General features: G+C 37.6%; 1 protein-coding gene across 1 annotated transcript; it reads right to left on the bottom strand.

Annotated features, from left to right (window-relative positions):
* Positions 1 to 17,789: 17,789 nt before the first annotated feature.
* LOC143305610 (uncharacterized) lies at positions 17,790 to 19,130 on the bottom strand. The gene is made up of 2 exons (XM_076689795.1): positions 18,947 to 19,130; positions 17,790 to 18,622 (listed from the first exon to the last, which is right to left on the bottom strand). The coding sequence occupies exons 1-2, from the start codon at positions 19,128 to 19,130 to the stop codon at positions 17,790 to 17,792; spliced, it is 1,017 nt and encodes a 338-aa protein (XP_076545910.1).
* Positions 19,131 to 71,090: the final 51,960 nt, after the last annotated feature.

Raw genomic sequence — 71,090 nt, 5'->3', positions numbered from 1 at the left:
ATATTTCCGGTATCGAAAGAGGTCTTCATTTTATTAAAAATATTTGGTTTACTAGTTTGAATGACCATTAGTTGAATGTCGTTAGTTATTATTCATACGTTAATTGTACTGTTAAGTTTGTTGTTTAGCGGTTTACGCGAGATGCAGCCGGTGTTTTATAATCGTCGACAATTGTGGATACATGCGTGTCGCATTTAGTTAATATTCATTTCGCTCTTATTAGTTATTAACATTCTTATTCGTATCTCGACGATTTACGTATAATCGAACGTTCTACGTTTAACGTTTAACGACGATGTTTATAGACTCGGTCGACCTTTGTCTCGAACATTCGTGAACGATTTCGAACTACAGCGGTTGTCACGCAAACCCTCACATTCTAATATCATTCAAACAGTTTCATTCCGTTAGATTCCAATTGTTCTGTTCTAAATCACATGCACTCCTCGTGGAAGGACCGGCTGACGCATGCTTTGGAGGTAGGATAGGTACTTCGTTGCAAGTAAAACAAAAATCGTATTTCCCTTATTCCGCGCGGTTAAGCTGGGAAACTTCCAAGTGCGTCGCACTGCTTAACCGCGTGGCGAAAGATGTTGATAGTACCTCTCCTTAACCTTAGCGATTTCGAATTTCTATGTGTTTATTGCTACACGGTTTCGACAAGGCAAACGTCCCAAGGAAGGTTAACTTCTTATTGTTTGAAAAGGACTAATTATAGCCTCCTTTGTGTGCCTCGCCTGAGATTATCTCCAAGTGCTGCGCACCGACGAGGTACACAAATTCAGTATATTATACGATTAAACTATTCAACACTGTCAAAAAGAAAATGAAAATAAATGTTAACCACGGTCGGATTATTGAAAATAATCCGGACGTAACACAGCTCTAATGATATTTTCAAATTCCTTAAAATCAATTACTTTTGTTAAGTATCCCATAATTAACATATAAAATGTTTTTACTCGTGGATGTAAATTTTTAAATTCGTTCCACCGGGAAATTAAATGTATATAATGCGAGATATCTAAACGAATGAGGCATGACGGTAAACTATGAGGTAATTCAGTAAGATAACAAAAACATGGTTGCAGATAATCTTTTAAACTCTTACATCTTCCAAACGATTTTGCTACAGCACCCATTAGTGCTTTGTCAAAGTCGCAAACTATCTGATTTGGATACGGAAAATTTTGTTTATGAGTACAACCTATTCTAATGACTTCGTTAAACCAATACATGATTGCATTCGTATTTTGGATTGTACTTAACATTTGAAATACGGGCATTTTTGCTGTTGTTGTTTCTACCATTATTTGATATAAATATATGTGCAAAGATAAATCATTTGTTGGTAACTTTAATTTTTTGACTAACGATCCCGTCGCATCAACACAAATAAAATTTGAATGTTGAAGATATATTGCCATTTGTTCTTGTGTCCAGTAGTGAACAAAGAATGGATCTAATCCAATTGAATGAATATGTCCTGCATGAATACCATACTTCATTTGCTTTATATTTTTTATTGGATCGGTAACAGATATTCCTAAATCTATATTGCGCCTTTGTTCTTTAGCTTTACGTAAAACGTTAAGATTTGGTAGATGAGCTGGCTCGTCGTCACCAAAACTCATAAGTTTGTCGGCTTCCTTTCTACGCCACATACATGACAAAATATTTGTGTCGACCATTTCTTTGGAAACTTTAATTCTCCTTTCACCTTTCAATTGTCGTTTTTTCTTATGTGTAATTGAATCATCGAAATTTTCAATTACACATTCCATTGTTATATCAGTTTGCGTTAAAGGTTTGTTAATAACACAACCTTTGAAAATGCAATCACATTCTGGACATTGACCTGATATAGTTAAAAAAATACCAGTTCCAGATATTTTGCAACGTTTAAAAGTTAAACGACATGGCAGTTTCGTTAAGGCATATATTTCTGCATATAACTCGTCAGTCCATACCTTACGTAATAAAACATTATATCTTCTTTCTTTTAAAACATTATCCGCATAGAATACTTCTTCGGGAGCTATTTTTAACCAAAGTTTGTAAGATAAATTTAAGTTGAAAGTGATAAGATCATTATTAGTTTTATTTAAACTAATATCTTGATCAGATTCGATAATTGTTGAATTAATCTCAAAATTAAAAAACTTTAAAATTTTATCCCAAATGCCAAATCTATTTTTCTGTAATATTACGTAAATATACTTTGGCTTTAAATGCTTATTACTAGTGCTCTCAGGATTTTGCTTAATGATATTGCTAATTTTTGTATAAAGGGTATAGCAGGATAAGATGGTCAAAAGTGCCCTTGAGCCGAATTTGCTTCGCAATGCACCATTCAATAGCATATCCCAAAAAACCATGGTACACCAAGTTTTAACCCTGTACCTCAACCGGGAGGGTAGTTACAGGGTAAGAAAGAAAAAGTAGTTTTTGCCATATTTTCCCTATTTAATGGCATTCAAAAAATCTGAAAAAATTCTAGAATATTCTAGCCATGTTTCTTTATGATTGTGAATTTTCTCAGATTTTTCGGTTGCAAATCCTAGGCGTGAAAAATCAAAAATGCAAAAAAAAGTCGAAAAATAGAGATTTCGGGTAGAAGCTTTCGAGACACTAGATTTTTACTTTTACAGTAGTTAGATATTAGCATGACTGGTGTCCTCAATTTTTTTCAGATTTTTCATTCTGGTGCGTCAAACCGAAAAAAATCAAAAACCGATATTTTCGACATATTTCGTGCGATAACATGAGAAATACTTTCAATTTCTACATTTCCTTCACACTTAGTGCATTATGTGATTTCGAACATTTTTGCACTGGATGCAGTAAAATCTGAATGGAGAGAGTGAAGTTATTATAAATAATTGAAAATTACGCACCTTATTCTCTAAAATATTAGAAAGTTTTTCAACGTCGCTGATGGGTAAGTTGGTAAGGTGCCCCATGAATGTACAATTCTATTTTTTGTCATAAAACAATTTTTTTTTAAATTATTAATTACATAAGAATACACAATAATCATTTAATAACGTATGAAAATAATTTTGAAATATTTTATTATTAAGTATACATAAAAATCAGTGGTACACAACCGACTCTTTGGCTATATGTACAATTAAGGTAAAATATACATATCTGTATTGCTTTCAATATCCATCATAAACCAACAACCACACAGCTTTTCAATTAACAAAATATAGGGGGCTATCCGTAATTAGAACAGTACGAAATCAGAAAATCGGTAGTGCACCACTTATTTTTATGTATACTTAATAATAAAATATTTCAAAATTATTTTCATACGTTATTAAATGATTATTGTGTATTCTTATGTGATTAATAATTTAAAAAAAAATTGTTTTATGACAAAAAATAGAATTGTACATTCATGGGGCGCGAACTCGTGACAAAAAAGTTTCCAGCGGTTCCATAGTCGGAAACCTTACCGACTTATCCATCGGCGACATTGAAAAACTTTCTAATATTTTAGAGGAAAGGTGCGTAATTTTCAATTATTTATAATAACTTCACTCTCTCCATTCAGATTTTACTGCATCCAGTGCAAAAATGTTCGAAATCACATAATGCACTAAGTGTGTAAAGGAAATGTAGAAATTGAAAGTATTTCTCATGTTATCGCACGAAATATGTCGAAAATATCGGTTTTTGATTTTTTTCGGTTTGACGCACCAGAATGAAAAATCTGAAAAAAATTGAGGACACCAGTCATGCTAATATCTAACTACTGTAAAAGTAAAAATCTAGTGTCTCGAAAGCTTCTACCCGAAATCTCTATTTTTCGACTTTTTTTTGCGTTTTTGATTTTTCACGCCTAGGATTTGCAACCGAAAAATCTGAGAAAATTCACAATCATAAAGAAACATGGCTAGAATATTCTAGAATTTTTTCAGATTTTTTGAATGCCATTAAATAGGGAAAATATGGCAAAAACTACTTTTTCTTTCTTACCCTGTAACTACCCTCCCGGTTGAGGTACAGGGTTGAAACTTGGTGTACCATGGTTTTTTGGGGTATGCTATCGAATGGTGCATTGCGAAGCAAATTTGGCTTAAGGGCACTTTTGACCATCTTATCCTGCTATACTCTTTCAGAACTGGGACCAACAGGTTTGCCGTAAGGACATATTATATCTTGGGATGAAAAATCTTGGGATGAAATAATGTTAAAAATATTTTCTACGTGCGCAGCCATATCACAAAATTTTGTGAGATACAAAACAAAGGCAATATCGCATACAAAATGCTGAAAAATCAAATAGGTTATGATATTAAATGCTGATCAAATTCGCTCATGAACGCATAAATAAAACAAGTGCGTAACGCTCACCGCTACAGTGAACAATCTGGCTTCTAGGACGCTGGCGTTCTGATTGTATGGAGAAAGAATAGCCGAGGTCCGTACCGCACATGGAATAGTGAGACGTCGCTATACCGCGCATAAACGCAAGCGTAATTAGTGTAGGGTATTTAACTGGGGAGAGTATAGAAAACGTAATTCACAGTTATAGACTTAATTAATATAGACGTTTATATATTCAATCGGTAGCGCGATCCGTCATCGACTAAGCTGAACTACGGACTGATCTCGAGTCGTCGTCGAGCTTGATATTTATGCGTTCGCTTATTGCGAATCAAAAAGATCCGTCACTTGCCGTCAATAGTCGGTCGAGAGCTTTTGAAAATCGCCGAAAGATCGGTTGCCCGTTTGTAGCGCTCCGCCAAAGATAAGCCGAGGCGAAGGTTTCCGTCGCACGCGCATCTAAAGGAAAACCGCGGCGCCTTCTGATTGCCGAAACGACTCGCGGCTTTGCTTGATTTAATTTATTCTTGCCGCGCACATAGCTTCGCAATTCCGCTACATTACAGTAAAACCTGGATAAATGCAACCAAGATTGGGACCCAGTGGTTGCATTTATCCAAGCGAGGTGTCGAATCTCGGGTTACACGCGACGACCAGCCAAGCGTGAACGTAGAAAGGGACAGACAGTGGCAGAAAGAGAGAGGTCCGATGATGAAAGGAAAGAGCCGAAACGTATCAGTGTGACTAATACTAATTCAACTATAAAACTTTTTTATTTTTGACTTGTTTTTAATGAAACTTTTACCAGCGGATTGGTGACATTTTTCTTATTAAAATGATACCAAACACGATATAGTTTGAATTATAATTACTTGCTAAAATTGATGTTAAAGGTTGGCGAAAAGCAACAGAGATCGAAATCAAAACCAATCGCGGTGTCGGCTCTGGTTTCAAAGGTTTCATTTATCCAGGCAAGGTGGCAATTCTGGGCATTTAATGTTGCATTTATCGAAGCGAGGTGTCGATTCTGGGCATTTAATGTTGCATTTATCCAAGCGAGGTGTCGATTCTGGGCATTTAATGTTGCATTTATCCAAGTGTGGTGCCGATTCTGCGTTCGTACACATGTTTTGTATTCAGCCGACATGCCGATTCTGTGTCCGTACACATGTTTTGTATTCAGCTGTCATGCCGATTCTGTGTCCGTACACATCTTTTGTATTCAGCCGACATCATTTATATTCAGTCGTGGTGTCAATTCTATGTTGTTTATTCTATTACTATTGTTTATAAATATAATTCAAACTATATCATGTTTGGTGTCATTTTAATCAGAAAAATCTCACAAATGCGTTAGTAAAAGTTTCATTAAGAAAAAGTTAAAAATAAAAAAGTTTTATCGTTCAATTAGTATTAGTCACACCGATATTACGGTCGGATCATATTACATGGTTTTCTCGTCGAGCGGCTCGGTTCGTCTAGGGGGATCCCCCCAAGTGGAGGGGATAGCGATGTTGCACTTATCCAAGCATTCTTTCGTTGCATTTATCCAGGTTTTACTGTAGTAAGAGTGAATCTGTTTTCATTAACCTTTTTAGCATTTATCACGTGTGATCAGATCTTAGAATCATTTGGAAAATTATACCTATTTGAGAAAAATAACATTTTTCAGCATTTTGTATGCGATATTGCCTTTGTTATCTAACTGAATTTAGTTTACCGTCGTGCCTCATTCGTTTTAGACATCTCGCACTTAATTTCCTAGTGAAATAAAGTTAAAAACGTACATCCACGACTAAAAACATTTTATATGTTAATCATGGAATACTCTCTCTTAACGAAAGTAACTGATTTTCAGGAATTCGAAAATACCATTAGATCCGCAATAAAAACATGAAATATATCTCTACCTACATGTCTGTGAAGTTGGCATATCATTTTCCAGCAGATCAAAAATTAAAGGGAGTTCTTTTCGCATGCAGTCGAGTTCTATAGTTCCTGATAGTTTTTAGTGATAGTTCTGCTGATTTTATCCAAAAAAACATCGATCGAAAAAATGATCTGCTAACTTCCCGTAGCAGATCATTTTCCGACAGATCACAAATTAAAGGGAGTTCTTTTCGCATGCAGTCGAGTTCTATAGTTCCTGATAGTTTTTAATGATAGTTCTGCTGATTTTATCCAAAAAAACATCGATCGAAAAAACGATCTGCTAACTGCCCGTAGCAGATCATTTTCCGGCAGATCACAAATTAAAGGGAGTTCTTTTTGCATGCAATCGAGTTCTGTAATTCCTGATAGAATTACTGCGTATAGATATTGCTAGCTATACGAATTGGCGAGAAATATATAAAAATTGAACTTTGAACAAAATTAAGTATAGTAAAATAAAATAAACTAAACTAATATACATCATCTCTTTATTATCCTAAGCAGATGGAATAAAATAACATAAAATAAACTTGGGTAGGTTTACTTGTAACAAGCGGTACAGTTAAATAGAGAGATAGAAATGAAAAGAAATATAGTAATGACTGAATACAAAGATACAAAATATATTTTCTCTAATATGAGTTGAAACGAATACATATTGAACTAAAAAGACTTTTTCTTATACATACTTATCCTAGATAGAATAAAACTAAACAATAAAAAATGAAAAGCTTTCTCTTATATATATTAAATCATAAACTAAAACCCAAAGGCCAGAAACTAAAAACTAAAACTCTAAACTAGGTATTTTCTCTTCCCTGCGCTAGACTAATATAAAAGAAAACTTTTTAAGAAGGTTTGTTCGGCACCAACGTTAATAGAAAACAAACATAAAAAATATAAAAACAAATATAAATGGAAAAAGAAACGAATATAAAAAATATATGAAAAGAAGCATTATAATAGAAATGATTACTAATATTAAAGTTAAAGTTATATCATAAACTCGTTATTGTTGAATATCGCATATTGCATATGTGATTACATGTGGATGTATAATCGTATTGATATTAATTGTTCCCCTTTTTTTAATTAAGTCGTCATATTTGTACCAATATTCACCTGCTAATGTATACGCAACATAGTGCTTTTTCTCCTTACTATAATCGACTATACCGATTAGTATATACATTTTCTCACCGATCGTCACGATTTTTTTAAGTGAATTCAGTTTGTGAGTAATGAATTTATCTTTGTTCGGATAATTACTGTCACTCACAACAGAAGTGTCGATTATCAGGTGCGGCCCATATTCTGTCAAAATCGCTGTTTTCTTTTTACAGTTAAAACAAGTCTTTTCAATTATTATACAATCATCGATTGCTTCTTGTATTAGATGTAGACCACCGCAAAGAATCATATCAATGTTCACGTCTAATAATTGAAATTTTTTGTCATTAACATATCCGCAGGAACATTGAATCTTATAAGAATGACTTGGTTCTTTTTCAAAAAGAAACTGAGCTAAATGAGCAGCATTGCATTCAGCAACAAGGCGTTTTATATTTCTCGTGTAGGTCGTGAGAGTGTTTTGAAAAATTGGAGTCATTGATAATATCTTAGCTCTTTGAACATAATTGTCTTTTGTTATTTTTTTTGTATTGCCGACATTCTGAGCAAGATTTATAATTGGACAATCGGATGACTCTATATTTCCGCGATAGGTCTTATTTGCTAAAAGCCCACTGACAACGACCTGAAAAATCGAATCAAAAGCACACGTTTGCATTACATTTAAACTGTAGTCATTTACACGCACCGGTCCCGAAATGTTTCCGTTTAAAAGAACTGGGATTTGACCTATTTTGGAATCTTTAATATAGTCCCACTCGGGGCAATCATCTAAACACGTCGGTTTGGCACGTTTTCGTTTCGGTAGATCATCGCTTTGATTCTTAGGTTTTTTGTTTTTATTTAAACCTCTCCATTCTTCTTGAACATTCCATTCATTGTCAGCTGGAATATTTTCGTCTGTTGTAAATAGCTTTTCTTTATAAGGTATATCATTTATTACTTTCGATGAATCGAAAATATAATTATTATCGTTTATAGTAGAGTTTTGAGCATCGTCGAAACAGCTCTGTAAGGTGTACCATTGGAATCCTTTGACTTTCTCTTCTGTTATTGGCGATACGAATTTTGCTGAAGTCTCCTCTGATATTAAATTACTTGACTTATCTTTCGTATTATTATTTGGAGTACTACATACATTTTTTGGAGATACACCAAACGAGATCTCAACATTTTTAGTAGCGTGCTGAAAGTCGTTTACCTCTTGCAACTTTGTAGCTTCAGAATCACGTTCTGCTTTTGGGAATTTATAAACATCGGTGTTATTTTGCTCTTCCGATTTTTCATTTGGCAGAGCGTCCGATTCTTTGCAGCGTTCCTTTAATTTATCATCAATACGCTGTAGATGTTGAAGCACGAATCTATCTATCCGCATCGGAATTTCACCTCTAAAATCACGATTTTTTAAATCAGAAAATTCTGACTCAACTGCAGCTGAGGTAGGGGTTGCCGAGCCTCTCCGGAAGATGGGCACCATAATGTTAGTCCATAGTGGTACATATGGAAGCAAGTATCTTTTTAGCTTTTTCGCGAAGTCTACATTATAGCATGCGTTTATCACATCACCGTTCGTCGACTGATCAGCAATATCTACTGCTGAGTTATATAAATGCTCACTCCACAATTTCCAGCCTATTTTCCCAACTTTATTTTCTTCAGGGTTCTCTTCTGCATCAAATTGTTTTTCTTCATCAGTTTCGGCATTAATCTCATCATCATCATCATCATCATTTTTCAATTGTACGCCTTTTATTTTATCGTTTAAAAATCTTAGTCGTTCAACAGATGGCAGAGGCTCGTTATTTACATTTGATCCTATACATTTGCTGAGGGAAACAACGATAATCGATTCTATAAAGTACGACAAATCTTCTAAATTTGAAATTTGAGTAGCTTTTCCAATGCATTTTTTATAAAATCGCCGTACTAAACACTTATCTTTTCCTTTTAGACTTGACCATTGCGTAATCATTGCCGAGAGGTGACATATGTCTAATCTCATAAAAGTAGATGGCAACGAAGTCGATTTGTTTACAATAGCATTATAACACTTTTGTAAGTAATCATTAAAGCTTGAGCATCTGCCAAATATTTCTGCAACTGCAATCAATAATGACCAACCAAAATCAGTAACGACGATAGGTGGGATTGGTGCGTTTGTAGCAAGAATTAAGCGCAAAAAATTAGCTACAATGAGAGATCGTTGATCAGCGGAAACCATCTGGAACGTGGGCATGCTACCTTCTTTTGTCACGAGTACACACTGATAAAGAAAAATGTGTGGCTCGTGTGATTTATCACGCTTCGCAATACCGCCTGTAGCATCAATAGCTAATATTGCGTTTGGATCTTTACGACACCGGGATATATATATCTGCAATTGTTCGGGTCGCCAATAAACGCAGTTAAATTTTAGCAATGCGACGTGATGTATGCATCCAACAAACATACCATATTCAGCACTTTTTAATAAATTTAATGCAGGATTTGCAAATTTTAAACCGTATTTGTCCAAAAGTCGCTGTTCTTTAGCTTTTCGGACAACTTCATTACTTGGCAAGACCGGTGGGTTTTTATCTCCAAATTTCTTTATACGTCCAGCTTCTTTTCGACGCCAAGTCACAGCATCTGCGCATCTATTAATAAGGAAGTCAGCAACTTGGAGACGACGTACGCCTCTCAACTGCCTTCGTTTTTTTCCAGAATGAGCTTTAGGTCTAATGCCATTAATGTGACATTTGAGAATAACATCGACGTTTTTTGCCGGTTCTTTTATCAAACTTCCGCAAATTTTCGCGCTACATTCGCAGCAAAATCCCTCAAATGTCAAAAAATATTTTGCAGTTGCACTTCGGTAGACGTTATTATTTTTAAAAACAAACACACAATCGAGATGGTGCTGTATCCAAATTGCTTCAGCAACTATGTCCGCCCACCCTTCTCGCAATTTCCAATACGTACGCTTACCATATATTTTCTTTTGGGGTCGGATGACGAGCCATTTTTCTTGTGATATTACAAGATTAATATTAATCGAGATAAGACTAGTTTGAGTATCTGTACTTTGATCTACATATTCTGTTGTATTAAAATCATTATTGCTTATAAAGTTAGTCGATTCTTGCATTCGAATATTAAATGTTTTTAAAATAAAATCTTTAAAACCCTGACGATTATTATTAACGATCGTATGAATATGTTTTGGCGTGATCCTCGATCCTTTATCTGCCATAAGTTCTGAAATTCTCTGATAAACTTCATCGGAAGGTGGAAGAACGTGCCCTTTTTTATCAATAGTACAATACTTAACATCCGACAAAAGTTGTTGTAAAATAATTTTATCATATGATAATTTCCTCATTTTTAAGAGGAATTTTTCTTTCTAAGAACAGTCTCATACGCTACGTGTATGTGCATAATCCCAGCGAGAAACAATCGCCGCGCGGTCTCCTGTCGCCAGCTAATGGTGGGGGATGCGCAGATCGGTCGAAAATTGGTAGAAATGAAGAGTAATTTGTTTAACAACTTTTCTAATTATTTTCATAATCAGAATTTTTGGAAAGGCATTATACACACCAAAAACTATACGCAAACTATTTCATAATAAACAGAACTATCGAAATACGACCAGCATATTATATCTATATTCAAAAATACGAGATTTCCGAGTAAAATAATTGTTTAAAAAATTTTCTAATTGTTCTTATCATCAGAACTCTTTGGAAATGTAATGTACGTCACCAGAACTACACGAGAACTCGATTACAATTAACAGAACTATCGAGAATCGACTAGCATATCACCTGTATATACGAAAATCTAAGTTTTTTGGGCAAAATAACTATCACCTCTGGTCTGCTGCTAATTTTTGGATAAAATCAGTAGAACTATCACTAAAAACTATCAGGAATTATAGAACTCGACTGCATGCAAAAAGAATTCCCTTTAATTTGTGATCTGCCGGAAAACGATCTGCTACGGGAAGTTAGTAAATCGATGTTTTTTTGGATAAAATGAACAGAACTATCATTAAAAACTATCAGGAATTACAGAACTCGACTGCATGCAAAAAGAACTCCCTTTAATTTGTGATCTGCCGGAAAATGATCTGCTACGGGCAGTTAGCAGATCATTTTTTCGATCGATGTTTTTTTGGATAAAATCAGCAGAACTATCACTAAAAACTATCAGGAACTATAGAACTCGACTGCATGCGAAAAGAACTCCCTTTAATTTGTGATCTGTCGGAAAATGATCTGCTACAGGAAGTTAGCATATCATTTTTTCGATCGATGTTTTTTTGGATAAAATCAGCAGAACTATCACTAAAAACTATTAGGAACTATAGAACTCGACTGCATGCGAAAAGAACTCTCTTTAATTTTTGATCTGCTGAAAAATGATATGCCAACTTCACAGACATTCTACCTACAAGAGTAAAGAGCTTTTTATATGTTTGTTCTGGCAAACCTGAGAGTTGTTCCAAGTTGTTCTTGTCATTTGTAGCTCAAATATGTAATTTAATGGTCAGATAACAATAAATGATAGCTACAAAGATAAAAAAATGATTTTAGCACTTTTTGATATTTTTTACTGTATCTTTGTAAAAACATATTTTAGGGAATTGATATTTTGGAACAATGTTTAGAACAATTAGAACAATCTAGAACAACAACAGAAATTGGATTTTTCAAAAAATGGGGAGCCGCTAAAAAAACTGTTTTTTGCGTTTTTTGTCTTGTGTTTTGGTTTTTGGTCTCATAACTCTGGAACAATATAGAACAAACATAGAACAACCTGGAACAATTAAAAAAACATTTAAAATTAAAAAATGGGGGGCTAACTTTGTAATGACCTTTTTGCTATTTTTTGACTGTATCTTTGTAAAAACATATTTTGGGGAATTGATATTTTGGAACAATGTTTCGAACAGTTAGAACAATCCAGAACAACAACAAAAATTGGATTTTTCAAAAAATGGGGGGACGCTAAAAAAACTGTTTTTTTGCGTTTCTTGTCTTGTTTTTGGGTTTTTGGTCTTATAACTCTGGAACAATATAGAACAAACATAGAACAACCTGGAACAACTAAAAAAACATTTAAAATTAAAAAATGGGGGGCTAACTTTATACACATTCAAAACTAATATCTTTATTTTTAAAGTAACTAATTTCATCCAGAGCAATATGTTCTTCCAAATTTTTGGATAAAACAGAAGGAATTTTTGTTGACCTTAACCACAAACTGTTTGCATTTTTTTCCATTTATATATTCAGGATATGCTGGACCAGTTTCTTCCAAAAGCTGCATTATTTGAATGCTAGTGTTGTAGTATTACTAAAATATTGGGACAGTAATAAAATAAAGCCATGTATTGACGAGGCTGGTATGTAGTGCGATGGCAAGGAATATCTTTTGGAAATAATTTAGGGTGAAGTTGAAGAAAACACTCTACCCCTTCAGCTTTGATAATTTTTGAAGATGTTATATAATTCGACATTTTAAGCAACTTCTTTCTTTTAAGCTATGAGTCGGACTTAATTAGTTTGCGAGATATTCGAGAAAAGCTATAAGTATCACCACATTTAATTTTACCTGTAATTCAAAATTTTTGTTCAAGTCGTAATACCGCGGAAAAGTTGCGAATTAGGGAGACAAAAAAAAGTAAAATAAAATCATTTAAATCGATTGATATCTTCCGGTCACGCCTTAAGGGGGTAGACACGGGTAATAGTAGCGCGTTGACATTACCGGCAAAAATGGGCATAAAGATGGGTTTACGCGCTTCCGTTATTCGTCCTTGTATGAGAACATTTAGGGCTGGGTGAGGGCTTATTCGAAAGAGGAAAGTCCAATGCACACCGCTCAACTCATGTTTCAGTGGGATTATGTTGATGTTTAGTAATATAAGCGTCCAAAGTAGAGGTAAAAAATCGACAAAATGCATTCGCGGAATCGAAGCATTTTTAGGCCACTAAAAGAGTGCTGTGATTGAAATCATGAGTTGAGCGGTCTAGCCACAACCCTTACCTGTAAATTAAGATGTATTTTGTCTTCATTTGTTGCGAAATAAGGACGAATAACGGATGCCCGTAAAAGCATTCTCACAGACCAGTTCCGCCATTTTGTGGATAATACAGAGCAATTTATGTGACAAATTCAGTTCAGCTAGTAGTTATAAGGTGGCGTCTAATTAAGAAGGCTGCCGATTTGGAATCGTAGCCAAAATCAGGCGTTAGCTTGGTTACGTCACTCGACTGAAGGCAAGCGAAAGCAAGCGAAAAAGGCAACGCCGAGTGAGACGCACTACAGTCATGTTGTCCTTCTCTCATTCTGAATGTTGAGATTGTCCCTTTTCGCTAGATTTTGACTGACGCCCGCCTGGATTTTTCACAGCACCTCATAACAAACCTCGCTCAAAGAGGAGGTATAACAAGAGAAGAATATACCTCCTCTTTGCAATAATTCTGCAAACGTTTATATAAGTTGTATACGGGATATTTATTTATTTAAATTATTTGCATTCACTCAGAATATTGACTTCTTTGTATTTTTTATAAGTTTCGTAAAAACAAAGTTATTATAGGTTTCTCAAAATACAAGCGTCACGCAATTGGGACGAGTTATATCTTAAATTTGGTAAGAGATAGGAAAAAGCTATTGATGTAAAAGTTGAATGATAAGACATATGAAAAGTATGAGACATCTCATGAAATATTAGTTTTTTAAACATTGTACTATTAGATATAGGCGCGTCAGCAAAATAGTGAGAGGGCATAGTAGCGAGGGAAGAGGAGAGAAGGAGCCGAGGCCTCTCCATTTATTAGTTCTAATAGTACTTTTTTATGCAGAATGTTTCAAGGAGTTGATAGGAGTATAGAAAAGAATGCAATTCTATTTAAATAAAAATTGCATCTGCATTTTTTTAGTGCATCGTTGCATTCGCGAAGAAAATGAAGTCATAGGAAAATAAACATTATCATACCATTGAACTTTTACATGAACAGCTTTTTCCTATCTCTTACCAAATTCAAGATATAACCCGTCCCAATTGCGTGACGCACGCTGTATGCTTTTATGAATTAAAAAACATTTATTTAAAGAAGTTAATAACTTTTTCTAAAAAAATTCTCAGATTGCACGTTCCTTCGGTTCTTCAGAGTAGGCATAAGGTGAATGTCCCTATTTCTAACCTTGTAAGAGTTCTGCTGTCACGAAAATAGATTCTTTATTATTTGTTTACTCAATAATTAACAAAAAACTTATTAGATATTAAGTTGATATCTCCCTTTAACATTAAATTTAAAGAAAAGTATTTTTAATATTATTTTAACTTAATAATAGTTAATTTAATATGCAATACAAAATGTCCCTATTTCTGCTCAGTGAAAATGGAAATGCGAGCATTTCTGCTCACAAGAGTGTCCCAGTTTGTGCTCAAATATCCAGTCCCAGTTTCTGGTCAAATATGCGATTTATATTGCAATTGAAATGTTTATAATTTGAGCGATCAAAGGAGCCCGCCGAAGGCGGGCGACGTTCGATTGAAATTATGCGACACGTCTCGTTCTCGATGCTAATCTGTAGACTTTTAGCGTATTCGAAAACTCATTTGTTGTTTAGGGTTGTACATTTTTATTCATGTATTGTTTTAGGTTACATGACTGTTTGCCTTACAAGGGAAATAATTATACTGTCTTAGATGTATTTAATACAGATCTTGCGAATATAGCGTCCTTTTCTTGAATCGGACGGTTATAGAATTTTGCGAAGGTCTGCGACCCTTGAGACCAGCCTGCCGTACGCCTGATTGTGATAGTAAGGATTTTATCCAGTGTCCAATTGTCTGAGAAGTTACGTTTTTGTATGGTTTGACATTTGATATGAGTAATTTGTTGTTCTGATCATTTCTTAGATTTTTTGTTATTCTTACATAATCTATTACAGCGGTAGCTACACATAGTCCAGGTTTTTCTTTGTAAAAGGGTAGTATAAGCTCTGGTTGAGTTTTTCCCGGCTTGGATGTTTTTATCCGGTCTGGGATTTTTATCGTTATTTTTAGTTTATCAACAGAAATATTTCTTATATCGATTAATGAGATAGTCTGGAGCCTGTGTGCTGTAGATAAAATAAGTAGAGTTGATACTTTTTCTGCTGCTTCCTTTAGCTTTAGTGAATCTAATGGGTGAAGTCGTTCTATATGCTGTAACACTGGTGTTGTGTCCCATGTACTAGCATATTTGGGTTTTGGGGGTCGCTCCTTATATATCCCTTTAAAAAATCGTGCCAGCAGTTTATCTTTGCCGATATCTTGTGTGGAGATGAGTGATTTAACCTTTCTGTTAAAAATCGCAGGACCTCTATTGCGCTCGCATCAAAGATTGATATATTATTTGATGTAGAAAACTCCCACCATAGCTTTAGGGGGCTCTGATATTGCTTAATTGTTGATGGTGTTATAGACTTGACCATGATGTCGACTGATGCTTCATTGATTCCTTTATTCAGAAACGCTTTGCGGATAAGTTCCCGGCCACCATTGAAAGTTTGTGTGCCAGTAGATGTATTTCCTGTCTGGAAGGGGACAATAATAGATCTTTATGAGGTTTAAATATTATAGGTGATTCTATGAGCAGTGATGTGAAGAGCGGGTACCAGGGCTGTGTTGGCCACAATGGTACCACGACTGTTCCCCCCGCTTCATCAATTATTATTTTTCGCAAGGTTCTGAGAATAAGTACGAAAGGAGGAAAGGCATATATTTTTTCTTTCGACCATCGAATGGTGAAAGCGTCAACTGTCGTTGTATCGGGTTCTGGAAGACGGGAACAAAATCTAGGACATTTTCGATTTAATCTTGATGCAAAAAGGTCAATTGTAAAGGCTCCAAACTTCCTGTTGATTTTTTCAAATGCCTTACTACATAGTTCCCATTCTATATCTATGTTAGACATTCTTGATGCTCGATCAGCTTCTGTGTTCTGAACTGAAGGGATATAAGACGCGAAGATCCAAATTTTTCTCCTTTCGCACCATTGCCAGACCTTTCGGGCTAAATCGTTTAAATGGGGATATTGAATGCTACCTGTTCTGTTGATATAGGATATTGCAGCCGTGTTATCAATTCTTAGGAGAATTTCGCAATTTGATAGTTTGTCTGCGAAACATTTCAGGCCATAGTGTGCTGCTAGCAATTCTAGATAGTTTATGCTAAACTTTCTTTCCTCGATCGTCCAGAAGCCATGACTATTTACACCGTTACAGTGTGCACCCCACCCAGTCAAAGATGCGTCTGAAGTTATCTCAAGTTTGAACTGTTGGGTTCTAATTGGGTTTGAGCCTGTTGGTATATTTCTTTTCCACCAGTATAGTTCGTTCATTATTAACTTGTTAACGTAGATTCGACCGTCGTAGTCGTTATCATTTAAAATTAATGATAAATATTTTTGTCTTTCTAGTCTTTTACAGTAGATAGACCCATATGCAATTGCTGGGCAGGCTGCAGACAACTTTCCCAGCAGTTTTGCAAAGTCTCTAATTTTATAGTATTTGTTTTCCTCAAAGGTATTAATTAGTGATTTTATCTGTTCCTTCTTACTGTCTGTTAACTCTAATCTGAGGTCTAATGAATTGATAATAAAACCCAAATATTTACATTTTTGACTGGGAGTCTGTGAGCTTTTTTGATAGTTTATGATGAAGCCTAATCGTTCCAGCAGCTTTTTTATCAGAGTAGAATTTTCTTCACAGGATTTATCTGAGTTTCCAACTATTAAGATATCATCTATGTATATAACTGACAAAATTTCTAGTTCCCTAATTTTATGCATGACTGGTTTCATGATTTTTTGTATAAGTAAAGGGACTTGTGCATAAGCCAAAAGGTAAACATGTAAACTGAAACATCTGTCCTTGAAATCTAAATCTTAAGAATTTCCGGAAGGATTTATGAGTATTAATAAGGTAATATGCGTCTTTTAAATCTATTGAACACATATATGCACCTCTAGATATTAAGTGTTTAGCGGATTTAATATCCTCCATTTTAAAATGGGTAGTATCAATAAATTTGTTTAAATTTTTTAGGTTAATAATAAATCTGCTGGAACCATCCGGTTTGTCAACTAGAAAGAAAGAGATAAATTGATTATCTTCGTCTTCACAGGGTTCTACTACTTTTTTAGCTAGTAGTTTGTTAATTTCTTGTTTTATTTTAATAAGATTGTGTCTAGCCCACTTTGGCTCTGCTGGCGGTCTTAATTGGTATGGAGTTGTTTTAAAAGGTATTTTATAACCCTTTAGACATTCTAGAACAAATGTATCATCGGTGAGTTGTTCCCAGTTTTTTATAAAGTGTTTCAGGCGGCCTGCCGGTATGCTTGCCTCAGTTACTTCCTTGGGGGCAGACGATGACTCGCCGTCCGGCTCGATGCTTTTGTCGTGCTGTAATTTGTTCGCTGAGGCCTGGACTTGAATCTTATTACAGATTTTTTCTGTTGGTTCCCCACCTGCTTGTATTTTGCAGGTGGGTACTTCGAGTTTCCCTGGTCCCTGGATTTGGGGTTTATTGTTTTAGCCTCCTTTACTTGTTCGGCAAATTTTTTGCCATACAACCATTCATCTGCTTTGGTAGCATCAACTGTTGGCTTAACCGATTTGTTCATTAGTGGGGTAATGAAGGCTCTTCGTGCCTTAGACTGTTGATGAAATACGTCCGTTAATAGTTTTCCCGTATCGCATAAGTATTTCATGAGCGCCTCCTGGTCGATACCGTCTTCCGGTTCTTCCAGAATCATGGACACTGCTGCACCTAGTGCCGAAATCGCCGAGCCAATACAGTTTTGTGTCTCCGCAAAGTGTTCATCTCGTTTTAAGGCTATTTCTGTCATGACTGGACCAATTTCTATGTTTACTTTTGGTGCCTCCGTGTAGAAATCGTCCTTTCTAGGATAGGTTTCGAGGATATTTTTCTTTTTATCCTCCGGGTAACCCTCCTGCATCCATCTTTGCCAGCGAATCTTTAGTTCTTCATTTATTTTTATTGGTATTTCTTTTTTGGTGTCAGGATGCTCTCCTAGCATTTCTAACATAACCTCATTGATGGGAGTTTTATTTGCGGGTATTTCCCTATCTTCCGTACTAGCGATATCGAGTGGTTCCTCAGCCTCTTGTGGTTGGGTGAGGTTGCTTGTATCAACGTTCTCCTTATCCAGGTTTTTGTCTGGAAGAGAACATTTTTAACGCATGATTACACTTATTGTGTACATTGTTATTTATTCCTAAATATTTATTTCTTTGTCATACGGACTTGTTAGTCGTATGGACTTTATTGTAGGCGTTTTTTGTCTTATAGACCTTGGTCGTATGGACAGCTTTGTCGTATGGACGGTTTTGTCGTATGGACAGTTTTGTGTGTATGTATTGTTTACATATACGTAGATATATTATAAGTAAATGTCTCGTATGGAGACTAAATACTTTATGTAGCATGATAACGGTTTCGTATGGAGACTCGTGTATCTTAGTGTTCCTAATTAATATTTACCTGCGCTTTGATTCAAGTTTTTTCCATCAGCGGCTTTATTTAACTCTGCCAGCTGAGAGATAACCTTTGTGAGGTTATTAATCTGATTTTCTATTTTTTCGAATCTTTCATCCGTTTTTTGCTTCTTCCTATTTCTTTCCCTTGATCGTGAACGGGATCCTTTCTTCTTTTTATCCCCTGACATAATAAATTCTTTACTATTAAGTAGTTTTTTGGTAATTTTTTATTGCACTTATTACTCGGCACGTGTGAAACTTTATACACAACGAAACAATATGATTATAGGTGGCGCCACGGCCGGATATCACAGGCTAGGCGCCAAAAAATTTTCAAGACTTATACTCTAAAATGTGTGAAAATTTAGCAATGACGAGCATTACTACAGATTATCATCGAGAACGAGACGTATAGCATAATTATAACATCTTGAATAACACAAATAAATGAAATCAGTTAATATATAAATATGCCTTTTATTTATAATACAAAGTACAAACTATATTATAATACAAAATATTTATAGTAATGTATCTTTTTTATTATTTTTTCTTGCTCCTTTTTAGAGCAACTTCTTTCTGTTCTTTTAGTTTAGCTTTCTCTTCTTCTTTCTCTTTCTTCATTCTAGCTTTTTCTTCTTCTTTCTCTTTCTTTCTTCTAGCTTTTTCTTCATTGTTAAGCTTTTTTAATTTAGCTCTCTTTTCATCCTGTTCTTTTTTTACTTTTATGTTCTCTAATTTTAATCGCTTTCTTTCTTCTTTTTGTTGCTCTTTTTCTTTTTTTATTTCAATCTTTCGTTTTTGATATTCCCTCTATTTATCGGAGGTTGCAACCGCTGGAATCTTTTCTTTGTTTCTTTTCGTTTTATGAGACAAATTTTCTTCTGGCCAGAGCAGCACTTCTTGAAAAAGTGTATGAATAGATGTATTATTATTATCTGTAATTAGTTAACGATTTATTTATAAGTAATTGTTTTACTTATTTTTTCTTCAAAAATATTTATTTTAAATACTTACCATGTTTATTTGGACATGCATTTTCATCGGTTACTTGACTATTATAATCAATTATCACGCCGTGTGATAAAATGTCTGGCTGCTCTGCTATATCTGAATTATTGTTAGATTTTATTTGGTTTCATTGTGTTATTTGTGCGGATGTGTAAATGTAGTTTTTTTATTTGTTCGGGGCATATTTATCAACTAAGAAACGATAAAATAAATAAATTTAACCTTAAATATAATAATTAAATTCGTCCAAAGAAAATATTAATTTCTTAATGACAGTTACATATTTATATTCGAGGGTCATCTCATTGAAATTATCCGATTAGAAATAGGAACTTATTGGTTATGTGAGTGACTGTATTACTACTCACCTATTTTTTCTGCAAATAGAAAGTAAAACTGAAAAAAAATAACACTCTGCACTTCAAGTTTTATACTGCACGTTTCTGCCAAATTTTGGCAAAAAATATGACCAATTAAACAAGTTTTTTTTAACAAAAATCGGATGTCCACGTGTTACTCGCGATCGTAACCAAATCGTTCAAGACAGGTTTCGTTATGGCGGAGGCACTTATTAAATTTATTTCTATTAAAATGCTGCCATCCATTGAACAGCGGATTGTAGCATTTTGTACGGGAATACTGAACTAATTTGTAATGATTTTTGTAAAATTAATTTCTTATTTAACTCTTTATATTAAATAAAGATATGCGCACTGAGCAGAAATCGGCACGTGATTCGGAATAGGGACATTCACCTTATATTTTTCAGCAGCGAGGCGTGCTACGGTGCGCCATATAAAATCCACGCGTTCAGTCAGTTAGAATTTACCGGAGCGGGTTAATTCTATCATTTAGGTTCAAAGAAGGATAGCATGATCACCGTACATCTCACTCTAAACACGCGTCAATGTTTCGATTTTGTTCTTCAGCCGTATTGTCGCGATGCCTCTGACGAGATGAGCGTTTGAATGTGTTTGTAAAAATACTTAAGGCGCTGTTGCCTTCCTAGATCGTGTTGCGCGCACGCTAGCTGAGAATTAAACCTTTCAAATTCGTAACAGACCACGCAAGTGGCTCCACCAGGCCCAACGAAAAAACTGCTGTAATACTGACGTCCCGAATCGGAGAGGTCACGTGCCGTGTCTGCCCCCTTAAGGGCACAGACTCCTTGTGCCATGACCTGTATTCGTGCACTCACACAATCAACGGAAAGCATGCACGTATACGCCATGTGTGAGAGAGACACTCGATTTCGTAGATTCCATTTTTCGTCTCGATAATTGCATAAATGAAATTTTCGCGGGTACAGCACACACGGGTAGACTTCGCTACAGGTCGGTCTGGTCCGCTTGAACGATAATAAACATCATACGTTGAGAAAAATGGAATTTTGGAAACTGTACGGTTGAGACAGACGCTGTTGTAAGCAAACAACATGGCTGCCGAATGCTGCGTTCGGCTACATTTTAGCGAATATTGGACGATTTAATCGTTTTTTCACTGATAACAGAGCAGACCAACTTCCCTTGAACTAGCACAATATCACTGAAATTCGATTTTTCACAATTTATCACTTATGGAAGACGTAAAATGGAATCTACGATTTGCACGCATCAGACGTCAAATAGACATAAGAATAGTTCAGTGATTCTCCGTCAGAGGCATTGATTTGACCACGTTATCATCAGGGTCGATAAAAACACAGATCAGTCGATAAATGTAAATTCTAATTTGACACCACAAATGGCTACGCGAATATAGCCACAAGTATGGCATAGTTGCCGCAACGTATTAAGGGGGGAAATACCTTTAGAACGTTGAAAAATCGCAATATTTTTTTTTTCTATAGGATGTTAGTAGAACATCTTAAGAGTATGGTGCCAACGTTTTAAAGCGAAATTCGGAGCCCTTCTGATGCTATACCCCATAAACGGGACTCATAGGCGGTAGCCCACCGCGGGTATATATTCACGCGCTCTAAACGGAGGAGCCGCCGTTCATAATTCCCTCCTTTCAGTCATTGTAAACATGGTACTTTACATTGTTTGAGTTATATAGGAAAAATTATCATGCAGCGCGATTTCCTATAGCTCGAATTTATACAACTCGTGAAATATTAATTCAAAATATATATTTTATATATATATATATTTTTTCGTGAAATATCAGTTTTAAGAACTATGAGTGCTTTGAATATTGTGATTGGAAAACAAGCAAAAACATACGCCGACAAAATCGACGAACAAAGAATAATTCGACAGGAGCGACGCACCTCATTAACTACAAAAGAGGTTCGAAAAGCAAGAAGAGAGCAACGTATGGAGAAAAATCAGCTCTATGAGGAAACAGAAGGTATAGTGTACGGCGCAGGAATCGCAGACTAGCTGGTAAGTCATTGAAATTATTGAGTTATCACTTATGGAAACTTTGAACGTGTTTATCTCAAAACTACATTTTCGAAATCGGTGGAATCAATAACTCAAAAACTACTCACTCGATCTTGCTGAAATTTTGTACACATATCTATAACAATATTGTCTTATATATGAACCTAGAGATATGAAATAAATTGCAAATAAAAGTACCTTTTTATTGCAAGATCTAGCGAAAATTTCATGTAAAATTCAAAGTTTCTGTTTAAAAGCGTGTCATTTTTCCAATTTTCAATATTTTTCACTTTCTGTAGGTTCATCTACAACCTGTAAATGTTAATTATCGAAATATGTCTTGCTGGTTTGTTTCAGATCAATGTAGTCAAAGCTAGAGCTTACACCATTCGATAAGACCCACCACAACCTTCTCGAAAAACAGGGACATAACTCCGCCATTTTTAAATATTTTGAAAAACAAAAAATACGATATAATAAAGAAAGAATATAATAAATGATAACCAAAGTTTCAAAAATGTAAAACAATCCTTTCCTTTTCAAAAAAACGCATAAAGATAAGCTCGTTTTCATCCGTCTAAAGGTATTTCCCCCCTTAAGACTTCTGTCACGCTGTTGCCACATCTGTTACAATTGCAACAGGCTCGCGCCGATTTTGATTCCTGCCAGACATAGAAAAGAATAGGGCGCTCGAGAGAGAAAGAGGTTCGAGAATGAAACAATACATGTACTAATGTGTGCAACCATCAAACTTTTTTATTCATATTTATAATCATGTTTTTTTCATCAATTAAATTACAGATAGAATACTTGAAATGGTATGCCAGAAAAATGAATTATAAAACTTGCACCATATACACTGAAAACTCGGTAAATGTACATAATTATTGCGGGTCCACTCCGCAACTGTTATGGAATAGGAGAATCATTTTTCAAATTTGATTGCCTAGTCAGTAAACACTGATTAGAAAGAGTCAGTAGCTAAAGACGAAAGAGGGACTAAAACCGGGATTTATTGCCTTCATTTAAATGCCCCGTGTCAATGTGACCATACTAATGCACAGAATAAAGTTTTTTATTTTGTACTTTTTGTTAATAAAAATTTCACTATCATGTGGAGAAGATTTTTCTGATTAAAATGAAGCTAAACACAATATAAATCGGTCAACATTTAATAGCATAATATTGGGTTAAATGTTGTGCTTGTGAGTCTTTCTCTCTTTGTTTATCCGTCTTGCGCTATCCTTTTCTATGTTCGGAAACATCAAAGAACGGCGGATTCGTGGTGCTGGTAGGGGTAGAATGAATGAAATAATACACATAACGTAAGTACGCGGCCATAAGACTTATAGGAATGAAAACTACCTGACATAATAATTTCAAGAAGGGAATAAGAAATAAAGAAATTAATAATGAATTTTAATATAATTCTGTCACACTTAGACTGGGACACCCTGTATATGCAGGTACAATTATATTAAAATTCATTATTATATTTCAAATGAAAAAGATTTCAATAACACGTGGCTAGAGTGGCTGTCATGGGAATCGACGATGTAGACGGCGCGGAGAAAGAAGAGGCATTGTTTATATTTATTGATTATATTTCAATCGATAAATATTGTATATTATAGATCAATTTACATGTCTTTATTTTTCATTCCTTTCCTGAAATTATTAATACCATATAGTTTTTATTCCTATAAGCCTTATAGTCGCGTACGTTATGTGTATTACAGAGTCTAATCGGATCTGTCGTAGCGTGTGACTATATTTACGCCGATCGGCCCTACGTTGTTTCATTCATGATACTCCTTCTCTTTCTCTCGCGCTGTCCTTTTCTATGTCCGCCAGGAATCAAAATCTCGCTCGGCTCGAGCAAATTCATTTTGCTAGATGGTCACAGATGCGGCAACACCGCGATAGAACTCTCAAATGATGTGATTTGGCAACTATGCCACCTCACTTTCGTTTCTGATTCTGCATAATGACGTTAGATGTCACACCGTCAAATGTCGAATTTCTCAATTATGTGTTTTCACGATTGCCCGATTCTTTCCAATGGCGCTTACATCGATTCGGAGGAGGCCTCGAAGGAGTCTGTGCCCTTAAGGTGATGCGAGCGTCGAGGCCGAACTCCAAATTCCGCGTTGGTAAAACAGTCAACGTTTCATCGAAAATTAGGCCGAACAGAAACTGATTTCAAGTTCCCACCTCAGTTATCACATCCAACTAACGGCATGCTATGCTACGTCACACCTAAATGACACACGGATGCTACGATAGCTATATTATGTATGTCACCGCCAAAGTATATAAAATAATTTTTAACAAAAAACAAATCCGACTTCGAAATGCACTAAAAAGTGTCAAATAATTTCTATTTCATTTATACCAATATTCCATAGCTATTAATAATATCTACTTAATCGTTAAATAGGATACCAAATACATTTCAAAGTTTTCAGAGGCGGCGCAAAATTAAAAACTTTTCCTCTACTAAGAAGATCCTAACTCGGACGTCAGCAACCTATGATAAATCACCCATTTGATAATTTCAAGTAAATAATATTCAACGGGAATCAACAAACCCATTGCGAATTAACTATACTGCAGTTCACGAGTGACCGCACTTAACTCGCGCAGCTAGTGACCTACTGTGGTCTAGGGAGATTTTTAATAGTGCGTGTGATTCCCCTTTACAGCTTGCTTCTTACTTTGCGTTCACATAATTTTTTTCTTGCGACAAATAATAGGAATTTCATTGTATCGTGAAACTTTACAATATCATCACCGGTTATCAATTATCGTATGTCATATATTTCTGCCCGCCATTTATATGGTCGCAAAGCATAATAAGAAGCAAGCTGTAGAGGGGAATAACACACGTTATTAAAAATCTCTCTAGACCTAGTGAGCGGCGCGAGTTAAGTATGGTCTCTTGTGAACTGCAGTATAGTGCATGTACATCAGGAGGGCTGCTAATTTCTCATACAATCGTTACAATTACAAATGTTTTCAGCCGGACCTATAATTTTTCTCTTACGACTTATTAATTACCAAGTTTGCCATACCGCAATCAAATCGTTATGGCAGCATCGTTTGTTCGGGTATTTTTAATTTTGCGCCGCCTCCGAAAACTTTGAAATGTATTTGGTATCCTATTTAACGATTAAGTAGATATTATTAATAGCTATGGAATATTGGTATAAATGAAATAGAAATTATTTGACACTTTTTAGTGCATTTCGAAATCGGATTTGTTTTTTGTTAAAAATTATTTTATTTCACACTTTTTAGTGGAACCTGTAGTATTTTTAGGATAGTGTAAGGTGATTTTGGGTTTCTGTTACTTAGCTAATAACCATAAACCTGAAAAATATTGACCAAATTTAAATGGTTAATAAACAACAAATTCCATAAATTTTTGCAAGTGGGGTCATCGCGGATATACAGAGTGTCACGCGACTACCTCTACAGCCGAAGAGGGATGATTGCTAAGGTGATTCTAAACAACTTTTTCCTTTTCCAAAATGTTGGTTAAGGCTTGTTTTTCTAGTTATTAACAAAAAACACCGACCAATCCGGGCCTGACGTAGGTTGCAAACGAACGGCTCGGCACCCCGTTAGCATAGCACAATAAAAAAATTGGACGGGTAGAACATTTTTAGTCGTTGTTTAAAATGAATACGGAACCTAATCTCTTGTCGCCTATCATAATGTAAAAAATGAAATTCTAAGCATTCTAAACAACAAATGAAAATGATTGAAATGGAATAATTAATAAACGTTTGAATTGGAAGCCACGTTAATGATGAAAAATTTGAAAACAATATAAATGAAACTTTCGCATTCGTTCGTAAATTAACCTACTACGCTGAAAGCAGATAATTGTCACTGGGAATCGAGGAAACACGTTCGGTAGAACAGCAATTTTCATGATCGGGCCAGTGAACTCCCCTCATTTATTGCACTTAGGTGTGAATAATAGGCGAGGTGTTTGCTCATCGAATGTCCAGAATCGACACAGTGATCTAGTGGGAATTATTTGCTTTCAGCGTAGCAAGTTAATTTAGAAACGAATGGGTAAGTTTCATTTAAATTGTTTTCAATTTTGCACCATTAGTGTAGCCTTCAATTCAAACGTTTATTAATTATACCACTTCAAACATTTTTATTTGTTGTTTAAAATCCTTAGAATTTCCTTTTTTCCATTATGACAGGCAATAAGAGATTAGGTTCCATATTCATTCCAAATAGCGACTAAAAATGTTCTACCAGTTCAGCTTTTTTTATTGTGCTATGCCAACGGGGTGCCAAGGCGTTCATTCGCGACCAACGTCCGGCCCGGTCTTCGTACCCGAAACTGCAGTCCCTGGGACTGCGCTCTATCCGCGCTCGGATTGGTCGGTGTTTTTTGTTATTAACTCGTAAACCAAGCCTTAACCAACAATTTGGCAAAGGAAAAAGTTGTTTAGAATCCCCTTAGCAATCATCCCTCTACGGCTGTCGAGGTAGTCGCCTGACACCCTGTAATTCCTACCAAATATGAAAGGTTTCATCGCGAACGATACCTTGCAGAGTAACATGAAGGCGTAGATTTTTTGCTATAATAGTAGTTATTAACAAATTTAATAAATTTTTGCAAGTGAGATCATCGCGGATATACCTCCTACTAAATGTGAAAGTTTTCATCACAATCGATACATTCCCTGCAGCATAAACGCCAGAAGACATAAATGAAGTATTACGTTTTTTGCGACATAAGTCGTTAGGAATGAAAAAATACAAACATTTTTTTGCGAGACCAATCGGGAAATATACTCTACAAGATGCAAAATTTTTTATTCGATTGGTCCATCCGTCTCGCGGTAATCGGTGAAAAATATAAGTCAAGCATTACGATTTTTGGAAAAAAATCGTTAACAATGAAAAAATGCAAAATGTTTTTTTAACAGGACCAATTGGAAGACATACTCTACAAGATGCAAAATGTTTCGTTCCGATTGGTCCATCCATCTTGGAGTAATCGGCGAACATACATTTAGAAGAAATAGTCATTAGGAATGAAAAAATGCAAAATATTTTTTTTACTGGACCAATGAGGAGTTACACTCTACAGGACGCAAAAAGTTTCGTTCCGATTGGCCCATCCGCCTCTGAGTAATCGGCGAACGTACGTCGCACGTACATGACATAGTACGCTTTTTTGCAATAAAAAGCGTTCGGAATGAAAAAATGCAAAATGTTTTTTTAACGGGACCAATCGGGAGACATACTCTACCAGATGCAAAAGGTTTCGTTCCGATTGGTCCATCCGTCTCGGCGTAATCGATGAACATGAAAAAAAAAAAAAAAACCATCGAATTGAGTATCCTCCTCCTTTTCGAAGTCGGATAAAAATACGATACTGCATATATCACCTAGGAAATGTATGAATGATCAAACTGCTTCAGCCAAATATTATATATACATTTATTGTAATATAACATAACCAGGGGAAGAATATTCCTACAAATCGAATGTCTAAAGTTATTTGTTTTATAATATGTCCTGATATTGTACTCCGAATTCCTACCAATCGAATGCCTAAGGTTAGTTTATCCTTTTCAATGAAATCGCCAATGTACCTGTATGTACATCGTTAGTACACAGGATAAGTAATAGGGGAATAAATGACAAGAATGTAAGTAGACAATGAAAATATTTATTATAAAAATTAATACCAATAATAATAATAATAATAATAATAATAAAATAAAATGAAACAAGAATATTTAAATGTATAAAAATTTTAACTTATACTAATAATAATAATAATAATAATAAAATAAAATGTTATTTTATAATTTTTTCCTGAAATCAAACAGGTCATATTTTTATATTATCTTTGTCATTATTACATATACAGATATTATCGTCGTACTCACTTCAAGTGTGCCGCCCGCAGCAGCAAGTACAGCTACGGCGGCCCGCGCCGCAGTTCTGCGTGCGTCCGCACGGGCCGCTGTAGGGACAGTGACTGCGTCCGCACGGGCCGCTGTAGGGACAGTGACTGCGTCCGCACGGGCCGCTGTAGGGACAGTGACTGCGGCCGCGGCCGCGGCCGCAACCGTGACGGCACGTTGCTTGCCGCCACAGCCGCCTGGCCTCTCTGCGGCGTTGCCGGAACAGCCGCTGTTCTGACCTGTATGCCTGGAAAAATAAATATAATGTTATTATTCATAAACAATGAATAGCAGAAATAACGTAAAAAAATGACTTACGGTTGGCTGTTCCGGCGCGTAGAGCCCGGCTACTGGGGACTGATACGCCGGATAGGCCAGATACGGCGGCTGGTGGTGCGGCTGCGGCGGCGGTTAGTGCGGCGGCTGGTGCGGCGGCTGGTGCGGCGGCTGGTGCAACGGCTGGTGCAGCGGCTGGTGCAGCGGCTGGTGCTGTGGCTGCGGCTGCAAAAATAAATATTATGATATTATGTATAAACAATAGCAGAAATAACGTATGTACATGAACGCAAAAAAATGACTTACGATAAGCCCAGCATGTTGCCGTTCGCCCTTTAGTTCCTGTATTTGCTGCCGCAAGGTAGCAAGTTCCGTCTTATTCTGTTGCATCTGCAACGATTGCTGCTGTAGCAGCTGCTGCACTTGCTGTTGCAGCTGCAACAGCGGCTCCGCTTCTTCCGGTTTTTTATCTTCACCATCTGAAAACAAATTGAAAAACATGGGTAATATGTACCTGAAATTGAATCAAATGAGTTTCGGTTTCTCGATAAGCTATACCAGAGCTCGACAAAATTTCCACTTTTCAGCCGATTTTCAGCTGTCTCCGCTTACCGCTTTTCCCCTTGCCGCGACGTTCATCACGCAGCCTGCGAACCGCTTGAGGCTCAGGAGCGTATCACTCGTAAACGTATGCTGGCAAAAAACGCATCGATAATAGTACCTCGTAGGTGGGGTGGAAAGCTATTGCCAGCATACGTTTACGAGTGATACGCTCCTGAGCCTCTAACGGTTCGTTGGCTGCGCGCTGAACGTCGCGACAAGGGGAATAGCGGTAGGCGGAAACAACTGAAAATCGGCTGAAAAGTGCAAATTTTGTCGAGCTTTGACGATGAGCTATACTTTACTAAGATATAAAATTACAATTATTCTAAATCTGGAATAAAATAGTAAATGTGTATACGCGTGTCCGCGAGACAATATAATATACGATTATTCCAACAATTATTGCAACAATTGTTGCAGAAACCGTTGGGATAGTGGTCTGTTTCATTGTCTCGGGGAGACGCATCTAAAAAAGGCAATTTTAAAATTTTTTATTTCAGCCTGTGATGAAAATTTGACATTAGAACTACCAAAGGGGTCAAAATGATCGCTTTCCAGTTTCTTATTTGAAATTAAAAAATTTTATCAAGGTATTTTTGCTGTTCTACTGATATAACATTTGTAAAAAATATGTTATGTGTATACTGAACATTTCATCGAGATCGGTCAATACACTGAGAAGTTACAAGTAATTAATTTCTGAAAATCGTGGCTTTTCATCCAAGAACGTAACTACTTCTGTTCTTAGGCGATTATCTGAAATTTACTTATAACTTCTAAATGCATTGACCGATCTCGATGAAATTTTAAGAATGCACATAACTCATTTTAATGTACGAAAGACATCAATGACACCCGCGAAGTAAAGATAAAAAGAAACACTTACTGTCGGTTTTCTCCATCTTCGATTGCACTACCTTCCTCTCTCGTTCGTAGCATTCGTTGAACTGTCGATGCCAGTGAAATTAGAAAACGCGACAGCGTTGGCGTTTCATTTTTGTTTCACATCTACGAAGCGCGTTGTCATCTAAGTGTTTCTAACAATAAGACGTCTTCACGGTAACGTAGAAGACATATTATTGAGAAAATTTCCAAGCATTTGTGAAAAAAATAAACACAAATGGGAAATCAAAAAGGTAGTAGTCGTAAAGGATTGCGTGTAGGGAGAAAACTCTCCCTGAAAAGTGGTGACAGAAAACTGTACGTGTTTCAGATTTATACATTTCAGTAATTTGTATGAATTATCCTATAAATATTTATAATTTTATGCGTTCTACCTTGCAGGCGACAGAAACAACGGCAATCGTCGACAATGAAGATTGACGCTGCTGTAGTTTTCGAAGAAAAATATAATGTACCATTAAAATCTTTTGGGAAAACTATAAAGGACGATAGTCAGATAGATATGTCTGATAAAAATCCTTCATTTTTCCCAAATAATGTAAAAGATGTGGGGCGCATCTTATCAGAAAACGCCCTTCGCGAAAATAACGATGTAGGGCGCATCTTATCAGACAACGCCCTTCGCAAAAACGATGAAACTGTCGTTGTACAATGTGAATGTACAAGTGAGAGACTCACTGTACAAAACGTCCTGGACAATAGCGACGACAATTTCGTCGTAGGCGTCGGACACTTTGATGTGGGACGTATTTCGGAAAATGTGCCAGAAGGCCGCCGCATTGTTGACGTTCACTTCTTCTGGAATGAAATACATAGAATGTTCGACAACCATGCGCGAGGTATTGAATGTCATTTCCGCGATTGGAAAATGATCGGTAGTCGCCAGCATGGGTGTCTGACACAGTTTTTCTTCAAGTGCCAAATGTGCAATTACGAAGATACTGTTTGGTCGGAACCTATGCATTCAGATATAACGAATGTAAATGAGGCCATGACGACCGCGACTGTTACAGTCGGAATCGGCTATGCACAATTAGAAGAATTATGCGCCGCCCTGAACATGCCCTGCATAGCTGAAACGACGTACCGCAGGTACCGTGAAAAACTTGTCGATGAGTTTATGAAAAGCGCAATGCATACCATGCAGGCAGCAGGTGAAGAAGAAAGACGATTAGCTTCTGAAAACAATGAAGTCGTCGACGGTATCCCGTACATAACTGTCATAGCGGATGGTAGCTGGATGAAGAGATCGTATGGTACGAATTATGATTCACTTTCCGGTGTTGGTGCCATTCTAGGTTTCCGCACAGGAAAAGTTCTGTTTATCGGCATACGAAATAAATACTGCACAATATGTGATATAGCGGAACGAAAAGCTAAATCCCCAAAACATCATAAATGTTATAAAAATTATGATCGTTATGCCAGTTCTAGTAGCATGGAAAGTGATGCTATTGCTGAAGGTTTCAATTACATCATTCAAATGCATGGCTTGATATATAGAACGGTTGTTGCCGATGGTGATAGCAACGTCTATCATACTATTGTGAATAACAGACCTTACCGAGAACAAAAAGTAACTGTTAGAAAAGTAGAGTGTACCAATCACTTACTTCGTAATTTATGTAAGAAGTTGAGACACGTTGCGGAGAAAACGCAAACGAAGGGTCACAGAGCTCGTGGCTACGTTGCATACCGAAAGCTGTTGTTTTAGCAGTCAATGCGCGAAAACAAGAAAAAGGGCCTCAGCATATCAAAGCTAGAGAACTTCAGAAGGACATTTTAAGTATTCCGAGCCATATATTTGGTGAGCATAAGGAGTGCAATAGCCGCACCCATACGTGTATGCCGGACGAAAACAGAGCTGAGAAAAATTACGTTCCATCTTTGAAATTGTTCGGTCTGTATAGCGAAGTCGAGAAAGCCATACGATTCCTCAGCTGCTATTCGGATAGCTTGTTAATGAATGTTACAAACAATCCCGCAGAAACTTTTAATTCAATTATCTGCAAAGAGGTTGGTGGAAAACGTATTAATTTTGGTGCAAGAGGTTCCTACAATGCTAGAGTTGCAGGAGCTGTTACGCAATACAATACGCAACAAGTACTTACAGAAATGCATAAGAACATGTGTAAAACCGTTCCGCCACTAGTAAAGAGATTAGAGGAACGGCGACAAAAAAAAGTTGCGAAAACGAAACAATTTCGAATGACCTATAGTAAGACAAGGAAATTAAAGCCAGTGCAAGGAACGGATAAATATGGTCCAAACTCGCAAAGACCAGATCTTCCGAGTGATATGCTGCTTCAACTTCGCAAGGAATATTTTCAAAAGCTTGCTGACAATGCAAAATATCGTACACTAATAGAAACGAACACAAGAGAGCAAGACGATTCAGATTTATGGAGAGCTTTAAAGGAGGAAATGCTAACTGCCTCGAATTTTGGAGCAGTATGTCGCATGAGACAAACAACGTCCTGCGCAGCAATGGTAAAAAACATTTTATATCCTCCATCTGTCGATACCGCTGCTATGAAATACGGCCGCGATAAAGAACACATAGCAAGAAAAGATGTGGCGAACGCAATGAAAACAAGAATTCGAACTTGTGGATTGTTCATTGATCGCGACATTCCATACTTGGGTGCATCTCCTGATGGACTTGTCGACGATGACGGTTTACTGGAACTGAAATGCCCGCAATCTGCTGAGAATTTGACAGCGACAGACGCAATAGAAACAATACGTCACTTACGAAACATCTTCGATAAGAGAGATATACAAGAAATGAATAGGAAGCACCAGTATTTCTACCAAGTACAAGGTCAGTTGCATATAACGCAGCGGAAGTACTGTATTTTCGCTATCTGGACACCTCAAAGCATACATATTGTTGCGCCGGGGAGTGGAGCTTGCACTTTCCATCGTAAAATAAATAGAGATGAAGCAAACTAGACTGTCTATATTTCGATTACAAAGGAGTTCTTAAGCAATAGATCCGTACAGGTCGGGTTCCCGAAACATTCTGATTATCAAAAGCCGCGCGGTTGTCTAAGAGACCTCAAGCATCCGATGACGTGTTTCCGCTCGAAACTTGGAATAGCTTCACATCGTGATTCGTTGAGAGCTTCGGACGGGGCAGTCGATGGCTCGTTCGATACATCAAGAAGCAGTCGATGCATCGAAAGAGCGGAAACTTCTCACCGTCGCAACAATATGATCCACGTAAAGAGGGACGACGCATTTTGGACGAATCATATGGAACCTTTCCTAACGCGTTTCTACGAAGAATGCATGCTTCCGGAAATATTGGACAGCCGCCACAATAGACACATGCTTATTAGAAATCCAGAATACATACTACGGGCAAAAGAAGACGCATCAATTCAAAAATCTAGTAGAAAAATCGCAAAAAAGCGTACATATGAAAACATGATACAGAACAGTGTTGAAGCATCAAATATAACCGTTGAAGCAGTAAATAGCGAGTGTGTCATTGTCAGTCATTCCGACCAAGAAGAAAAATTCATAGATGATGATGTAGGATACTATATATTGGAGACTGCTGTTTCTTCCGTAACTGACGTACAGAAAAATGTACTACCTGTGCAAAGTAAATTAAACGATGAATCGTTAGATCGATTTTTGCGTGTCGTCAGAAAAACTACTCCTTTTCAAACGCAAAGTGTGCTATACTTATAGTGTTACGTCCGGATTAATTTCAATAATCCGACCGTGGTTAACATTTATTTTCATTTTCTTTTTGACAATGTTGAATAGTTTAATCGTATAATATACTGAATTTGTGTACCTCGTCGGTGCGCAGCACTTGGAGATAATCCCAGGCGAGGCACACAAAGGAGGCTATAATTAGTCCTTTTCAAACAATAAGAAGTTAACCTTCCTTGGGACGATTGCCTTGTCGAAACCGTGTAGCAATAAACACATAGAAATTCGAAATCGCTAAGGTTAAGGAGAGGTACTATCAACATCTTTCGCCACGCGGTTAAGCAGTGCGACGCACTTGGAAGTTTCCCAGCTTAACCGCGCGGAATAAGGGAAATACGATTTTTGTTTTACTTCGCAACGAAGTACCTAACCTACCTCCAAAGCATGCGTCAGCCGACCCCTCCACGAGGAGTCCATGTGATTTGGAACAGAACAATTGGAATTTAACGGAATGAAACTGTTTGAATGATATTGGAATGCGAGGGTTTGCGTGACAACCACTGTAGTTCGAAATCGTTCACGAATGTTCGAGACAAAGGTCGACCGAGTCTATAAACATCGCCGTTAAACGTAGAACGTTCGAATATACATAAATCGTCGAGATACGAATAAGAATGTTAATAACTAATAAGCGCGGAATGAATGTTAAATAAATGCGACACGCATGTATCCGCAATTTGTCGACGATTATAAAACACCGGCTGCATCTCGCGTAAACCGCTAAACAACAAAATTAACAGAACCATTAACGTATGGATAATAATTAACGATATTCAACTAATGGTCATTCAAACTAGTAAACCAAATATTTTTAATAAAATGAAGACCTCTTTCGATACCGGAAATATCATGATAAAAGCCTCTTTAATTAGCAAATTCAAATAAATTAAGTCGTAACAGATTTCGAATATTCCAGAACTTTAGAATTGCGACGCATGAAATCCGTTGTAGCGTTAGAGGGGTAGAAAGAAATGGACAACCTTAGACGAAGGTAGAAGGAAAAGCCAGGAAGGGATGAGGGAACTAGGAAGAGCGGCCAACTAGCCCAATACGCGTGGGATTTCCCCTCCGTCACGTACCCCGATTTGCTAAATGATGTCCCCACTTTGGGCCCTTGATCGCGGGTCGAACCCTGAGATACGATCGCTTGACTGAGGCAAATCACTCTTCGTCGATAAGTCGCAAGGTGCGTGACGAGGAGCCCGTGTTCGCGTAGAGATAGAGTGTTAATCAAAACCGCGTAATTAGATTGCTCGGCAAGTCCTCTTCAAGGCAGAGTGTCGAGAGAGTTTCGATTCGGGGTTTTGTGACAAGGACTCAAACGGATACGTTAAATTCTTTTCATACTTTTCAAATTCTATGTTTTCTCTTTCATTTTATATCGTCTCGTGTATTAATTATTTTTCTTTCTTTTTCCGCGCCGCGTTGATTTAAAAATACTTTGTGTTCGTTTGTAATAGTTTGAATTCGCCTCGTAACACCGTAATAAAGGCCGATCGCGAACGCGTAGTGCAGTGGCAGTTTCCTCATCTTTTCTTTGATTTCCAGATTTCTCAACGATACCAGCGAATAAGCAAACAATCAAACGTATTATCAGATATTATTTCATCTTGTTACCTGGTAAGTTGTCCATTTCATTTTATCTAATACGACGAATCTGGACGTAGCGAGGCAAAACGGGCGATCTACGAAACCGCGTATTCTGGAAAGTTTCCCCCTAGATCGTTCCGTTCACAATAGAGACATAAGGTATCGAATATTTAAAATATTAAGAAAATTCCGATTTCACACAAAGGAAGGCGGCCGCACGAAACCGTGATTCTGGTAGTTTACCCTCTGGGACCGTTCTTTCCTTTTGTTCGCGTTTAATTCTGTATACGACATCGTCGCTCGAATCGTCGAATCGTTTAATCAAACATTAATTATTCCATAATCAATAGTCTCAGTTTCATATAATCTAAACCTTTCTTAACAATGCATTTATTTTCCCTTGTATTTCAAACAGCTCGCATTTTCTGTTAACCAACCATTCATTGTCACGTTTACTTTTTTTGAGATTATATTTTTGTTACGCCTAAACTGTTTTAATTCATTTACATTTTAAACCACTTCCTTTTCCTTCATTTTCACGCCTACCATCTTAAATTAAATTCTTATTTAACTATTAATTAATCTATCAACTCTTTTATTGTCCTAATCGCGAAGGACCTAACATCGTCTCGAGCGATTAGGACTGGTGGCAGCGCTAATACCGTTCTCAACCGCGTATCAGCCAACATAATAAAACATAGTAAATTCTCGTTTTTTTTTATTTTGTACGTCGCGCGCCGTCTCTCTCGCTCGCGACGTAACAATAGTTTACAAAATTTATCAAGCCCTGCTGTAGTGACAAAAGCGTGCAAATAATTGGAGGCAACTGTTCTGATCACTGGCGAAGTATCTATTTCGACGGTCGCAAACTCCATGTATACGACAGTTTACCTGGCAGTGCATACGACAAGCTCGTAGAGGAAGAAAAAAAATATATTGCATTACGATTTCCTCATATTCGCAAAAATGATATACTTTTTGAAAGAGTTCATGCGCAACCAGATTGTTACAGTTGTGGTGTATACGCGGCGGCATACATCACTACCATAGTTGTAACGGGGTCGGTCGGTTCGGTGCGCACGGCGTTGCGCACTGCGGCGGTATCCCCGTGCCAAGGTTCGCATGGGAACAGGTCGGTAAATAACGAGGCTGTGTTAGTATCAAAAATAGAAATGTTTATTCATAAGAAACTTTGGTGGGGGTACAGCGCGGCGTCTATCCCCGCCGGGCTGGTCGGGCGGCGGCGTTTACCTGCCTTGGTAGCTACAAGCAGAATATCGTCTGGTGGTTAGACGCGTGGAGCCAAACCTTAAATCTAGTGTACATCACTTAAGAGCTTCGGTCGGAACTCGGTCCGTCACAGAAATTACGCGGCCTTAATTCTAGCGCGGTTCGTAGCCGTTGCTACGCGGTCTTACAAACTAACGGCGCGATGTCGGAGCGCGAAGTGAAAGCGCTGAACGGAGCGCGAACGCAAAAGAACGCACGCAAACGCAAACGCAAAGTCGGGATAGGATTGGCCCGACGGTGTTTATTAAATCGCGCTGCGGTGTTTCGCGCTGCGGTGGAGTTGCTGCCCGCTTGCCTCACGCGGCTCGTCTTTTCGTCCGCTGAGGTAGAACCGAACAGCGAACGAGTCGACGATCAATCCTGGCCAGCCTGGGTAGCGCCACAAAGCTGGACGGAATCGGCTGCCCAAGGCAGAATGCGGTGCCGAGTAAGCTAGCGTTCGGAATCCCCACGGAAGCACCAGCAGAGATTATGAACGCGCACTAGCTTGGTCACCCCGGGTCAACCACGGGACTGACGAGGCTAGGTGCCTACGGTCGCTGGACCTATGGGAGCTGCCATGTCGTAGCGTAGTGCAATGCTACGGCCCGTTGGCCAGAGATCTCTTCGCCAGGTCAGCCATGGCGTCGAGAGCTCTGGTGCTCCGGTCCGGACCTCCGAGGGGGTCCCCCCGGGGCCGAAGCCCCGAGGCAACTCATCGATCCGCGCATCGATCGGTCCTACTTATACTCTAATCGCCCGGGAGTGGGGATGCCGCCGCGGTGGTGGCCCGCGATGCGCGACGCCGATCCGCGGCTGTCGTCGCATAGTTTTGGGTGGAAACCCTTGCTCAGAAAACTATTCCCATGACATACAGCGGCTGAGATGTCACTTCGTAAATATTATTGAAAATAATAGACTGTCGCCCTTCCCGACAGAATAAGAGAATAGTATTATAATATATTATGCACTGTTGGAGCATAGGCTTATTAGCGAGGTCGTCAAGGCAATTAGTCCGACAATGCGTTAGTAAAAGTTTCATTCAGAAAATGTCAGAAATAAAAAAGCATCAGTCACACCGATATGTTTCGGCTCCTAGCTTAGAATTCTTGGACCTCTCTCTTCTCCACTGTCTGTCCCTTTCTATGTTCACGCTTGGTTCGCGCCGCATGTAAACGCAGAGTTGACGCCACTGTACATTTTTTCTTTGCCTTTTCAAAATTGAGTGACATAACCCTTATCTATGCTTCAACACTTTGTATTCATGTATCTTATTTCCTGTAAAATCCTCTTTTTATTCACGGCCACCAGCAGCATAAAAATGTGTAAATACAGTAAAGTCTCGATTCGTGCATTTCAATCGGAACCGAATGCGAACTCGAATCGTGTACAGAACACGTTTCTCGAGTGAGTTCGGCACGCGTTTGATGTGGTGACAGCCGAGAATCGAGGCGTACAGGAAAAAAGCAAAATACCCGGATACGTGTGAGACAATACTAACGAAATCAAAATTTTTTAATGTTTATAATGAAAATGTAATAATGTATTTGTTAGATTTTTTTGATTAAAACAAGATCAAACATGACATAATTTGAATTATAATTATTTATTTACTTATTTATATCTAAATAAGTAAAAATAATGCAAATTATATGGTGTTTGGTCTTATTTTAATCAGTAGAACCTTACAATGACATTGGTGAAAGTTTCATTTAGCAAAAATGAAAAATAAAAAAGTTATTGTTGAATTAATGTTGTCTCTCTCAAATGTTTTTTCTCGGGCCGTTTTTCTCGGACCTCTTTCTCTTTCGCTATTTATCCTTTCCTACGTTCGCCAGCATTGAAGAACTCACTTCAACCGTGTTGTTCTTCCAGCGTCACATTTTCGTTTCCTGTTCATCGAATATTTGGGCGTAACGCTAAATCAGGAGAGTCCAGCATAATATCAGATTATATGCTGAAAAAATGTACTACTTATCTGTCTACAAAAACTTTAATACATCTGGCAACATATTTATTTTCGGGATGCTAAGTAATTAGCATTTCACTACTCTCCTGTACAGATCGTGTGTAGCAGTAGTGACTGAAAAATATTAAAAATCCAGGATATTTTGTGCCGTTGAAATGAAATAAACCGCTTACAATAAAAAATCTATCTATATAACACATTGAATTCGGCCGATAGATGTGCGTCTGCGACAGCACATGCATAAGTGTTGGTTGCCATCCGCTGGCCATTTGTCTTCTGTTTAGAAAGAAGGTCAGGGACCGTAAAGGTTCCATTCATAACTGCATATCCGAGATTTCAAGAAATGAGTATTCAAATTCAATTAGAGGTGAATATTATTGATGTGATGGGTTACGTTGCAGCCGTAAAGTGGCCGGCAACGTTTTTCTGCAATAATAATAAGAAGTAAAAAGAAATTGCAAGAAATGCACAAAAGCCATTAAAAATGCGTATTATAAATAATTTGTTATTATTTCACGAAAGCGTTTCCGACCGCAGGCGGCCGGATGTACATATATACTATAACCTGTGACCCGCTTCGGGGGTTCACTCTATACGACTTTCCAATACAACTTTCAATCTTTCCGGATCGTTTATAACCGTTAGGCGCCAGCCACGTCGCGTGGCGATCAAAATCGAAAGGGAAAAGGGGTGATCGTGGGTGTTGTACAGGGGATGGGTCTCGGGGCACTTACGCCCGTACAATACTTCGCGGGGGAGTACGCAAGGAGGAGTATCGGGGGAGAGGAGATCTCAGGGCTAGGACGGGTTCCCAGGAAGTTCGTACGTTACGCGTAGGAGGATCACGACAGGGGGGGATAGTAGGGGTTGGATGAGGGTCTCGCAAAACGCGGAAATCCTTATAACTCGCGACGATACGCGGACGCGAAAGTACGCGGGCGAAGGTGGCCGTTGCCTCGATCTCGCTTTACAATTAATACGTAATGAACTCACTTCAAACTCCTCGCACGCACTTCTCCAACTGACACTTCGCTGCCTGATAACTGTTTTCTCTCCGTTTACAAAATCGCTCTCAATCTCTCTATCAATGCTCTCGATGTCAGCCTAGGGCTCAATGACGGTTTGGGGAGGGGATGAGACTTGGAAGGGACCTCTTCCGGCAACGGGATAGATCGATTATCGATCTTCGATATACCGGTGCTCGGGGTCGATGGGGCTGGCGGATATCCCGCGATGACGGGTGGGCTGAGGTCTTCGGGCTCGGCGACAGATGGCCCCGGGTGGACGTTTTGCGTTATCTGGGCAGCTTCGTCTATTTCTGCGGAGTCCCACGTTGCTCCGTTTCCTTGGAGGTCGGGTTAGGGGTCTGTCGCCGGCCTCGTAGCTCCTTCTGCGGGTATTCTTTGTGGGTCTTCCGTCGCCTCCATCGGCCCGATACCGGTGAGCAGGGGGAAAGGGTTAAGTGAAGGAAGGGTTACGGGTGGTTTTGAGGTGGAGGTGTAAAGTGGGGAAAGCGCAGCGATTGTAACGGGGGGGCACGGGTGTCACCACGTTACAAACCTAACTGATTACATCAATAACATTCACTTGTAATTGGGTTTGAATAGACATTTCTTGGAGTCTGGTATATGCAGTTGTGAACGAAACCTTCACTCTCGTTCGACCCTCATTTCTAAACAGAAAAGTGGCAAGCAATTTGACGCAATGTATGCTGTCACAGATCAACAACTATATTTTTGCAAATATCTAGGAAAGTAAGCGAGAACGCTCCTTGAACGCGAGGTCACTCGTGTTTAAATTTTAGAGTCCACGGTCACTTCAAGGTCGTGCTATTAAACATGGATGAATGCACAATAATATTTGCTATAACATACAACAACAAAAAATGTGTGTACATACGTAAAAAACACGAGTGACCTAGAAAAAACGATTAAAAAATTACAATTTATAAAAAACGATCCTTCCATCTGATTTGTCTTTTGAAACCATTTAGATTACGTCAGTAACATTTTTTGTATTTTCAGAGATAGAGGGGCTATTTAGGTGGCCTGTTTTAAACGAAACACCCTGTACATTTGTTTCCCGATTGGTTTTCTTCAACGAACAGCATGAAATGAAATAAATGACTAACAATTAAAGAGTCGCGGGGATTAGAGAGAATGAAAGTAGGTCGCATTAAGATGTACTGGAATTGTTAATAATGTTTTATGTGCCCAGGAAACCGAGTGTATTATTAACAACATTCAACATACTAAATGTTCACCGGAAAAGATTTTGAAATCTTTTGAAAATCAATTGCTGAAAATGCAAATTCCGCTGCAAAATATTGCGGCCCTTAGTTGCGATATGCTTCTTTAATGACGGGGAAGAATTCTTCTTTTAAAACTAAATTGTTAGAGAAAAGCGGCAATGTAATTACACTCCCTTGCGTATGTCATTCGGTAGCGTTGACAACGAGTACTGCTTGCGCTACACTTCCAAAGGAATGTTTGGATTTGCTTCGGGGTGTGATTTCTTTTATAAATTTCAGGAAAATTATGAGAACGATATGTACAATTCTCTTCCGAGATATTCTTCTGTTCGCAAATCTGGAAGTGTGTATTTAGTCCGATTTCTTAGCGACCAAATTTCACTCGCGTTTCCCACCATACTTCAATCTTCGTCGAAGATTAACACATTTTCTTAGTGTGCCTTTTCTGTTCATGAGGTCGAAACGTCGGACTCCACTAATGACATATGAACCTAAATGATTATTAAAAGATAACGGAAATGTGAGGAAGTGAAGCAAAGTGAGGTTTCTCCGTTATCCCTTCAGGACAAAGTCAAGATCGCGGATCATAATATTCCATTATCCATCGCGTCCGATTTTCTTGCTCTTGTGCAAGGTACAAGAAAAGAGCCGGGAAACCGGCGATTAACCAATGCGTTCAGCCATTTTTAGAAATTTGGGACAATTGATCAGATTTTTTACAGAGCAGGCATTTTTCGAAAAATCGAATTTCGCTGAAAATCTCTCCGGAGATTTTCTTGTAAATATTCTTCTACTCGCAAATCTGGAAGTATTTAGTCCCATTTCTGAAGGAACAAATTTCGGTCGCACACTTTTTGTCACACTGCAAGCGACAAATTCCAGGAACTGGTGGGCATGGCTTGCGACTACCAACTAGGAAAAATTTACAGTCAGTAATCAGATGTTATGTAGTATATACATAGATCAACTGTAACAGTTTGGACAAGAAACTGGTACGGAGAAGTAAGGAAACGAAGATGCATTGTAACAACACGAAAAAGTAATGTTTAACAGAAAATACAACCGACTTCGAAATGCACTAAAAAGTATGAAATAATTTCTACTTCATTTATACAAATACCCAACAGCTATTAATAAAACCTATTTACTCGTTAAATAGTATACTAAATATATTTCTACCTTTTCGGAGGCGGTGCAAAATTAAAAACTTTCTTCTACTAGGAAGATCCTAGTTCAGGCATCGGCAACCTATCAAATCGTTATTGGCAGCATCGTATATTCGGGTATTTTTAATTTTGAGTTTTTGTTATAACAATAGTTATTAACAATTACAAATTGCATAAATTTTTGCAAGTGAGATATCGCGAAAATAGATTTCATCGCAATCGGTACATGCCTTGCAGAGTATACATATGTATACAATAGAAACAGTAGAGAATCGGCGACTGTATGCTGACTCATCCACCGGTAGAGACACGTAGGCATACGTAGAATTCAATGTAGTAGTAACAATAGTACCCAATCGGAAGACATACCCTACAAGATGCTAAAGGTTTCGTTCCGATTGGTCCATTCATCTCGGAGTAATCTGTGAACACACACAGAAAAAAATACATACTGATCGAACTGAGTAACCTTCTCCTTTTCGAAGTCGGTTAAAAAAGATAAGTTTGTAGTAATATATATATTTTTAACATGTATCATTAAGATTTAAATTGTAATTTTTTCTCTTATGCATACGGCGGAAGAAGACCATGATACATCGTCCGTGCGTGGGTCAGCTGCAACGGATGTCAAAAACCACAAGATATATATATACTAAATATTAATTGTAGAATCTTTAAATAACAAAAAATAAATAAAAGATACAAACCTGAAAAGATTATAGATTTATTTATAAACTAACCCTAACCCTAACTTAACCAATTTTCCTCGTATGTCCTCGGATTGTAATAGTTAGAATAACAGTAATATCTAATTGAAGAAATTATTTCTGTATCACGTACTTTTATCATATGTACGTACATACATATGTATTGTGACCCGTTATACGTGGGTACACTCTATTTCCTCTTTTTACAATAATGAGTCGCGTGACAATTACAAACTCGTTTATTTCGCAATACTCGATCGTACTCGTTGGGCGCCAGCCACGTCTCGTGACAATCAAAATCGAAAAGGAAGAGGGGGTGATCGTGGATGTTTTACAGGGGATGGGTCTCGGGCACTTACATCCGTACAATATTTCGCGGGGGAGTGCGCAGGGAGGATTGTCTAGCGCTGGGAGAGATCTCAGGGTAGGGAAAAGGGTTCACAGGAAAGCTCGTATACGTTACGCGTAGGAGGATTGCTGCAGACGGGAGTAATAAGGGTCGGACAAGGGGGGTTTTCGCAAAACGCAGAAATTCTAGATGTTCGATACAATACGCGGGCGAGAAGATAAAAAGTCGACACTTTTCGAGATATTGACACCCAAATTCGAAAATGGTTTTTAATCCATAGCTCAAGAACCATTGGTCCTATCGACATGGAACTTTTTGCAATCGGTGACGTCAATAGTAACCAATAATACCATGGAAAAATTATTTCGATCAAGTTTATTTTTTTTGGTCGAAAATCGATTTTTTAGTTTTTAACCCCCATTTTCTCCGAAAATTCAAATGGCATCCCCTGTATGTTGATGCATTTTTTGATTGCTCCTTTTATGAGGTTTCATAAAAGGTATTGGTTGAACACTTTTTCCTATTGTTTTTCAAGTTATTTGCAAAAAACCGGGTTTTCGGGCAAATTTAAGCTAGTAATTGTTTTAAGTGCTTGTATGAATGCTCATCACAGTCATTAACAGCCTTATATTCATTCCCTTCCCCTTATACCCGTATAAGGGTTTATTCCCTACCTGCTAGTAACCTTTCGAACTAAGTCTTGGATGGTAATACAGATGTGTTTTTTGTGTGACAGAAAACTAAATATTCTTATTCAAAAATTTTATTTGGAACTTTAGGTTACAACCTATTTACAAGTGTTCGACTATAACAGGTGTTTGAAGTGACCGCCTTGCTCTTGTAGGCAAAGTTCTGCCCTCCGTAACACTGCCGACCTCACAACTTCTCGAATCATTTTCTTGTCGATTTGCCGACAAGCCTCTTTAATTTGGTGCCGCAGTTCGGCAACATTGCGAGGTGGGTGATCGCAGTCGTACACTTTGTTCTTGAGATATTCCCACAAAAAAAAGTCAAGAGGCGTCAAGTCCGGTGACCGCGGAGGCCACGCAACACTACCTCTTGTTCCAATCCAAAAGAAATGGTTATCAAGGTAGTTTGTCACTATTCTGGCGTTGTGGCACGGTGCCCCATCTTGTTGGAAAATAAGGTCCCCCCTTATGTTCAGTGGGACATTTTGCAGGAGATTCGGCAACACATTTTGTAGAAAATCCAAGTAACGCTGCCCGGTAAGTGATCCATCAAAAAAGTAAGGGCCAATTATTTGGTCATTGACAATACCGCACCAAACATTTGTGGAAATTACAGTTTGGTGGCCACGTTCAAATTTTTCGCGCGGATTTTCCGCTGCCCATTTTATGGAATTCCGCCGGTTGAGCACTTCATTGTTGCTAAATTTTGACTCGTCAGTCCAGAGGATTTTGCCTACAACATTAGGGTCAACCACTAATGCAGACTGAAGCCACGCAATAAAATCAAGACGGCGCATATCATCTCTGGGGCGTAAGCCCTGCACAAAACAGGGATAGTATGCCCGATAACCTTCTTCTTTTAAAATTCTTTTAACGGAACTCCTTGATACCTCAGTCATAGCTGAAATAGCCTTTGTTGCAACACGACTATCTGGCAATTGGGTACATAACAAAACGTCAATTCTTTTATCAGTATCATCCCGGATCGGCCGAATTTTTCTTCTAGGAATAGGAGCTCGCAATGCACCATGAGTGTTTAAATTTTTATTTACTAATGCAATCGTTTTGCGATCGGGATGGCGTCGATTTGGCCAATCAGCAGCATACATACGTGCAGCTCGCCTTGCCACCCCTTGGCATTTCACCCACACATCGTACATGTCTTTTTTTTCAACGTCTGAGTACATTTTATTCGTTTAAAGTTATCTCACTACAGCAATAGTACACACCCATGCAACCGCAAAGAGAGACTAACAATTTTGTAGGAAATTGTCGATCGGTCAACGATTCCCGAATATTCTAGAAATGTTCCTCGCTGTTGTCAACTGAACTTTTGTTTTTTAGTACTCCGATTTCGACGAGTCGCGGACCCCTCGCGACCCCCCTGCCTTTGATGGATCACTTCCCGGGCAGCGTTACTTGGATTTTCTACAAAATGTGTTGCCGAATCTCCTGCAAAATGTCCCACTGAACATAAGGGGGGACCTTATTTTCCAACAAGATGGGGCACCGTGCCATAACGCCGGAATAGTGACAAACTACCTTGATAACCATTTCTTTTGGATTGGAACAAGAGGTAGTGTTGCGTGGCCTCCGCGGTCACTGGACTTGACGCCTCTTGACTTTTTTTTGTGGGGATATCTCAAGAACAAAGTGTACGACTGCGATCACCCACCTCGCAATGTTGCCGAACTGCGGCACCAAATTAAAGAGGCCTGTCGGCAAATCGACAAGAAAATGATTCGAGAAGTTGTGAGATCGGCAGTGTTACGGTGGGCAGAACTTTGCCTACAAGAGCAAGGCGGTCACTTCGAACACCTGTTATAGTCGAACACTTGTAAATAGGTTGTAAACTAAAGTTCCAAATAAAATTTTTGAATAAGAATATTGAGTTTTCTGTCACACAAAAAACACATCTGAATTACCATCCCAGAATTAGCTTGAAAGGTTACTAGCAGGTAGGGAACAAAGCCTTATACGGGTATAAGGGGAAGGGAATGAGTATAAGGCTGTTAATGACTGTGATGAGCATTCATACAAGCACTTAAAACAATCACTAGCTTTTTGCCCGAAAACCCGGTTTTTTGCAAATAACTTGAAAAACAATAGGAAAAAGTGTATCAACCAATACCTTTTATGAAACCTCTTAAAAGGAACAATCAAAATATGCATCAACATACAGAGGGTGCCATTTGAATTTTTCAAGAAAATTGGGGTTAAAAACTAAAAAATCGATTTTCGACCAAAAAAATAAACTTGATCGAAATAATTTTTCCATGGTATTATTGGTTACTATTGGCGTCACCGATTGCAAAAAGCTCCATGTTGATAGGACCCACGGTTCTTGAGCTGTGAATTAAAAACCATTTTCGAATTTGGGTGTCAATATTTCGAAAAGTGTCGACTTTTTACTATAAACTTTTTATTTATTTATACACACGAAAATAAGGACAGTCCATAAAAAAATTCGAAACACACGCATTCCATAAGAAAAAAAAATAAATTTGAATGTGGCGCCAAAACCGGCAGCCATCTTGAAAATATAACACTTTCCGTCAGTCGGCATAAATACCTTTAATATCCCCCATTATCATTTTTTTCGCTATCGCCTATGATAAGTGAGAAAAACGTGTGGGGAGACCATCCTGGTCCTCCCTGTATACATTTTTTGTAATCTAACATAACCAAGGGAAGAATATTCGTACAAATTGTATACCTAAAGTTATTTTTTTTTATATGTCCCGATATTGTACTCTGAATTCCTATAAATCGAATGTCTAAGGTTAGTTTATCCTTCTAAAGGAAATCGTAGAGGCACTCGCAGCGAAAATCGTCCACCCGCAACGGAGCATATATAAACAATAAATACAAATAAAATGAGGAATGTTCGCGGGATCTGTGAGCTAGGGGAAAATGAAGGCGGAAGCGCAACCTAGAGCGCTCTCTATATGTGCTTCTATCCACAGCTTTTTTTTGTACTGTACAACATGGCAAAGGCATGTGCGTTGACTGGATACAAACTAATATAATCACTGTATCATTCACTTACTCATGTTTCAATTATATACGTTACCATAATTATATGCTTATATAAATAAACTTCTTATATTCAACATAAAATACAGTGATTGCGCATGTCAAATTATTCTACATACATAATTATATAACATAGTCAAAAAGCAAAAGATCTTGTTGAATAATAATTGTAAATTGAAAAATTAAATTTCATTAGATAGAATAATAAAATATAAATATAAAAATTAAGTAAAAAAGAGTTTGTAAATTAATTAGGAATAGGGGAAAATGTTATAATTTGTTCTGATCATAAGTTTAATAATAATAATAGTAATGATAATAATACAAATAAAAAGAATAATAATAATAATAATGATAATAATAATGATAATGATAATCATAATGATAATCATAATAATAATAATACTAATAATAATGATAAAATAATAATATAAAATAATAAAATAAAATAAGAAAATAAGAAAATAATAATAATAATAATAGTAGTAGTAATAGTTCCTGAAATCAAACAAATTATAGTTTTGTATTATCTTCGTCATTATCAGATGTTATACATATATTATCATCGTACCTACTTTTTACATGTGCTGCCCGCAAATGCAGCCGCTGGGCCCCAAAACTACGCAGACCGTACCGCGGCCCGCAACGCAGTTTTGCGTACTCGGCCCACCCAGGCCGCCGCACAGTGCGGTACTTGAATGGGCGATTAGGACAAAAATCAAAAAATGTTCACAATTAAGAAATACTGCACATTTACGTATTAAAACTAAGTTAGATAACACAAACGCATAAAGTTTTAATATAAATATAGTAATTGCAATATAAATGTAATATATAAATATAAATGAAAAATAAATACAAAATACGATAATTGTTACACAAAGAAATGTAATTGTAACATAACTATTACGATTGTAAGATTATAATGAAAAATATGATACGTAATTAACTTATGATAATTAAACTTATAATGTAAATTAAACTTAGATTATTAATTGCTATCATCATCGCTCCCGTCTAACTCTAGATTATGCAAACCAAAGCTATCAGTCATACCTTCTGCCTCTGATACAATGTCAAGATATTGTTGAATTCCTTCAAAGTCTCTGATTTGTTTCTTAGTGGTTGCTTTTCTGAAATGTGATATAAGGGGATCCGAGGTGAGTAGTAGCGTATTCATTAAATCCTTATTGGTATCTATTCTATTGGTTTTCCGGGTGTGATTTAAACGATGTTTTCTAATTTCCTTGTGAGTTGCTTCTAATGCCTCTTCAGAAAAAAGGCCTATAGGAAAATCAAAGAAATTAATTATATCACACCCGTGAATTAAAATTTTGTGTACAGTGCTGGGCATGTAATACCAGTTATACAACTTTATATATAAATGAAATGTCTCATTTAGTAAAATTTTAAATCGGTCAATAATGACTTTTTTACCACACGATAGAACTCGCAAAATCGAATGGAAATTATCAATTAAATTTTTGTTTATGCCTGTAATTTCCGAACTTATTTGAGAGTTACTAAAAAACCTTCTCGCAGTGTTACCGTCATTTGTTGAGCCAAACCCGGGTTTTGGTTTGTCTATTAAAAGCCCTAATCTGGATTTAAATTCATCCTGAATCCTTTTTTTATTATTTTTCAATATTATTTTATTTTCCAACCCTCTTATTTACCAAGATTTAAGTGGCAGCCGATACGATATATGCACGAGACATTCGAAAAATCTTATCCACGCGTGTAAGCTGGATATGCCAAAACGGTAGTGTTCAATATTCGAAGGTTTTTCAGTAACCCCCTTACAATTCATTTCTTTTGGTGTTGCTCCACAAATATAGCATTTGGAGGCTGAATTGGTACCTGATAATATATTAGTAATACTCCCATCTATCATTGTAAAATGTAATTCGTATATAATGGTTAAGTTAATATTATTACAAAGATCGTATCTATAGACAGAGAGTTGACTGATCGAAGTTTTCATAGCAAATTCTTGATCCCTAATGAATTGTGCACTTTTCTTTGCAAAAATAAATTTTAGTGGTCTGCAAGAAAACGTGGAGGATGAGCGGGAATTGAGCCACAATTCTTTTCCATCTCGTATATCTATTAATTTAAGCGGAACCATAGCTGTTACAAACAAAAATTCATCGGTACTATTTGTATTTTCAATAAATTTCTGTTTGTAAAGGCTGTGGCCCGAACTACCATCGAAACCTCACTTACATATAAGTTTCAGATGGCTACTTTCTTTAATTTCTATTAATTTTAAAATACTATGAACAGTAGTATTCAATACAGTTTGTACGTTAACTTCGGCGGATGTTTCCGTAACGGAGATAGGTGGTAAAAATGAATTTTTCATTTTTCTAAGGGTTTGTATGCAAGGGAAATAGTTTTTGTGTAACCTATTAATAAATGATCTTAATATTTCATATCTCCTTTCTGAATGACTTAGATCGAAGTACAATGCTAAAAGCTCGTGAGGTAATATACCATTTCGGGAATGAGTCTTTTTATTTGATTTCCTCGGTTTCTTCGACAATGCAGCAAAATTCAATTCTTCATACGAATATGAAGATAACAGTGATTGCACACGGCGTTTTTTTGTTTTGTTTGATGACTCTTCAAAGGACTTCAGAGGTCTTCCTCTGAATATACTATAACATCATATTAATACAGAACAACCAAATTTACAGGATAGTTTAAACCGTTTTTGTTTAATTGCATTTTAAAGAAAAAAATTAATTTTTTAAATTTTAAATTAAAATTATGCATACCTCTGTGTGAGTGATCCATATTAAAATATAAAAAACTCTATTAAACTAATAGCAACCAAAAAAACAACAACTGAATTACGAGCAAGCTCTTTAGTATTTAGCTTTTAGTATTTAGGTTGTAATAAACAAATGACTGTTATTTATCCCCTATCGATTTTTTCGGGTATTACTTTGTACATTTGAATTTTATACTTACCGACTGATGATTTTATCGAACAATTAGATCAAAGTTCAACCATAACTAATTTGATTTTTGTCCACTGAATACCGCACTGTGCGCCGGTACGGTTGCGTTGGCCGCGACCGCGGTTTAGATTCACCTGCCGCCGCAGCTAGCGGCATTCCCTAACGCGCTGCCGCACAGTGGTTCGTAAACGCCTTTTCGCGGAAAAAATTCGATAGCTTCAAATTGCATAATTCGATTTTCACAAAAATTGGTGTATCGGGTTTTTTCAGGTCATTAATTATAAATTTGACGTAAAAATTTTGAAAAACAAAATGGTTGATCTTATAATTAACAATCATTTGCGTTAAAATAACAAGAAATTAAAAAATATTTTGTTTGCAATAATAATTTTCAGCAAATAGAATAAAATAATAACATAAATGAAACGAATATTTTTTTTGACTTACAAAAAATATATTACAGATTTAAATGAAATATGAAAAAAGATAATAATTATACTTACAATTATATTTCTGTATTTAATGATGATTTTTGATGAGTAATGCTATCACATCGTTACGTAATTCAAAAGTCTTTTTTCTCGGCTCTGTCCTTAGGGTATTTATGTATATACAGATCAGAGGAAGTAAGAAGCATATGCATCTTGCTCTCATTTGTAAATGTTCAAGAACATTGTTATTTTGAGAGGTATCTGAATGTCAGAATTCTAATAAGTTATTGAAATAAAATACACCATAACCAATTCATTTTTTTCCATTTTCAGTTTTGTGTTCAAAATAACAATTTTTGTACATCATCGTGTATATCTAATTTTTTCTTTTTTGGTTCTGTACGAAATTTATTAATATATGGATCTGAAGTTACGAGAAGCATGTTCATTACATCCTCATTCGTTGAAGATCTGCTACCTTTTCGGGAATGGCTGAATCGGTACATGCGGTAATCCTTGTTCCGGGCTTCTTGCGCTTCTTCAGTCAGCATTCCTATTGGTAAAACAGCTGCCGAGATAATCTTTTTACCGTGCCAGAGGATCTTTTGTACGGTATTCGGCATATTGTACCAACTGTATAACTTAACGTACAATTGGGCAGTTTCTTGGCAGTAAACCCCAAATTTTTCTGGATCTATTGCTGCACTACAGTTAATTGTATCTAAAATTATTCTAAATCGGTGTATGAGGTCTTCGTTGACTCCAGTAATCGCAGCAGTGATAGAAGGATTCTGGAAAAACCTTCGTGAAGTATTTCCATTGTTTGTTGTGCCCATGCCCTGTTTGACGACATCTATATTAAGACCCAACATTCTTTTAAATTTCTCTTGAATATCTTTTTTTGTGTTCTCTTTTTGTTGCCGAGTTTCACTATTTGTTCTCCAGGCTTGAAATGATTTATTATACGCAATGTGCAAAATGCACTCCATAAATTTGATTCTAGCGTGTAACGGAGACATGCCCAACGGCAACGCTTCTTCGAATTCTAGTTTTTGTTTTAAGAGATTAAAATTGTTCATTTCCGACGGTTTTGCCTTGCAAATGAAGCACACAGACATGGATGAAGTGTCAGTAACTGTCTGTGCTACCTTCCCGTCCATCATAGTGAAAACCAGGCAATGATGAACTTTAATGGTTTTATTATTAATGTGAATTTCAGATTCCGTTAAATTCGAAATTTCAGATTTCACTCTATCGACTTCTTTCCTAATTGTTTCAGGCGTTTCCTTGACAAATTCAAATTTCAAAGGTCTGCAAAACCTAGTTGACGATGGTCTTGTATTTTCCCAGAAAATCATATCTGAATTGTTTTTTTCAGTCAAAATCAGGGGCACAAGGGACGTCAAAAACATATTCGCATCAGTAATGTTATCATCCCTAAATGGTTGATGGTATTCGTTGTGTCCAGAAGAACCATCACATCCCCATTTTGAAGTAAGAGTGAGTTCGTCTCCAATACCGTGCAATTCTGTTTCAGATTTTGATTGTATAATTCTCTCAGTCGTGTGATTAAGTAATCCTTGAAGGCTTACTTTGCCGTAACTTTCAGTGATTTCCAAAGTATTTGGATAACACTTTTTTTTTGAAGCGAGTACTTCATAGTATGGTGGGAAGATATCTCCTCCGACTTCTTTTGCCGATTTTCTTATTATTTCATACTGATACTTCGATAACAAAGCATCGACTATGAGAGCCAGAGCCTTTTCTGGACTAAACCCTGAAGGTGCTGTATCACGTTCATGTACCTTTTTAGCTGCTAATGTAATTAACTGTTCTGAAAAGTTTTCACAAATTTGATTGACCTTATATCGTTTGGCCCGATCACTACATTCTTCAAAACTCTTTTTAGGACGACCACCTTTATTTTGTTCAGATGTACACGGTTCTTGTTTATCGGGACTATCAAAAGCTTTAAGAATGGTGCACATATTATTTAGCCAGTCTTCATTTTTTTTTTTAAATTTTGTTTCATTTCGAGAAGCATCTTGCCACCTTCGATTAAAACTTGGCAAAAATGTTTTAATTAAATACCTTCGAATCTCATCCAAGTGGACGGGTGTCAGGTACAAATGGTTAGTCCTAATAGTTTCCAAACACTTATCTGCATCGCGTTGACAATTTAAAACTATTTCCACGATATCTCTGTATGACAACTGAAAATATGCCATGGCTGATGGTGATTTGAAGGACGCCACTAAAGGGAATATTCCGGGAATATTTAGCAAGGGAATCGTACCGTGACGAACAACGCCAAATACACAATTTATTTGCTCTGATTCAAATCGGAGATCGTTTTCTCCAACCGCAGAATGACAATAAACCGAACACATGGTTTGGCAATTGTTGATCACGAACAGAAGGTTCTCGCCCGTTTTTCTTTTTTTTGCAGCGGCAAAAACAAGCGATCTGTGAGCAAGTAGAGATCGTTGTGATTGTAATCTGCGAAAACCAGTGTGGCGATAAATAACTAAAAGTGTACAATAACTTTGACTATAAAAAAACGAGTACTAACTTCGTTCTAATAAATTTGGTATTTTTAGAGAAAACAATCACGGGAGTCATTTATTATATCGGCACTCCGCTCCAAGACGAAAGTTCCAAGCTCATCGTGTACACAATTGTTTCCCTGTATAGGGCCAATATGCGTCGGTTGTAAATTGAATATCTCGAAAGGTCGCAGATTAACGCAGCTAGACGTTCATCTATCGTTTCATTTAGAGTCAGATAAATAAACAGAAGCAAATTAGAACACACCGCTAGTCGCCGCTCCAGAGATATCCACCGTTAAACTTTTTTACGAATTACTGTTTAACTGTACTTCGAGGTCCCAAAAATTTGATTAAATAAAACCTTAAATAAGCTTTTTATATTTCGTGCATATTTACTGATAGTGTTACTAATCAGTAAAAAATATGCCTCTGCTGTGGTAGCAATACAGTAAGAAATTACAACTGAAACACGAAGTATATTTCAGGAGTGAAATACGTGAAACAGCAAGTATCGAAATTAAAGGCTTATATATAGCCGCAATATGGAAATGTCTATGATTGTTTTGTTAAAATATATTAGGTAACTAATTAGCATTGCAATGCTACGGACAAAACTCTGTTTGCAACACTTTGAAAAAATGAGGTTTTTTCCGCGCATTGACCACTGTGTGCCGTTCCACCCGCCGCTGTTTCATTGATACGTATGTCTGGAAAAATAAATATTATGTTATTATATACGAACAATTAATAACAGAAATAACGTGCAAAGAGGAACGTAAAAAAACGACTTACAGTATACCCAGCATGTTGCTGTTGTGCCGGCTGGTGGTGCTGGAAAAATAAACATTATGTTATTATATATAAAGAATGAAGTGCCGAAATAACGTGCAATGGAGGAACGTAAAGAAACTACTTACGATACACCCAGCATGCTGCTCTTGTGCCGGCGGCTGCAGTTGCTGATGTACCGGCCGGTGCTGCTGGAAAAATAAACATTATGTTATTATATATAAAGAATAAAGTAAAAAAACTATTTACGATATACCCAGCATGCTGCTGCATATAATCTTTCATTTGCAGCATGTCTTGATGCGGCTGCGGCTGGGCCTGGGGTTGCGGCTGTGGCTGCGCCTTTGGTGGCGGCTGCGGCTGCGCCTTCGGTGCCGGCTGCGGCTGCGCCCCCAATGATTTTGCTTTTCTTTGTTCTAAAAAAAACATTGAAAAACATTGATAATACACCGGAAAACAAAAATTGTCTCTGCACAAGTTATCGCACAAAATTGAAACAGAATATGTACCTCAAATTGGACTAAATGACTTGATTAATTTACAAAGATATGTACTTTTGTCGTTTTACAAAATTACAATTTTTCGAAATCGCGAAAAAAATAGTAAAAGTGTAGACGCGTGTGCGCGAAACAATGAAACAGACGACTATTCCAACGGTTTCTGTAACAATTGCTGCAGAAACCGTTGGAATAGTTGTCTGTTACATTATCTCGCGGACACGCGTTTACAAAAGGCTATATAAAATTTTAACTTTTTCATGTGAGCCTGTAATGAAAATTTAAAATATGACATTTCTAAATTTAAGTTGTTATGTGCATGCTGAAAATTACATGTAATTAATTTCTAAAAATCGTGACTTTTCATGTAAGAACGTGACTAGTTATGTTCTTAGATGAAAAGTCGCGATTCTCGGAAAAGTTAATTACTTGTAACTTCTAAATGCATTGACCGATCTCGATGAAATTTATAGCATGCACATAACTCATTTGAATCTACCAAAGACATATTTTACATTTTCATTATAGGTTCACATAAAAAAGTTGAAAAATTACCCCTCGGTATTTTTTCTCACAGTTTGAACAAATTGGAAAGACAACAAAAGCACATATCTTGTAAAGACCACAAAAGCACATATCTTGTACATTTTTGTATAGCTTCTCGAGAAACTTCAAGTCATTTGGTTCAATTTTAAATAAGGTATTCTGTTTGAAACGGTTAGGTAAAGATGAAAAGAAACACTGCGATTTTGTAGATCCATATTCGCGGTATAACTTGCAGCACGACCTCCCTCATTCGCAGGACGTATGGAACTGTCGCTACCAGTAAAATTTGAAAACGCCACAGCGTTGGCGTTTCGTTTTTGTTTCACACGTACGTAGCGCGTTGCCACGGCCCGCGTTGGCATGGCCCGCGTTGTCATCTACTTCTTTCTAACAATAAGACGTCTTCGCGGTAACGTAGAAGACATTTTTGAAAACATTTCCAAGCATTTGTGAAAAAAATAAGCACCAATGGGAAATAAAAGAAATAGTAGTCGTCACAGGTTTGCGGGAAGTACGAGAGCTCTCCTTCAAAAGTAGTTATAAAAAACTGTAAGTGTTTCACATTTATACATTTCAAAAATTTGTATGAATTATCCTACAAATATTTCTAACTTTATGCGTTTTACCTTGCAGGCGACATAAACAACAGCAATCGTCGGCAACGACGATTCAAGATGCTGCAGTTTTCGAAGAGAGATCTTCTGTACCAGCGAAATTTGTAGAAAAAAATGTAAAGGGAGATAGTCAGACAGATATGTCAGACTATCTACTCATTTGCAAATGTTATAATAAAGATCCGTTATTTTCTCCAAATAATCCTAAAGATGTAGGGCGCATCTCAAATCACGTCCTTCGCAAAAACGATGAAACTGTCGTTGTACAATGCGAATCTACAAGTGTGAGACCCACTGTACAAAACGTCCTGAATGATACCGACGACAATCTCGTCGTAGACGTCGGACACGTCGATATAGGACGTATTTCGGAAAATGTGCCAGATGGCCGCCGAATTGTTGAAGTTCAGTTCTTCTGGAATGAAATACATAGAACGTTCGACAATCATGCGCGAGGTATTGAATGTATTGATTGGAAAATGATCGGTACTCGCCAGCATGAGTGTCTCACACAGTTTTTCTTCAAGTGCCAAATGTGCAATTACGAAGATACTGTTTGGTCGGAACCTATGCATTCAGATATAATGAATGTAAATGAGGCCATGACGACCGTTACTGTTACGGTCTGACTGTTACAGTCGGAATCGGCTATACACAATTAGAAGAATTGTGCGCCGCCCTGAACATGCCCTGCATGGCTGAAACGACGTACCGCAGGTACCGTGAAAAACTTGTAGATGAGTTTATGAAAAGCGCAATGCATACCATGCAGGCAGCAGGTGAAGAAGAAAGACGATTAGCTTCTGAAAACAATGAAGTCGTCCATGGTATCCCATACATAACTGTCATAGCGGATGGTAGCTGGATGAAGAGATCGTATGGTACGAATTATAATTCACTTTCCGGTGTCGGTGACATTGTAGGTTCCCGCACAGGAAAAGTTCTATTTATCGACATACGCAATAAATACTGCACAATATGTGATATAGCGGAACGAAAAGCTACATCACCAAAACATCATAAATGTTATAAAAACTATGATCGATATGCCAGTTCTAGCAGCATGGAAAGTGATGCTATTGCTGAAGGTTTCAAATGCAGCATTGAAATGCATGGCTAGATATATAGAACGGTTGTTGCCGATGGTGATAGCAACGTCTATCATACTATTGTGAATAACAGACCTTACCGAGAGCAAAAAGTAACCGTTAGAAAAGTTGGGTGTACCAATCACTTACTTCGTAATTTATGTAAAAAGTTAAGACACGTTGCTGAAAAAACACAAACGAAGGGTCACAGAGCTCGTGGCTTTGTTGCGCACCGAAATATCATTAAAAAAAATATTTTAAATATTCGTAGAGCTGTCGTTTTAGCAGTCAATGCGCGAAAACAAGAAAAAGGGCCTCAGCATATCAAGGCTAGAGAACTTCAGAGGGATATTTTAAGTATTCCTAGCCATATATTTGGTGAGCACAAGGAGTGCAATAGCCGCAGCCATACGTGTATGTGGGACGAAAACAGATTAGAGGAACGGCGGCAGAAAAAAGTTGCGAAAACGAAAGAATTACGAATGACCCATGGCAAGAGAAGGAAATTTAAGCCGATGCAAGGAACGGATAAATATTATGGTCCAAACTCGCAAAGACCAGATCTTCCGAGTGATATGCTGCTTCAACTTCGCAAGGAACATTTTGAAAAGCTTGCTGACAATGCAAAATATCGTACACTAATAGAAACTGTAACGACCCGCTAAGAAGACCCAGCACCTTTTTCATTTCATTTTTTATTATTATAATTTATTTTTAGTTTAAATGTTGTACAAAATGGTTAAGTTAATTTTTATGTTTAATTGAATTTATAAAAAAAGTAATTAGTTTGATTTGTATTATATTTCTTATAATAAATAAATTTCATTAATCGATAATATAGTCTGATTGAATAAGTCGATAAGCGATAAGTCGATAAGCGATTAGTCGGTAAGTCGGTCGGTAAATAGATTATCGATAAATGATCGACAAACGAATGCATACGCGCCAGCGCAACCCCGATGATCTCGCGGTGGGGTGAGATTCTAGAGTAGGGTGATCGCGTAGACTAAGGAGCAGGGGTGCTCGGCCGTCACGTGATGGGGAATTCCAGAAATTCAGAGGAACCCTATAATAAAAAAAAGCGCTAAGTCAGCAGAATCTGACTATAAATAGAGGCGTTCCACGCAGAGTCAGATCAGATCTTCCCTGGCTTCGGTCAGATGCAGACAATACTCTGGAAGTAGAGGAAAAGCTTGCGCTGAATTGCTTAAGCAACTATAGAGCGCGAGATTAGCTCTATCCTTCTCTTTCAGTGGTGACGTACGAGAGTTCGGATCTGTGGACACCCTACTCATGGTACGCAACGTGTTGAACACGTGCTAATACTAAGCCACACGTTCAAGTGTAAAGAGCTAGCGAGGAGCGGAGCTCCTTGAGCAGGCCTGTATTAGCATAGCTCTGGCTAGACCAGAAACCGATTGCGACCTGTAGGTATAGTCCGCTCGTCTCCGAAGGTATCATACAAGCTCCTAGAATATAGTTTTCCAGTACTTAGTGTAACTTGGCAAATTGTACAGAGTATTGGCTGTATTCGAAGATCAAGTCGCGTTATTACTTACTAACCACTAATCATATATTTTCCACTGTATTTCATTATCTAGGGCGTACCTATTATAATTTCTTATTGTATTTCATATTATAGCCGTACCTATTGTTATACTTAATGTTATACTTAGAGCAATTATAGTTAATTTACTTACTTGAATAAAAGATAATTTTAGTTTGATACATTAATGTTGGATTTCACTCCTTAACCGCACACCACACGAACCTATAATCCCTATTCTCATTCATACGAGTCGCCTTCTTGGGGAACCGCTCTCCCTATACGTCGGTGCAGTGACGTACCTATCACTGGGTCGTTACAAAACGAACACAAGAGAGCAAGACGATTCAGATTTATGGAGAGCTTTAAAGGAGGAAATGCTAACTGCCTCGAATTTTGGAGCAGTATGTCGCATGAGACAAACAACGTCCTGCGCAGCAATGGTAAAAAACATTTTATATCCTCCATCTGTCGATACCGCTGCTATGAAATACGGCCGCGATAAAGAACACATTGCAAGAAAAGACGTAGCGAACGCAGTGAAATCAAGAATTCGAACTTGTGGCTTGTTCATTGATCGCGACATTCCATACTTGGGTGCCTCTCCTGATGGACTTATCGACGATGACGGTTTAGTGGAACTGAAATGCCCACAATCTGCTGAGAATTTGACAGCGATACATGCAATAGAAACAATACGTCACTTACGAAACATCTTCGATAAGAGAGATATACAAGAAATGAAGAGAAAGCACCAGTATTTCTACCAAGTACAAGGTCAGTTGCATATAACGCAGCGGAAATACTGTATTTTCGCTATCTGGACACCTAAAAGCATACATATGATCCGCGTAAATAGGGACGACGCGTTTTGGACAAATCATATGGAACCTTTCCTAACGCGTTTCTATGAAGAATGCATGCTTCCGGAAATATTAGACACATGCCTATTAGAAATTCAGAATACATACTACGGGCAAAAGAAGACGCCGCATCCATTCAAAAATGTAGCAAACAAATCGCAAAAAAGCGTACATACGAAAACATGATACAGAACAGTGTTGTAGCATCAAATATTACCGTTGAACCAGTAACTAGCGAGTGTGTCATTGTCAGTCATTCAGACCAAGAAGAAAACTTTATAGATGATGATGTAGGATACTATATATTGTAGACTGCTGTTTCTTCCGTAACTGACGTACAGAAAAATGTACTACCTGTGCAAAGTAAATTAAACGATGAATCGTTAGATCGATTTTTGCGTGTCGTCAGAGAAACTACTCCTTTTGAAACGCAAAGTGTCCTATACTTACAGTTTACAAAATTTATCAAGCCCTGCTGTAGTGACAAAAGCGTGCAAATAATTGGAGGCAACTGTTCTGATTACTGGCGAAGTATCTATTTCGACGGCCACAAACTCCCTGTATACGACAGTTTACCTGGCAGTACATATGATAAGCTCGTAGAGGAAGAAAAAAAATATATTGCATTACGATTTCCTCATATTCGCCAAAAGGATATACTTTTTGAAAGAGTTCAAGCGCAACCGGATTGTTACAGTTGTGGTGTATACGCGGCGGCATACATTACTACCATAGTTCTGGGTGGAAACCCTTGCTCTGAAAACTATTCCCATGACGTACAACGCCTGAGACGTCACTTTGTGAATATTATTGGAAATAATATACTCTTGCCCTTCCCGACCGAATAAGAGAATAGTAATATATTATGCACTGTTGGAGCATAGGCTTATTAGCGAGCTCATCAAGGCAATTAGTCCGACAATGCGTCAGTAAAAGTTTCATTGAGAAAAAGTCAAAAATAAAAAAGTATCTGTCACACCGATACGTTTCGGCTCGTAGCTTTGAATCCTTGGACCTCTCTCTTCTCCACTGTCTGTCCCTTTCTACGTTCACGCCTGGCTCGCGCCGCATGTTAACACAGAGTTGACGCCACTGTACATTTTTTCTTTGCCTTTTCAATGTATATTATTTCTTGTAAAATGCTCTTTTTATTCACGGCCACCAGCAGCATAAAAATGTGAAAATACAGTAAAATCTCGGTTAGTGCATTTCAATCCGAACCGAATGCGAACTCGAATCGTGTATGTACAGAACACGTTTCTCGAGTGAATTCGGCTCGCGTTCGATGTGGTGACAGCCGAGAATCAAGGCAGAGTACAGGAAAAAAAGCAAAATACCCGGATGCGTGTGAGACAATACTAACGCAATCAAAATTTTTGAATTTTTTTAATGAAAATGTTGCTATTTGTGAGATTTTTCTGATTAAAACAAGATCAAACATGACATAATTTGAATTATAATTATTTCTTTACTTATTTATATCTAAATAAGTAAAAATAATGCAAATTATATTGTGTTTGGTTTTATCTTAATCAATAGAACCTTACAATTACATTGGTGAAACTTTGATTTAGGAAAAATGAAAAATAAATAAGTTATTGTTGAATTAATATTGTCTCACTCAAATGTTTTTTCTCGGGCCCTTTAATTCTCGGACCTCTTTCTCTTTCGCTAGTTGTTCTTTTCTACGTTCGCCAGTATTGAAGAACTCGCACGAGCTCCTTCGAGCGTCACATTTTCGTTACCTATTCATCGAATATTTGGACGTAACGCAAAATCAGGAGAGTCCAGCATAATATCACATTCTATGCTGAAAAAACATACTAAGTTATCTGTCTAAAAAAATTTTTATTTTCGGGATGCTTTTCAATAAGTAATCAGTATTTCACCATTCTCCTGTACAGATCGTGTGTAGCAGTTTGTAGGAAACTCAACATATTTTCGATATTATGTAGAATACACAACCGATCGAAAAATATTAAAAATCCAGGATATTTTGTGCCGTTTTTTATATGCTGTTACGTTGCGCGCGTGCGACGGCGCAACGTAAAAAGGAAAGATAACATTTGGAGATATAGGTAGTTAAATTTCAATTAATTGGTTGGAATTCAACCCCTAATTCCTGCTTCCCTATTTTAGCGCGATGGTTGGTATCGCTGCCACCAGTCTCGAGCGTGTTAACGCTCTCGACAAATTAAAAGACGAAAGACAAAATTGATAAGATGTTAAAAGATTATAATTATTAGCCTTTCGTTGGGTTCGTTCAACGCTTAGTCCCGTACGGGACCCTCCTTGAATCTGGGTATGTTGGTAGGCGTGTTTTAACTGAAACGTGTGAGGTGTGTTCGAAATAAATGGAAACTGTTTAACTAAATGAAACTGGTTTAATCGTGAATGAAAATCAGATAATAGCCAAAAGTGTGAGTTCAATAATTTAGAAATTTCGTTAAATTGAAAATTACCAGTTCTGCAAAAAGGTGAACAAGTGTAAAGATGCTTAAGATTAGTTAACAAGGTATATATATATGAATATAAAACGCTCTGATATCACATTTGAAACATTAGACTAGTATACCGGTCGCGTGACTCGATTATTACGATTTCGTTTCCTATGTTTAGCTGAAAAACCGGCGGTTTCCGCCCGCGGTACACCTTAGCCTGAGAAATTCTCGTAACTCCCGAAAGAGCTGGACTAAGGTGCCCTTTGGATGATGGAAAGAAACTGACTTTCGAAATTGTAATAAACGGAAAATAATATTTAATATTGAATGATATCGATACCTCGTACGGTGGAACGATCTAACCTGAGGAATTCTCGTAACCCTGAAGGGCTGGACCAGATCGCCCGTTTTGCCAATCAATGAATGCGCGTCTATGAGTCCTTATCCAGAATTCCGATTATTTTAACTCGTACGGCACTCTGCCTCGCTACGCGGAGGACTTTACCGCAGAGAAAATATCGCGAACTTCCAAATAACTCTGTCTCTCGGACACACGGGCTCCCGATCACGTACTTACGATTGATCGATCAAGAGTGACAAATTTCGTGCGCGATCGATGGCCGAAGGGCCCGTCGCGCGAACATCGTCCTTGGAGGGGACGGTTTGGCGAATCGTAGCCCGTTTTCGGAAGTGTCGCGTGCCCGGTGATTGGCTAAGACGCGCGAGCTAGACGATCTTTCATTCCCTTTCTTTGGTATTCCTTCCTTTTCTCATTCGTCGCCATGATAGTTTCAACGGTTTTCAGAAACTACGCAGTATTTCTCTTTATACATATAATTAATTAACGGCATTTATTCGAGATATAACTATTAGTTTAGCTGGAATGCAATTTGAGATTTGATATTGAAATATAGATTAAAATTGAAATATCGGGTTTGATAGGAAACCGTCATCCGTATATCATGATCGAAATTATTCATTCCCGATTTGCAATAAAACAGTATGATTTTATATGTTTAACAGCGGATGATGCGCTTACGGTGGTTGTAACGCCGTGGCGAATTATGCAATCTATCGCGCATTAAAACTATCGCTTCGATATATTCGGCATTTCGCATTTTATAAATTTTAAACAATTCTAGATCTGGCGAACGTTCCTTCGAGAACGTTCCTTTGTTCAAAATTTGCAGTTATCATCGCTAGGCAGTTCTTAGAATTTCGATACAATAGTGTTTATTGCTTCGAACGACCCTTGATTTTCGAACGGCGGTCGAACGTTCGCGACGTTCGCTTTCGTAAGGGTTCTCAACTCTTACTTTCATTGTTTAAATTTGTTTCATCCATCCACTCTCTCATACCATTATTACAATCAGGTAACGATGATCCTTGTTGGATCGGCTGACGCTTTGTGCAACAGAGTGAGAAAGAGGTTTCTAACAAAAGAGTTATTACGATTTTCCCGTTTCTACGCAGTTACCAAGGGAAATTCCCGAAATGCGAAGCACTGGCTAACTGCGCAGCGCTGGTGTTATTGCTACGGCTCTCTCTCTCTCTCACTCGAGCTAACCCGAGTTTTTGTGCGTATTAGTCTTATTACAATGGCTGGCGACGATAGTTTCAAGGAGGGTCACGTAAACTATTGAAAAGTAGAAAATAGAAACGGCCTTTCCTCGTGTACCTCGCATGAGAAATTCTCGTAACCCGAAAGGGCTTGATAAGGGACGCAAGGCGGATAAATTTCAAATTTTCCGCCGGGACGTAACAATGCTAAAGGCGATTGAAATGAAATAAATGACTAACAATGAATAGTATAATAAAGGTGATCGCTGTTCATCTATTTCCTTTCTACGATGTATTTCTTCCACAAGAGACGGTTTCCTAACAATTTACAGTACAGTAAAACCTGGGTATATGCAAGACGTCCGATCAAACTTCGACACCTCGCTTGGATATGCATATGTGATGTTTTGATTCGATCTCTCTGACTTTTCGTATACTTTTAACATCAATTTTAGCAAGTAATTACAATTCAAACTATATCGTGTTTGGTATCATTTTAATCAGAAAAATCTGGCCAATACGTTAGTAAAAATTTCATTTAAAAAAAGTGAAAAATAAAACTGTTTTATAACTGAATTAGTATTAGTCTCACCGATATGTTTCGACTCTTTCGTTTGATCATAGGACCTCTCTCTCTGCTCCACTGCCTGTCCCTTTCTACGTTCACGCTTGGCTGGCGTCGCGCGTAACCCGAGATTCGACACCTCGCTTGGATCCCATTCTCTCTTGCATATGTATATCCAGATTTTACTGTACTGCAAATTTTTAGGAAACCGTCTCTTGTGGAAGAAATACAGGATTGCCTCGAAATAAGCAAGTGGTCTCTGTCTCGAGCCACTTGCTTATTTCGAGGCAATCCTGTACATCGTAGAAAGGAAATAGATGAACAGCGATCACCTTTATTATACTATTCATTGTTGGTCATTTATTTCATTTCGATGGCCCTTGACATATAAAAAGCGGCACAAAATATCCTGGATTTTTAATATTTGTCAATCGGTTGTGTATTCTACATAATATCGAAAATATGTTGAGTTTGCTACAAACTGCTACACACGATCTGTACAGGAGACTGGTAAAATGCTGATTACTTAAGAAAAGCAGCCCGAAAATAAATCTGTTGTCAGATTTATTAAAATTTTTTTAGACAGATAACTATACTGGACCTCTTGATTTTGCGTTAGACCCAAATATTCGATGAATAGGTAACGAAAATGTGACGCTGGCAGAACGACATAGCTCGAGCGAGTTCTTAACCACAACTTATTTATTTTTCATTTTTGCTAAATGAAACTTTTACCAATGTAATTGTAAGGTTCTTCTGATTAAAATAAGACCAAACACGACATCATTTGCATTATATTTACTTATTTATTTAAAACCTAATGCAAATATATAAATTAAGTATAATTCAAATTATGTCGTGTTTGATCTTGTTTTAATCGAAAAATTTCATCAATACGCTAGTGGAAGTTTCATTCAAAAGAAAAATCAGTCATTAGTCATTATAAAGCAACGAAGCGAAAGTGCAGCGTAATTACACAAAAAAAACATGTATTTTTATTTATTAAAAAAACGTTAATGCATTAAAAATCAGAACTGAAACCGTAAAATCGGGATTCGAACTAATTCTCCTGGTTTCTGAATTCAGCCATATTGCCATGAACGAAATTATATTATTTGGTCGATTCGTCGATGCTGCTGCCACGTGCTTTAGTGGCTTGAGCATCGAACCGATAACGTAGAAATGACGAGAGCAGCCGAACTCTGCCAAACCCGCAGAGCTCACACGGACACGTGGGACAACGCGCTTGTGTTAGATGAAACAACTGCGGTAGGGGAGTCACTGGGACGTCGTGGGACGTCGTGGAGAGGGTAAAGATTTGTCCCACTTCCCACGGTTCTGGCATCACTGTCTGTAATAGCGACGAACGACGAAGCAGTTCGGATAAAAGCGTTGATATCTCCCTCAAAGTGATAAACGGGCACCAACGAATTACAGTTATCTTCATAAACAGGTATAATAAATATGTATGCAAAGTTTTATCAAAATCGGAGTGTATCAGTCCCCGATGTTCCCTTCTTAGAAAGATCTATAAAAAAGGTTATATACGTATAATTATTATTGATGTATTTAGGTTAGGTTAGGTGTATTAATATTTTTATTGATATTAGATTTATTAATATTTTTTGTAGAGCCTGTTCACCCCTTCCCGTACTTTAACGAGTCTGACTCGTGATCAGATAGTCGAGCGAAACATGAATATCATGAGTCATACTCGCGAACAGACTCGTGAGCTCAACAGTAGTAACACGTAAAAGTGCCTATATATCAGAATGGTTTTTACATTTCGGCACGTATTGCGACTGTTCTGAAGCGTCTTGCCTGTTTAGCGCGCATTGACGATTACCGTTTGGGTCCGAGTTTCGTCGAGCTAAATGGCACGGGAAGGGGTTAACAGCTTCATTTTTTGTTTTAAACTTTTTTCTGTGAAATCAATATTTTTCGAGATTTTACGAGGCCTCGTCGCCAAAAAACCTTTTAAGGAATTATAAGAATAAACGCTGGTTAAAATTTCACCGCAATCGGAGGGTTGCGTCTTTCGGAACTTTATCTAAGAACCAGGCACACCGGACGACCCCGTAACACCGACGCCGGCTAAACGGAAAGTTCTGTGTCGGTCCCCAGGGACCGACGCCGCGCTCGACGTGTTAAAGCACCTACCAACAAAAAATTCGAAGGAGAGGATCTTCGGATTTGTAATCACATGCCTAACCACGGAGCGAAACCGTTTGTATGTATTAGTGCATTATGCTTTAGAATGTAAAAAATAACCAACCTTCATTGCCAATACCATCTAAACAATTACCCGTTTGCAACCAAAACAAGGTACAGTAAAACCTGGATAAATTCAACGAAAGAATGCTTGGATAAATGAAACATCGCTATCCCCTCCACTTGGGGGGATCCCCCTAGGCGAACCGAGCCGCTCGACGAGGAAACCGTGTAATATGATCCGACCGTAATATCCGTGTGACTAATACTAATTCAACGATAAAACTTTTTTATTTTTAACTTTTTCTCAATGAAACTGTTACTAATGCATTTGTGAAATTTTTCTGATTAAAATGATACCAAACTCGATATAGGTTGAATTATATTTATAAACAATAGTAATAGAATAAACTACATAGAATTGAGACCACGACTGAATATAAATGATGTCGACTGAATACAAAAGATGTGTACGGACACAGAATCGGCATGTCGGCTGCAAAGAAAACATGTGTACGGACTTAGAACCGACACCTCGCTTGGATAAATGAAACATTAAATGCCCAGAATCGACTCCTTGCTTGAATAAATGAAACATTAAATGCCCGGAATCGACTCCTCGCTTGAATAAATGAAACATTAAATGCCCAGAATCGACTCCTCGCTAGGATAAATGAAACCTTTGAAACCAAAGCCGACACCGCGACTGGTTTGGATTTCGATCTCTCTTGCTTTTCGCCAACTTATAACATCAATTTTAGCAAGTAATTGTAATTGAAACTATATCGTGTTTGGTACCACTTTACTCACAAAAATCTCACCAATGCGCTAGTAAAAGTTTCACTCAAAAAAAGTCAAAAATAAAAAAGTTTTTTGATTCAATTAGTATTAGTCACACCGATACGTTTCGGCTCTTTCCTTTGATTTCGGACCTCTCTCTTTCCACCACTGTCTGTCCCTTTCTACGCTCACGCTTGGCTGGTCGTTGCGTGTCATCCGAGCTTCGATACCGTACTTAGGTAAACGCAACCACTGGGTCCCAATCTTGGTTGAATTTATCCAGGTTTTACTGTACAAGCCTATTCAACTGGGTGACTGTCATAAGATGGCATTTTATTAACTACTGAACGTAACAGTAGGAGTTGCAGGTGGTCCACCTGTAAAAAGAAATAATCACACAAATAAGATTATAATCCGAATGGTAATAGTTTAAGATGAAATAAAGATATCGTTATATACTTATCCGTTTTTTTTTTTTTCACAAAAATAGTCCGTCGATGTAAATGTGAGATGAAGCCTGAAATGGAAAATGTTGGATATACGCGGCAGAAGTATACGCGGCGGAAATACACGCGGAGAAACTACACGCGGCGGAAATACACGTGGAAAAACTATACGCGACGAAAAAAATACATTTGTAATTATATACAATTTCAAAACTGCCCCGCCAATACTACAAAAAAACCTACGACATCCTACCCTAAATCGTCACTATGTACAGTTAACTGTTGAAAATTAATACTATCACTACGCGGTTTATATAAATTGGAACCTACCATCAATTCTACATGCCTGTCGTCAATAAACATTGTACGACTGCATTCCTTCCTAACTTTGAGCGCTGTGTGCACTACACATATAGAATTTAGTAACTCGCTGCCTACCTTATTTCGCTTCTTATTTTTCATGTCAGGCAAGAGGGAAAAAATTCTTTCCGATTCCGCATTAGAATGCGGAAGACATCTAACTACATTTATCAACGAGGTAATCTGTGGAACGATACCCTTTTTCGCTATATCGATCCACATCTCGTCGAAGGAAGATTGAAACCATTGCTTTCTATCCTCGCGACTTGATGCGAAATATAAAGAACTCCATTCCCTTTCTAAACCTGCAATATCGAAGTGGCCTAACCTACGCGCGACCGCAATTACATTAACTAAACTTTTCTTTCTATCGCTACTCCCGAAAACGTTCGCATATGTAAAAACAGTTACATCCCGTAAAAATACATCGTCGTGAGGAAGACGATTGCGTATTTCATTACTTACGGTAACGTAGAATCGTAAGCAATTTTCGCGGAAGTTAATGATGTCAGTTTCTATTACACCATTCTGCAATGCCTCTTCCAAGTGCAGTTCACACTCAGTTCCAAGTTCCACTTCATTTAGTGGAACTTGGTTAGATTGGCAGGAGAAATCCATCTGCCTAACTAAATCTAAATGTTTAATTAGAGCAGGTTTCAAAAACCTGCACAAGAAAAATTGAAGCAGCCTCGCTGATGCAGGCTGCAATTCCGGGATCATGGTTTCTCTACCCTGGAAAGAGGCATTATAGATATTTAAAACGTTTAAGGTGTATTCGAGAAAATAAAAATACCCTTTCATAAGAGGGTTATTGAATAATCCTAAATAATTTTCCGCGACATTCGATTTTTCGGAAAATACCTGTTCTGTGAAGAATCTAATCAAATCGTCCCAAAGGGTATAGCCGGATAAGATGGTCAAAAGTGCCCCCAAACCAAATTCGACTTGCAATGGCTCATTCGATAGCTTATCAAAAAAAACCAGTCTGTGCCAAGTTTCAACCCTGTATCTCATCTGGGAGGGTAGTTACGGGTAAAAATGTAATTGCGAGGTTTTTGGCCAACTTCTCCGCTTTAATGACATTCGAAAATTCTGAAAAAAAATCAGAGACATTTCTATTTGTGAGGCACATATTACAGAATTTTTTCAGATTTTTAGATTGAAAACTGAAGCCGTGAAAAATCAAAAATGTCAAAAAATTCGGAAAAATGGCGATTTTGTATAGAAGGAGTCGCGGATCTAGATTCATATTTTTTTCATAAGTGTATATAATCGATACTATTATTCTCAATTTTTTTGAGAATTTTTGGTCAGGTGCGCCATAGTTAAAAAAATTAAAAACCGAGTTTTTCGCTGTTTTTTGCGTGTCAGAGTTACTTGTACTGCGAATTTTCGTCTGTTCTTTATCAAGTAAGTGTGTTATACAATGTTCAATGTTTTTACATACAGTGAAACGCAATAAGAATTTAAGAAATTAAATAAACCAGAATTATTGAAAGTACTTTATGTGCGATATATATCAAAAAATCGAAAGGTTTCACAACGGTGCCGGTGGTCCAGCGGTTAAGGCATTTGACTGCTAAACCGCTGCTAGGCTTTTCGTAGGTTCGAGTCCGCTCAAGCTGATTTTTTTTTTTCTGTAAAATCCGTCATTACAGAAGCATTATCGCAACTAAGGGTCGCGATATTTTGCAGCGGAACTTGCATTTTCAGCATCTGATTTTCGAAAGATTTGAAAATCTTTTCCGCTGAACAATCGCTGGCGTCCAGATGAATTAGTTGCAATAATTCTGTACGCACTACAAAACTACGTGACTCCACATACCTCACCGCTAAGGTAAGCCATTTATCGTTAGTCGAGTCGGACGTTTCGTCCTCATGTATAGAAAATTTCGCGTTACGAACACTATCTACAATGCGTTCGGTTTCCCGAACGCATAAAACATTATTGATAATTTGGGTACATTTTGTACGACCTACTCGCATTCTCTCTGACACCCCTGGCTCTTTTCCTATATCTTGCATAAGAGCAAGAAAATCTGACGCGATAGATAATGCGACGAAGGAATCTCAAGGGACGACGAAGGAATCTCACTATGCTTCACTATGTCACATCCTAATTCCTCTGATGCAGAATTTCCTACACTTAAATCTATGCTACCCACGCTACTGGAAATATTACTATTATGGAGCATTTGCTCCATATTACAGTAAAACCTGGATAAATGCAACGAAAGAATGCTTGGATAAGTGCAACATCGCTATCCCCTCCACTTTGGGGGATCCCCCTAGACGAACCGAGCCGCTCGACGAGAAAACCGTGTAATATGATCCGACCGTAATATCGGTGTGACTAATACTAATTGAACGATAAAACTTTTTTATTTTTAACTTTTTCTTAATGAAACTTTTACTAACGCATTTGTGAGATTTTCCTGATTAAAATGACACCAAACATGATATAGTTTGAATTATATTTATAAAGAATAGTAATAGAATAAACAACATAGAATTGACACCACGACTGAATATAAATTATGTCGGCTGAAAACATGTGTATAGACGCAGAATCGACACCTCGCTTGGATAAATGCAACATTAAATGCCCAGAATCGACACCTCGTTTGAATAAATGCAACATTAAATGCCCAGAATCGCCAGTAGTTGTTCTATGCGGATTCTAAATCACTGGCGTCAGCATTTTTTGTAATTTGACACCACACCGTCAGCAGAAATATGATACCCCCCTCCCCGTCCTCCCCTCCCCACCCTATGACCTTGAACTGAAATTTGACACCACCGTCAGCAGAAATATGATACGTCCTCGACAACCCCCACCCCATAACCACCCCTCCCCACCCCCATGACCTTGAACTGAAATTTGACACCACCGTCAGCAGAAATATGATACGTCCTCGACAACCCCCACCCCATAACCACCCCTCCCCGCACCCGCACCCACCCCATAACCGCTCTCTCAGACCCACCTCTCCACCCCACCCCATGACCTTGAGCTAAAATTAGGCGCCACCGTCAGCAGAAATATGATACGTCCTGACCTTGAACTGAAATTTGACACCCCACCCCATGACAACCCCCACCCCCACCCCATGACCTTGAACTGAAATTTGGCACCACCGTCGGCAGAAATATAACACCCTACTCCCACCCTCCATGACCTTGAACTGTTTGTTCTTATCGGAAGACCACTTTTTTCTACGTCTTGGAAATGAGTTTTTTTGTTGACGCAGCAAATCTGACACTGCAATTCGTGACTATAGAAGGTAGGGGGTTTGCTAAAGTTTCAAGCATACGCAAAACCAAATTGACCATCACCGCAAGTGCATCGTTCGCGAGATTGTATTGTGAAAAGTGAAATATGTATTTTCAAAGTTTCAAAGAGTTTTTTTGCCAAAGGAAGCGCCCCGCAAGTTCTACTCAAGAAGAAGAGGCACACAAAAAAATGACAAAACATCAGAATGACGTGAAGTAAGTGTTCGAAACACATTTCATTTAACGCTGTCGGTATTTGTTCTAATAACATACTTAAACGGTATTTATTTGTTCTAGAATCGCACCACAATTATCATGTAGAATTTTGGGCCGAAAATATCCATTGACGGATTCCTGTACAAAGCATTTGGAAGTCGGCATAAATATACTTGGCGACAATTTCTACCCGCAACTCGTATTATCAGACAGCCGAAACAACCGCCTGGAGCTGAGCATAGTCACATGGTCGCTGATTGTAGCCGAAGCAGACAACGTATGCAGCTTCTTTGACGATTCAAAAGATACACGCGACAATATTAATTTTAATGATATAAGTGTTGAATTTGGAGTGCTATATGGTGAAAAAGTAATTAAATTGATTAGCAATGATATATGTATGTGCATGATGAAAAAAACATTTGAGAAAATGGTAATTTTAAATGATTGTATAGTTGAAATGCATAATGCATTATATGATAAACTGTATTCGGTGGAACAAAAATTTAAAGAGTTTGTTGCAT

This window comes from Osmia lignaria, chromosome 8 (genome assembly GCF_051020975.1).
Source record: "Osmia lignaria lignaria isolate PbOS001 chromosome 8, iyOsmLign1, whole genome shotgun sequence".
NCBI classification, from domain to species: domain Eukaryota; kingdom Metazoa; phylum Arthropoda; class Insecta; order Hymenoptera; family Megachilidae; genus Osmia; species Osmia lignaria.
The sequence above is the reverse complement of the archived record's forward strand: the minus strand, read 5'-3'. Positions and strand labels throughout refer to the sequence as shown.

What these genes read in the sequence shown, in the direction of transcription:
- LOC143305610 (XM_076689795.1), bottom strand. Translation starts at nt 19,130, where the DNA reads ATGTCAGGGGATAAAAAGAAGAAAGGATCCCGTTCACGATCAAGGGAA. An exon ending in AAACTTGAATCAAAGCGCAG is followed by an intron (nt 18,623 to 18,946) that starts GTAAATATTAAT and finishes GTTCTCTTCCAG; the next exon opens with ACAAAAACCTGGATAAGGAG.